This window comes from Castor canadensis, chromosome 15 (assembly GCF_047511655.1).
Source record: "Castor canadensis chromosome 15, mCasCan1.hap1v2, whole genome shotgun sequence".
In the NCBI taxonomy this organism is placed as follows: Eukaryota; Metazoa; Chordata; class Mammalia; order Rodentia; family Castoridae; genus Castor; species Castor canadensis.
In genome coordinates, this window is record NC_133400.1 from 19,461,497 (window position 1) to 19,533,585 (window position 72,089).

Here is a 72,089-nt window from a genome sequence, read left to right on the forward strand (position 1 = left end):
TGGTTACAAAGGTTAACTCCCTCTGTTCTTCAGTTACCCTGGGGGTCTTCTACCCTTTATTTCTTCCTGACCACCAGAGCAGTAAACCTTCCAGCCAAGGTAAAGCTTTAGAGAAGTGGTGACAGACACCTAGAGAATCACGGCCAATAACCTAGGTGGACACACAGGAAATCACTCATTCAAGTCACCCCCTGAACTCTCCTTGAAAAGGTGGACATTTTCTCTCAGACGTGGGATGACAGAGGTTTAAGGCCTTGACTCTCCCTTTCCTCATGCTTGTTCCACAAATAATAAAATTTGTTTACTCTTCCTCAAACCCAGCTCCCATGAGCTGCACAGTGTGGCAGATCTGACCCTTGTCCCTGTCATCCCCTGCAGAAGTCTCAGCTTGGACCTGGAGGAGGAGAAGCAGAAGCCCACAGGCCACGGTTTTCAGCCACATAGGCAGTTGTTCTAGCTGCATGGTTGACTCGCCGCACTGTGTCCGCAGTGTTTCATCCTGACTGGAGTTTGGACAGGGAAGGGGTAGGAATAGCGCCAGGTGGGTGCTGCATGATAGTAGCAAGTGAACAGGCATCAGTCCCAGGAAACGAGTGGCCAGCAAGTAGTGTATGGCTGCCACCCCTCTTCCCATGCCCCCTTTAGATCCTCCAAAGTTTCAATGTGCCTTCTGCTTAACTCAGAGATACCTGGAAGCCCCTACACAGAGCTAGTCACTGCATGATCATTGTCTCTGCAGTCTGAATCCTAGTGAGTAGACTATAAGGAGTGAAAAGAGGGAGCAAAAGGCTGTAATTGGAGAAGCCAGGAGGGCATCTCTGAGGAGGTGTTTGCTCGGGATCCCACAGGTGGACAATTGCTCCAACCTTTGATGAGGTGAAGGGAACTGCTTGAGCAAGTACCTTTTAACTAAGTAATTGTGTCCTTCATCTGCAGAACTCCTCCAGACCATCAGCATGCATTGCACTCATCCCCTTCAACAGTTCCTTATCTCTTAGAGACCACAATCTGAAGGCCCTTCCCAAGTCTGCCTTGGCCCTTCTTTTGTAATATACTTGAGACTGTGGTACTTCAGCAGGTTCCCATCACCCCTGACCCAATCCAGTGCACAGTTACTTATCCACAGGAACATCATGAAATGGGAGCTGTTGGTTCTGACACTAGGAACTAAGTAGAGCTTTGATGAGCCAGGGGTGTCAGGGCCTCTCCTGGAGATTCTGAGCATGCTGAGGGCTGTGTGGATGTACGGCTGCCATCCTGGGACTGTGATCATCCAACCAGCCGGACTTCGAAGAAGAAAAATCGTTAAAGTCAATCTCAGACAGCCAATAACCAACAACTGCCTGCTCCATGGAAACCAACAACTACCTCGGCGTTCCTGCCCCCATAGGCACTCAGAGCCCATCCGGCACAGTTTTTGTCCCTTCTCAGAGCCATGGTGGCAGCAACCGCATTTCCCCGGGACTGAGGGGCCAGGAGCCTGGATCACTGCTTCTCCTTGACCTTGCCCATTCATCAAGGCCTTCTGTCCATTCAAGGTCTCCCATCCAATATTGCAGTCCCTGTGTGGGCAGAGCTCTCCCTGCCCTTAATATTCCTCACCTAATTACAGCTGGGCTGTGGGGGCTGAAAGATGCCCACTCCTCCCATACTGGGTCATCTCATAGCTCCTTCATGTTAACTGGACAGCAACAGGGTTTCTCCCTCATTCCTAGTTCTGTGACTGCTGTCCATCTCATGGGCAGGGTGCTCTCGTGCTCAGCCACTTCCACTCCACCAACTCATTGACCTTTACCATGGCCAAGATCATAATAAATTCATGCAGTGAATAAGTCTCAGAAGTATATCAGCACAGAGGGAGAGAGAGTAAGAAAGAGAGAGAGAGAGAGCAAGAGAATGCGCACTATGGGGAAGGAGGTTGGAGGCGGAAGCTCAAAGTTTAGATTTCCTGTACAGTGACACACCCATTCGATCAAATCAGTTGTAAGACCCATAAGAGCAAATGGTCAGGAGCACATTGAACAACTGGCATCGACTTGGCATCTGCACAGTTTATGCAGATCTGACCCCGGTTGCCATCTCCTCCATTTGAGCCTCACTCAGTCCCAGCAGAAGGATCAGGAGCCCACTGGACACAGTCCCCTGTTGCACTGGGTGTTGGTTGAGGGGCGTGGTCCTCTCTCAGGCCTAGGTCAGTTCTGCAGAGCAGGCCCAGACTCGGTGATAGCAACTGAGATCTGTCTGGACTTTGTACCGATCAGCAGGAGTTGGGGCTCTGGCTTGGCCTGGTGAAACAGGGCTACAAGAGAGTGGCACTGACTAAGCAGATTACAAGGGGGGCCAGGGTAACCTTTAGGGTGTGGTTGCCTCCCCTCTTCCCGTGCCCCCTTCTCCTCTTCTAAAGGTGCTGAGTGCATTTTGCAGCACCTCAGGAAACCCAGCCTGAATCCTGCAGTACCAAGTTCACTGTCGTTGCAGTCACAGTCTGATGAAGACATTGAGGGCAGGAAGGAAAGAGCAGGGAATGTTTAAGAACTTTGACAGGGCAAAAGCAACCACTTGAGCAGAGGCAGGGAGCTGTGACTGTCCCCTTCACCCTGCAATTCCTCCTTGCTCTCAAGGACTCGTGCTTTACCGGAACACCTTCAAAACTCTCGATCTTTAGGGTCATGATCTCTGGGTCTGCATGGACCCATCCCAATTTGGGAAGGGGTATTCCGTGGACACACACTGTGACTAGCACTTCTTAAGGACCTATCCAACTACTACCCCCATCCCACCCTTTGACTGGCCTGGAGGCTAGCTCCCACCAAGAACAAACTCAGTCACCTACCTATTTGACATTTAAGAGGAGCTTTTTTAAATTTTATTTTATTACTAATGTGCATACAAGGCTTGGGTCATTTCTCCCCCCTGCCCCCACCCCCTCCCTTACTACCCACGCCGCCCCCTCCCTCTCTCCCCCACCCTCTCAATACCCAGCAGAAACTATTTTGCCCTTATTTCTAATTTTGTCGTAGAGAGAGTATAAGCAATAATAGGAAGGAACAAGGGTTTTTACTGGTTGAGATAAGGATAGATATACAGGACATTGACTCACATTGATTTCCTGTGCGTGTGTGTTACCTTCTAGGTTAATTCTTTTTGATCTAACCTTTTCTCTAGTACCTGTTCCCCTTTCCCTATTGGCCTCAGTTGCTTTTAAGGTATCTGCTTTAGTTTCTCTGCTTTAACGGCAACAAATGCTAGCTAATTTTTTAGGTGCCTTACCTATCCTCACCCCTCCCTTGCGTGCTCTCGCTTTTATCATGTGCTCAAAGTCCAATCCATTGTTGTGTTTGCCCTTGATCTAATGTCCACATATGAGGGACAACATACGAGTTTTGGTCTTTTGGGCCAGGCTAACCTCACTCAGAATGATGTCCTCCAATCCCATCCATTTACCAGTGAATGATAACATTTCGTTCTTCTTCATGGCTGCATAAAATTCCATTGTGGATAGATACCACATTTTCTTAATCCATTCATCAGTGGTGGGACATCTTGGCTGTTTCCATAACATGGCTATTGTGAATAGTGCCTCAATAAACATGGGTGTGCAGGTGCCTCTGGAGTAACCTGTGTCACAGTCTTTTGGGTATATCCCCAAGAGTGGTATTGCTGGATCAAATTATAGATCAATGTCAAGTTTTTTAAGTAGCCTCCAAATTTTTTTCCAGAGTGGTTGTAGTAGTTTACGTTCCCACCAACAGTGTAAGAGGGTTCCTTTTTCCCCGCATCCTTTTTAATTTCCTCTTTTATTTCATCGATGATCCATTCTTCATTAAGTAATGAGTTATTTATTTTCCAGCTGTTTGCATATTTTTTGTCTTTACTTTTGTTGTTGAGTTCTACTTTTACTGCATTGTGATCAGATAGTATGCATGGTATCATTTCTATTTTCTTATATTTGCTGAGACTTGCTTTGTGCCCTAGGATATGATCTATTTTCAAGCAGGTTTCATGGGCTTCTGAGAAAAATGTATATTGTGTAGAAGTTGGATGAAATGTTCTGTAGACATCAACTAGGTCCATTTGATCTATTGCATATTTTAGATCTTGGATATCTTTATTGAGTTTTTGTTTGGTTGACCTATCTATTGATGATAATGGGGTATTAATGTCTCCCACAACCACTGTGTTGGCGTTTATAGATGCTTTTAGGTCTTTCAGGGTATGTTTGATGAAATTGGGTGCGTTGACATTGGGTGCATACAGGTGGATGATTATTATTTCCTTTTGGTCTATTTGCCCTTTTATTAGTATGGAATGTCCTTCTTTATCTCATTTGATCAATGTAGGTTTGAAGTCTACTTTGTCAGAGATAAGTATTGCTACTCCTGCCTGTTTTCAGGGGCCATTGGCTTGGTAAATCTTCTTCCAGCCTTTCATCCTTAGCCTATGCTTATTTCTGTCGGTGAGATGGGTCTCCTGTAAGCAACAAATTGTTGGATCTTCCTTTTTAATCCATTTCATCAAGCCGTGCCTTTTTATGGATGAATTAAGCCCGTTAACATTAAGCGTTAGTACTGATAGGTATGTGGTGATTCCTGTCATTTAGTTGTTGTAGTTATTTGAAGGTTTGATTGTGTGTACCTAAGTTGAGGTTACTCTCTACTGTCTTGCCTTTTCTTTTCCTGTGGTTTGGTGCTGCCTGTCTTTTCATGGTTAAGTTGGGTTTCACTTTCTGTGTGCAGAATCCCTTGCAGAATCTTTTGTAGTGGTGGCTTTGTGGACGCATATTGTTTTAGTTTCTGCTTAACATGGAAGATTTTTATTGCTCCATCTTTTTTGAATGATAGTTTTGCTGGTAGAGTATCCTGGGGTTGAAGTTATTTTCATTCAGTGCCCAGAAGATCTTACCCCATGCTCTTCTTGCTTTTAATGTTTTTGTTGAGAAGTCTGCTGTGTTTTTGATGGGTTTACCTTTGTATGTTACTTGTTTTTTTCTCTTACACCCTTTAATATTCTTTCCCTAGTTTCTGAACTTGTTGTTTTAATGATGATATGTCGTGGGGTATTTCTATTTTGATCTGGTCTGTTTGGTGTCCTGGAGGCCTCTTGCATCTGTATGGGAATATCTTTCTCTAGATTTGGGAAATTTTCCGTTATTATTTTGTTAAATATGTTACACATTCCCTTCGCGTGCACCTCTTCTCCTTCTTCGATACCCATGATTCTCAAGTTTGGTCTTTTGATGGAGTCCGTGAGTTCTTGCATTTTCTTTTCACAGGTCTTGAGTTGTTTCATTAATAGTTCTTCGGTTTTTCCTTTGATTACCATTTCATCTTCAAGTTCTGAGATTCTGTCTTCTGTTTGTTCTATTCTGCTGGATTGGCCTTCCATTTTGTTTTGCACTTTGTTTCGTTCTTTTTCTGAGGTTTTCCACATCCTGGCTGTTTTCCTCTTTAATGTTGTCTATTTTTGTCCTGAGTTCATTTATCTGTTTATTCATCGTGTTCTGTCTTTCGCTTTGTTGTTTATACACTGCTTGCTTCTATGGTTTCCTTTGTTTCTTCTTTTGTTTTTTTCTAATTCTCTATTTTTGTTGTCTTGGAATTTCTGAGTGTCTCCTGTACATTTTGGTTGACCCTATCCAGTATCATCTCTATAAAATTCTCATTGAGTACCTGTAGTATGTCTTCTTTTAAATTATTCTTGTGGGCTTCATTGGGTCCTTTGGCATAGTTTATCTTCATTTTGTTGGAGTCTGGATCTGAGTACCTGTTTTCTTCATTCCCCTCTGGTTCCTGTACTAATTTTTTGCTGTGGAGAAACTGGGTTCCCTGTTTTTTCTGTCTTTCCATCATTGTCTTTTGTGTTGTTAGTGTCCCTGTACTGTGTGCAATTAAGTATTTTCTAGCTTGTAATAATAACAATGGTAATATTTAGAATGGAAGGGTGAGCTGAGATGGAATGCAAGAAGTTAAAGAAAAGGGGAAAACAAATACACAGACAAGAGGGAGAAAACAGAACATGATTTCAGACAAGAAAGTTTCAAAGGTATAAGCAGGGAGCGTTAGTGTACTAATTGACAGTAAGCTGAACAGACATTAGCAAGACAGAGAGAGAATTGAAAATCAAAAATAAAAAAATAAAAGAATAAAAATAAAAAATAAGTTAATGAAAAAAATATCTATATATATAAATGAATTAAAATAAAATGGAAAATAGAAAATTAAAAAAAAAACACCAAAAAACCAAAAAAACCTCCCAATTTAAATGCAATGAAGTTTCAGTCTTAATAATTTGGGTGTCCATCTCAGTCTCCAATCCTGGAGATGGTGCCTCAGATGTTGTTCTGTTCTGGTCTCATCAAAGGGGACGCATAAAGTAGAACAAATCTACACACACACACACACACACACACACACACACACACAAACCCCACCAAGTGTCCCAAGTTCAAATGCAATACAGTTTCAGTAAGGTTTTCAGCATGCAGGTGTACTTCGGTTGTTCTCTCATCAAAGGTAGGGAGAAAAAGAAAAAAAAGAGTCTGGAGATAGTTCTGAGAATGGTATCTGCAGCTGTGGCTTGCCTGCCTGCTGCTGTCAGCCTGCTGTTGCTGGAGGCGTTATTTATGCAGATCTCTGGGGTGAACTTAGCACTCACCTGGCCCTGCAGGCATTGTTTACTCAGAGTTTTCCTGTGAGCCTCTGCTAAAAGCTTTACCCTTTCCAAGCACTGGGAAAGGTGACACTGCACCCGCGTTCTCTGGCCTGCGTGTGTATTTACAGTTCATGTGGGTGGTGGGTCTTCCCCCCTCTCCTGTGGAGTTTTCCTCCCACTGCCACTTTCACAAGCTTTCCTGCTCCTGATTACTGGGCAGTGCTGCTGCTCCTGCCAGCCACCAAGTTTGTTTACAGTTCACGTGGGAAGTGGGTCTTCCCTCCTCTCCTGTGGCATTTTCCTCCCTCCACCACTCTCACAAGTTTTCCCACTCCTGGTTGCTGGGTGCATGCCCCCGCTCCCACCAGATCCTCTCCAGCACGCCTGGCTTGTTTATTTACAGTCCTGGGAAGGATTCCCTTCCCCCAATCTTCAGCGCTCAGTGAGACCCAACCTCTTTCCCATGTGTCTTTATTGTTTTTATTGCTTACTACTCAGTTTCTCTTTTTTCCCTGGTTGGAGGTCAGTCTGTCCAGGAGGCTATGCTGCTCTGGCCCAGGCTTGTCTGTGGGAGTACCGCATACCACGAAGCTCACCTGGTACGCATCCTCCCAAGCCGTCTGGGCGCAGGCGACTGGCGGCTCAGGGGACCTCTGGTTTCTCTTTGTTAATGTGAAGTGGAGATTCTCTGAGCCGGCTGGAGGTGTGGAGAGGTCAAAGTTATGCCTCTTCTCAGTGATTATGCCTTCAAAGTGTGTCTCCAGTGTCTCTCCAAGATTTCACTATAGGAGGCTCGCTTTCTGCTTCCTCTCTCTAGCTGCCATCTTGGAATCCTAAGAGGAACTTCTGATCACAACTGTGATGTGACTGGGTTCTACGGACCTGTGTTAAGGCTGGGGAGACAAGAGTTTCTAAAACACTTTGAATTCTGCCTGGACACAGCAAAAACAGCAGGGGCTAGGAGCTACCACCAAGCCTTACTTCCCAGAGGAAGTGGTATGAGATTCAACCTCAGACAGCCTTTAGTGCCTTCTGAGAATAGCCCTTTGCTTTTTCATTCCACTACCCTATAGTCTTGGGAATACAGACTGCTATCACAAGAATTCCTTCTTGACACCTTTCTGGGAGAGATTATTTCCCCTGACACAGCACAAAAAGTGCTTCCCTTGACCTCTACCTAATCAGCAAGGCCTGCTGTTAATTCATTGCTCCTTTTTGAGGCACTCTGGTCCAAATCTTAACCTGAATGCCTGATGGGCAGATTCTCTCTGTCCCCAATTCTCCTGACCTAATTAACAGCTGGACATGGGGTCTGAAACATCCCAAATCATCCCATCAGTATCACGAGCACATCCTTCTGGACAATACAGGGCTTCTTCCTAATCCTGGTGGTGCTGTCTACTACTGCCAGGGAGAAGTCCCCCTTGTGCTCCACCACTTCTTGCACCATCTTAAGGAGGTCCTGGCATCCATGATGGCTAAGGTCATAGTTAAAGTATGCAATGAGGATGTCTCAGAAACATTTCTGTATGCATAGGAAAGTGATGAAAATTCACAGTGGTCCAGTGAGAGAGAGACAGACAGAGAGAGGGAGAGAGACAGATAGAAAGAGACAGAGAGAGACAAATTGAGATAGAGACAGTGAGAAATTGAACAGAAGGAAGAAGCAGAAGCCAAAAGTCAGGGAGATTCAGGCATGGTGACAATCATGCATAACTGCAGTAATTAGGAAGCTGAGGCAGCTTCCTAATTTGTCTCATTAAAAGTAAATAAATAAATTAATTAAAAAATAAAATAGGTGGAGTGGCTACAGTAGTAAGAATGCGTCCCTAGCAAACAAGATGCCCTTGTTCAAACACCAGTGACAAATAAATAAATTAATTAATTTAATTTAATAAAATTAAGAGTCAGGGACACATCTGCCACAAAGACACCATAACCTAACATCACTCAATGCAATGAGATTGAAGCACAATACAGTCAAGTGTTGGGAACATGGAGCACTGGCACCGACATTCATGGCTGGTGGAATGCAAAATGACCTACTCATTTTGGAAGACAGTGAGGCATTTTTTTAAAGTAAAATACGTATTTGTCATATGACTCAGCAATTCCATTCTCAGGTCTTTACCCAAAACAAATGAAAGTCATGTCTGAAAATGTGCATAACAACTTTATTAAAAAGAACCCTGACTGGTGCTTGGTGGATTATGCCTGTAATCCTAGCACTCTGGAGGCTAACACAGGGGGATTGGATTTTTGAGGCCAGTCTTCACTACATAGCAGGAGCCTTTTAAAAAAAATGAACCCACAAAAAACAGCTGAAAATGGATGTTACTCAGATGTACATCAATGTATTGTGTGCACACATGGAATTGCTCTCCTCAGTAAAAGGAAGGAAGTGTTCCTTGAAACTCAAGACATTTAACCTGGTGGCACAGCAAGTTACCAATGATTCCTTTAATACAAAGTGACAGAAAAGTCTTTAACATTTCCAAGCTGTATATAGTTTCCAAACTACAGTTGACAGAAATCAGCTGGGTGTTTGAGAGGAAGCTAGGTCCAAGACAATGAATGTAAAGGGGTGTGAGGATAAGCTATGGGCTGAAAGAATTGTTCTAATACTGAGTTTGCGGTGATTACATGTCTCATACGTTTACATAAATGTACCAAACTTTGCAGTAAATGGATGAATTTAATTACATATAAATTACTCCTTAATAAAAATCTTATAAATAACTGCTAAATTTGGAAGAAGTTTACTGGAAACCCTTGGGGAAGCATCCTATTCACAGGCAATACTGACAGCACACACGGGCTTGTGTGCAGCAGGAGCTCAGTGATCTCTCAGGACACAGTGCACCAGTCCTGTCACTCAAAGTTCTCTTACCTCTCCCAACTCAGCCCAGTCTTCATGTTATCCTTGTCTGCCACCTGGTGCACAAGGCATCATGGAAAACTTCATCTTTCATCGCAAAAGTCCTGAGGCCCTGAGGTTGGGTTTAAATACAGTGAATGAACAAAAGGGTTTTGACCTGGGAAGACTGGTGACGTCAGAGGATGAGCTGGCCAGAAGTAGAGCATGGTGGAGTCCTAAGGTGTATAGGAAGCTTCCTAAAGACCCATACAAAATGATTTGGTTGAGCAAAGAAACAGATGGAGCACAATTTGGTACCTTTGTAAACTGACATAAACTGTAAGGGAAGACATACTGGAGTGGTAAAACAGTGTAGGGAGAACAATAATGACATAATGAAAATTAACCACAGGGTGGACCAAGCAGAGTAGTTGATGCTCAGGGAGTCAGAAAAATGCCAGGGATCTCTGCAACACATGAGAACACCCTGGATGGACAGGCCTTAAGGAACCAGGTGATAGAAATCTCTCCTGTTATAATGTCTAGTCCTTCTGACCCACAACCCAAACTCAAGGACACTTCCCACAGACAAACTTCATACATGTTCTCTGATCTTGTTTCTGTGGGCCTCACAGTGTGTGCAGAACCACTTAGAATAACAGCAAAGAGACAAACCTGCCTCTTCTGCTACCACCTGAGATGACAAAAGTTCAAAGGTCAATGGACATGCCCAATCCTGCTCCTTGCAAACCAGGGACCAGTCACAGCTTTGGTGAACAAATAGATGAATGATGAGTTTTTTTCAATGCCAACCTAAATGGTATTCAATCTACAGGACCATAGGTGTAGACATTTTCAGTAGTTAGGATCCTGGGGGTTGATATTGGGAAACCCTACATTCATATGTTGAAACCTAATCCCTGATGTGATGAAATTCAGAGGAGAGATCCTTAAAAGGTGAAATATCACGAGAGCATCATGTGTCACCCTGAAGTAAGGACACAAGGAACTGTCCTTCCGTCTTTGATGCAGGGAGAAAGCCCTCATCTGACAACAAATCTACGTGCACCTTGACCTCAAAACCTGAACAATTTTGTATTGCTTTTAAAGAATCCAGCTTATGAATTTTTTGTGGTTTTTTTTATTTAAAGGAGGAGGGTTATTGCAATGTTTCTCCTGGATAACTGGATCTCCTGGGCTTATGCAACCCTCCTTTCTCAATCTTTCCAAAATTAGCATCTCAGACCCACATCACAATTCCTGGTTACAATTTATGATAATCCTGTTATAGCACCTGAACTCACTAAGACCCCAGAGTTTTTAGTAATTGGGGTTTCATTGGCCCCTTACAGATTAGAGAGAACATGGGACTTTTCTAGAGGTGCACATGACATTTTTGGCCCCCCTGATGTGGATAACATTGCCCAAAGCATCTTCTTTATTTGAATGGAATTGGGTATTGGGAGGATAGGGATTTGGAAGGCTGGAAGAGGACCAAGGTGAGCCTGAGAGGAAGAGAACAAGGGCCAGTGTTGTGTGGAATAGTGCGATCATGCTTTGGGCCTCATCCATCCACATTTTCATATGGCCGTTTATTGAGTACGTCTAACAAGAGAGGGCTCAGGGCGATGTGTCAATGAACATCATGCAGTGAGTTATTTATAAGTATAGGCTGAGTGCAGGGATGTATGACTACCGGACTGTTGGAGTCAACCTCAGCTCCTCTGTGGGCATGTTGGCACCTCAGATTGATGCCATCCGAACTCAAGCCCACTCCCTCCCTGGACAAGGGACAAATGACTGGCACTCCCATGGTGTCCCCTTCCGAGTGAGTTGGGGAGGGTACTGTCATATGACTAAGAATCCATGCATGGTAATGAGGCAAGCCCAGAAAAGGGAAGTGCTGGATGGGCTCCATGTTGGGAGGTTGACTGTATGTGCGGTGCACTCACCCATTCCGAGCAAAGTTGGCCCAGTACTTCATCACCCTACTGCTTAGCAGCTCCTCCTCCTCAGTGAAGTCAGCTGCATACAGGAGGACAAGGACAACATCTGGCCACCATATCAGGCCACCCAGTCATGCTCCACTCTCAACGCTCTCTATAACCTGACTCTGGACACCAGGCCAAGTCCCCTTCCCTCCCCTAACACCCTTCCCCAACTTTCCCTTGTTCATCCCGACCTTTAGTTGCATCTGTTCTGAGCTCATTCCTGACCCAGTGGCACCTTCCTTCCTCTCACTCTGGGAAGTCATTCAGGAACAATCATGCCTTTGAAACACTCCTCCCTCTAAATCTATGCCTGACACTATGGTGGGTGCAAACAGTGGAAGGAACACAAGCTAGAGTCTGAGGGAGCTTGGATTCCACCCCAGTGGTGCCTTTGAGCTGTAAGATGGTGCACATCCGATTCTGTCACCCTCTGAGCCTCAGTTTTCCACTTATGGACAATGAGGACAATCTTGCTTCAGGTTCCTAAGCAGGGTCCACCCCAATTCCTGGAAATGAAGAAAACTCACTATCGCTGTCCAAGAAGTATCCAAACACAAAAGAAATCTCATGCCATGGTCAGCCTTCATGTGGTGTGGCCTGATATCCTTGAAAAGTCTGGGCCAATGCTGGAACTCATAGAAGTAGATGGGGGCATGGGAACCTAGAGGTGTGGACAGGTTGGGGTGTGGTGTCTATCACTTGGAGCTGTCCTTCATCACCATTACTGAAGTGTGAGCTAGGTCCACAGGTGTCTAGAGTCTGGATGATGAGGTGGGAGCCCAGGCTGGAGCAGGCCCAGTGGGAAGGGCCTTGCTTCAGTCATGGCCTTGGGCTTCCTAGCTGTGTGACCTTGGAAAAGTCAATGACTGTTACTGACTCACCTTGTTCTGTAAAATGGAGGTGACCTATGTCTCTCACAGTAGCCATTAGAATGTCCTGATGTGTGGGCCATCAAGAGGGTGGCACTCAGAGCTGATAAAGATGTGGATGGAGATTGGGACACCACAGAGCTCAACTGGGACCACAGTTCTGAGCTCCCAAATGGCAGTCAGGCCTCAGTCACAGATGTACTCAAACTGAAAATGTGCTACTGGAGTGCAGGCATCACAAACATGAAATCCCCCATCACCTCTTGGAACTGGACTTGGAGGGTCTGGGGGTCCTCAGTGTCCCCATGTATTCTTCCATCAACAGATCACCACAATTAGCAGGTAACCCCTAGCCCGGGGAATCAGGGAGAGTCATAATAGGCAGACTCCAGGACATGGATGCTGCACCCTTCAGGTGGAGAGATAGGGCCTAGGATGGGATCAAGTATACTCGCTAAGGGACAAGATCTGGGGTGACCTAAAAACAAATACACACATACTCCCAATTTTTTGTGGTACTGGGGTTTGAACTCAGGGCCTTGTACTAGCACGACACTCACTTCAGCATTTGAGCCTCTTCCCCAACCCCATCCCACCATTTATTCCTGGAGTTTACTGTACGAGCAAGATATCTTGGGATATCTGTGCAATGCAAACCAACCCTGGATTCTCACTCACCATGTGGCTGTCATATTCAGTATAATAGTTGGCAATGTTCTGCTCATTTCCAGCATGGTTTGATTTTACCCCATGGTCTGGATGGTGCAAGGAACGTTTTAGTTTGGGGTGGCATGGATCTAAAGTCATGAAGTCACATACCACTAGGCCCTGCTCCCACTAACTACGTGAGTTCTCTAGGGTCCCAAGAAGTTTGGACTTAGACTTACCATGGGGATGACAAAGACATACTCATCACTGTGGACACCAATGATGCTGGGGACAGGTTGAAAATCAGCAGAGAGCAACAGGGGTGCCTCTGAGGATGCGTGGGTAGAGACTCAGTCTACCATACCAGGTATGGTCTTGAAGGGCTGAGGTGGCATTCAAGTCTAGCCAACTTTATTGAAAAAGGTCATTTCCCTTCATTGGCACAATAGATAATCCATGACTGCGTACTTGGGTGACCTCAGAGGTCAGTACTTGGGCACTTACATGGGTCTTCTGGGACCAACTTTTAGAGGGAGTCCTGAGTTGTCAAAAAGCCAGAGCTTCAGACCTCTTACAGCTGTCAAAAGTGTGTGTCCCCATACCAGGGTTGGTTGTCCAGCAAAAACACTTGTTCCTTCTTATTATTGCTTATACTCTCTCTTCAACAAAATTAGAGATAAGGGCAAAACAGTTTCTGCTGGGTATTTAGGGGTTGGGGGGAGAGGGAGGGGGTGGAGTGGGTGGTCAGGTGGGGGTGGGGGCAGGGAGAGAAATGACCCAAGCCTTGTATACACATATGAATAATAAAACAATAAAAAAAATATGACCCTGAAAATAAAAAAATGGAAATTAAACAAAAAAAAAAACCCAACCAAACAAACAAACAAAAAAACAGGGTTCATTGTCCTCTCTGGGGAAGAGGACAGTCTGGACATGATAGTGAGAGACTTCTCATCAAGCTCGACACTACAGTGGGGAGCTTGGCCCTTTCATCTTCATAAAAGAAATGTCCTCCCTCCCCAGGGCACCATGAGCTGGTACCCACAGGTAGGTTGGATTCCTCATGGGCATGGGCAGGTGAGTCGATGCTGAGATCCAAGCAGTCCTCAGGTATAGAGAAGGGAGACAGGGTAGATGATATTCCTTCAGACCATCTGTATTCATTATATCAGATTTTTGCAACACCTGGTGAAAATGGCAGACAGTAATTCCAGGAATGGTACAGTGGTCAAAATAAGATCCTGATGCCAGATTTGCTTCCATCCACACTTAGATTCTGTTCCCCTCATGCCCTGACAAGGAGGATCTTTCTCTAAAGTCCCTCCCCACCTAGGTACATACCACAGACTCTAGGGAGTTAGAATGAAGCCAGACATGAGGGAAAGCTGAAGGTTGTTGATAGCCTTGGATCTCACTTCCTTTGAGGCTGGGATATCATGACACCTAGAAGTGTCTACAGGGTACCTAGGCTACATATATTGAAATCCATTACTTCTGCCTGTCCCTATCAAGCCCAGAACAGGAAAGTTGACACCCCAAAACCCTTCACACAGCCCATAGGTGCTGCATGAATGATTTGAGATTACTTTCCCATAGGGTAGAGGAGTATCCCTTGCCCCAAGTCCAACTCTCAGGAAATCTCACTGTCTCATAGAGTCTCCAGTTTAGGCACCTAAACTTGGCTATTGCCCAATGGCAGCTGTCCCTGTGGGTTCACACAGTGATTGTGAAGGGTGGGATTCCTAAGAAACCACCACTGCTGCCCTACTGAGGGATGTGCAGAATCTGCTGCTGAAGTCTGAGGCCCTTATAAGTTCATGGAACCAAACTTAACCTCTTCCAGAGACACTTGCCCTGGTGGCAGAGAACACTTGTCATAACTGGAATCAGGGCCCAAGTGAGTCTGTGCTCCTCTCTCAGCATTCAGATCTACCACTAACCAAGTGTGAAGCCCTGAGCTAGAGCCTGGCCAAGTTGCTTCACCCTCTGAACCTTAGCATTTTCAGTGGAAAAATGCACATGGAATCCTCCCAACACACAGGGAAAACCGTGAGGTTCAAATGGAAGAATACTAATCATGGCCGAGCTCAGAGGGCCTGACTCCCCACTGTGAAGTTCCCTGGGTTCTGGGAGAGCTTACATGGCTTTGTGTGAGGTCCCATCCCTCACAGCACTCTAAGGTTCAGGAGGCTTAGGTGGCTTGTCCAAGAGAATTCCCAGGAAGGTGCCCTTCAAGTGGACGAGGTTGCCCCGCACCTGCTCTGTGAGAGTGGTCCTGATGGGATGGCTGAGTCCTGGCCTGTGGGTGGAGAGAAGCGCATGAGAGTTGGGTCTGCCCAATCAGCAGTCAGGCATACTGTGGATGTTGCTGCCTCTTTGCTTTGTCACCTCAGCGTTTCAAAAGAACTAGTGCTGCCAGCACTGACTTCACATATTACATGCCTGTCACACTGTCCTCAAACCACCACCTCTATTCTCTTGGCTTGGCCCAACCCATGGTATGAGCTGAGTGAGGGACCTTGAGGCACTCAGCTGTCAGCAGTGCGTCCCATGTGCTGAGATAGGAAGCATCCATCCATCAACCCTGCCAGTTATGCAGCACACTAAGAGGACTTCAGGAACTGGAATGAACATTTAGAGTCTGCACAGATGTCACACTGGAGGTCGCAAGAAACGCCAAGAAGAAAGATCCTCCATGCAAGGAGTGAAAGGAGAGGAGCAAGGAGAGAGCCATGTATCTGTTACCAGATCTTGAAACGGCAGTCCTGCCTGGGGCTGGGATTAGGAATGAAAGAAGCTATCGAAAGTCACCTATAGTCAGTCCTGGTAACTGCTGAAGGTGGACTATGGGTACACTGGGCTTTTTGTACCTTAAACTGGGAGAGTCCTGGGTACTATATACCCATCGCACAGCCTGGATACTCTCTGCTTCAGGGTACAAATAGGACCACAGTTCCCTGCTGTTTTGTCATCTGCTACTTCTCCCATGTCCATGGTGCTTTCCTTCTCCCAGTATCACTTTCCCACTCTGCAGAAATTGGTAGGTCTTGTTTCTATTTGAGAAGTAAAAAAAACCTAAACACTCTGGAGAGACTAGTGTTCTCCTTCCTGATCAGATCCTTGTGCATTAGCAAGTTGATGCCACCTGGGGGACTGAGACCTAAGTGGCAGTCACCCACAGGAATCACAGATGGCAATTTACCAACCCCTTTCCAGGTACAAAGGTGCATCCCTCATCCTTGGGTATCATGCTGTCTCCCCAAGATGCCTTATAGAAGGGGACCTCTGTCCTGTAGCTCGCCATGGGCACAAGCCACTGATTTCTGATACTTGTTACAGACAAGGACAAGCTTACAGACATGTTCCTGTTAGAGAGAAGTCCTCTGTGGAGCCAGGGGCTTGTGTGTCCCCAAGGGCTGCAGTGCTAACCTTGCTGAGGACCCTTTCATGTCAGGTGCCCCTCTGGCCAGCAGGGTGACACACTCAGAATCAAGTGGAAGCATGAAAGATGTTATTATTATTACTATAATAATTATTATTACTCATGGCACAGTTATACTCACTCTGAGGAGGGAAATGTCCCAAATCCTACCACTTTCCTGCAGGCTTCTGCCTTGCAGTTCCAGTGAACATGAGAGGCCCTCATATTGGACTCACTACTTGGAGTCCTCAGTCATTTCTAGGCTTAGGGGTCCACCCTGGGAGCCTTTTGGGGGGTTTCGGGTGGCACAAGTTTCCCACACTCTTCTGTCATCTCCACTGGCTCTTACTTCCCTGGAGAAGGGGACTGAAATAAATAGGATCGAGGTCAAGGCCATCTGGGCATAAATTGAGACATGATCTCAAAATGACCAAAACGCAAGGGCTGCTGGTATGGCTCAAGTGCTAAGATGCCTGCCTGGAAAGCATGAGGCCCTAATTTCGAGACCTAGTACTGCAAAATAAAATAAATTAAATGAAATGTAAGACAAGTACTAAAAATCTAAGAGGTGGTGGGGACCCCCCCTTGGGGAAGTGTCTTGCTCATCACAGAACTGAAAGCCACACAGGGCATGTTCACAGCAGGAGCTCAGCGAGGCTCTCAGGATGCAGTGGAATATTATACAACAGTCCCCTGCACTCACAGGTCTTTTGTCTCTGACCAGAGCCCAGCCTTCATGTTATGCTTGTCTGTTATCTGTTGTCCATAGCAGGCAATGCCAGAATCTTCTTATTTGAACCCAAAGGTCACGAGATCCCTGAGGGTGGGTTTAAGTGCAGTAGGTAATAGAAGTGGAATTTGCCCTGGAACACTGATGCCCCCTCAGACCTAGGGCAAAAGCCAGGGAAACCACACAGGGAAGTCCTAAGCTCTATAGGACAAGGGATATCGTCTCTCAATGACACACAGAAGCTGCTTGGAAGAGCAAAGAAGCAGAGTGAGCAAAATTTGGCAATTTGTGTAATGACATAAACTGTAAGAGAAGACATACAGTGGAGGTTAAAACATTGTAGGGACAAGAATAGTGTAAGAATGAAGATGAATCACACAGTGGACCAAGGGGGAGAGGGGATGCTCAGAGGGTCAGAAAGTTGCCAGGGAAATTCTAAAAGGCAGGAGGACACCTCCCTTAAAGGAGATTCTGAGCTAAGAAGGGGACAGGAGTCTCTTCGGCTGGACATATCTGGACCTTCTGACACCCAACGTCACTTCCAGGACACACACGGAAATGTCACAGATTTGTTGTGATTGTGAAAGTGTGGCCTCCCAGTGTGTGCAGAACCACTGAGAAGAAGAGCACACCCCAGGTGACCTAATGAAGAACCCTCCTGGCTCATCAGGACCCTCCCCATGTGGCCCAGTTTCAAAGGCCAATGACACGCTCAGTCCTGCGTCTCACAAAACAGCATGTATTTCTGCTGGGCATGAGGCAGCATCTCACGGTACTCATGTTACATCAGTCAGAATGGACTAAGACTCTGCGGCTTCTGGGGTCCAGGGTTTTCACTGGCTCCTTGGAGAATATCGGGACACTTGCTGAGGGGTGGGCAAGAGTTCAGTCACCCAGGACTGGGAAAGTTCCCCAGATGACTTTGGCAAGAGTGGAGGTCTTGGTAATTCTGAGGTAGGCAGGCGAAGAGGTGAGAGAGTGTTGGAGAAGGTGAGGAGCAGAAGCTGACCTGGCTTAGTGGAGTGTGGAGGAAGGTGGGTATTCATTGGGGCTTTGCCACTAGCAGCTTCCTGGGGGAATTTACTGAATGTTCACACCAAGAGAGAGCTGAGCAGGGTTGGCAATGGACTTCATACAGGATTTTTATGAGTGTTGGCTGAATGCATGGATGAAGAAGGGATGAATGGCTACATGAAAGTAGGTGTCAAATCCCACTCCTTATTAGGCATTTGTGCACCAGGCTGACCCCACCTGCACTCAAGGCATCCCTACTCATCAACACAGTCTGCAACAGCTCTGCTAGATTCTTTTCAGCCCCCATGACCTTCTGGACTATATGACAAGATCTTGGTCCAGAAATCTTGCCTGGAGGCCTTCAGGCCCCAGACCATGGCAGCTGAATGAGCAGCTGCAGGCACTGCTCATCCTGGTCAAGCACTGGCCATGGGGAAGTTTCTCGCTTTTGGAGTTTTTGTGGACATGCCTTCCCAGCTTGGCATCTGGGATCACTCTGAGCCCAAAATTCATCCCCTGAACTAGATCAGATCATGAAACAAGTAGACCAGAGGCTCCTTCTCTGTAGACAGAGGAGGACAAGGTCAAGGTCCTAGCCAACCCATCTGTCTTACTTGTCCTTTTCCACCCTCACCATTCACTTGAAGCCTGACCTCCCATCCCAACTTGGTCCATTTTCCACCCACACCACCCAGCCCAAGCCCTCCCCTTACTCATGGTTGGTCTTATGGACTCTGAGTTGCCATTAATCAGTTTCCTCTTTTGTTAAGTGGGTGCTGTCTGTCCCTTGGACTAGTCATAAGGATTTACTGACATGATTACTGTCAAGTGCCTGGCACTCAGGCCCTACGAAAGGCAGGTATTGGTCTGGACAGCACAGAGCTCATCTGGGAGCACTGCTCTGAGCAGCTCCCAGGGCAGTCATGCCTCATTACAGATGTACTCATACGAAAGTGTGCTGCGTGCTATGCAGGAGTCACAATGATGTTGTCCTGCATCATCTCTCAGAACTGGGCTCGATTCATCTGGGGATCCTCAGTGTCCTCCATGTACTCTTCCATCAGCAGGTCACCATACTCAGGAGACAGCATGTAGCCCATGGAGGGGTCAGGATAGGCAGGCTCCTGGCAGCAGCCTCAGGGCGGGGACATGGGGCCTGGGATGAGACAAGGAAAAGGAGAAAAGGCCAAGCTCTGGAACTCCCCCAGTAACCCAAGCTTAGTTAACCTCTGTTCCTGGGGTCCCTGTATGGGCAGGATATCTGACATGTCCTTTCCATTGTTGCTGTCTCTGAAGGTCTCACCATCTGTGCTGACCTTCTCTGCCGGACACCCTGGACCATCTCTCGTTCCATTTTCTTCTGAGAGTCACAGGTGGCTGTGCTCTGAGTTGTAAGGGAGAGTTTGTATTGTATTTCAGATTGGCCAAGACCTCAGGAGAGGCATCTCAGACACCTGGTGTGATGTGCTGGCAGAGTGGCTCAGGCGGTAAGAGCACCTGACTTGTAAGAGTGAGATCCTGACTTCCAACCCCACAGCCACCAAAAACAAATCTAAAGAAAGCAAAACAAAACCTTTTTAGAATCCATTCTACCATGAAGTAGTGTGAGGAAGTGGAAAAGCATGGTACCAGAAAGGGGGTGAATCTGTGACCCTTTAGGTGGAAATCAAGGATAAGAACATGCATTTATTCTTAGGCAATGTCCTAGGCTCCGTGTGTAAGACCTGTGCCCTGATGGTGTCTGTCATAGAGCCTGGTGTGGGTGGGATGGAAATATGTTGTTTTCTCTCTTTCCCTCTCTCTCTTTCTGTCTCTCTCTGTCTCTATCTCTCTCTCTCCTTTCTCTTTTTCTTTTTGGTGGTGATAGTTCTGGGGTTTGAGCTCAGCACTTCACACTTGCTACACAGGTGTTCGACCATTTGAGCTCCATCCCCAGCCCAAGGCAAACCACTATTTAAAATGGGAGCCAAACTTAAAAAGCTAAACATTGATCTACCATTTGATCCAGCAATACCTCTCTTGGGGATATACCCAAAAGACTGTGAGAGGCACCTGCACACCTATGTTTATTGCAGCACTCCAGAGGCACCTGCACACCCATGTTTATTGCAGCACTATTCACAATAGCCAAATTATGGAAACAGCCAAGATGCCCTCTACTGACGAATGGATCAAGAAACTGTGGTATCTAAGCACAATGGAATTTTATGCAGCCATGAAGAAGAACAAAATGTTATCATTTGCTGGTAAATGGATGGAATTGGAGGACATCATTCTGAGTGAGGTTAGCATGGCCCAAAAAACCAAAAATCATATGTTCTCCCTCATATGTGGACAATAGTTCAAGTGTGAACAAAACAAGGGGATTGAACTTTGATATCAAGATAAAAGCGAGAGCACACAGGGGAGATATGAGGATAGGTAAGACACCTCAAAAGTTACCTACCATTTGTTGCCCTCAACGCAGAGAACTAAAGCAGATACCTTAAAAGCCACTGAGGCCAATAGGAGAAGGGGACGAAGAACTACAGAAAAGTTTAGATCAAAAAGAATTAACCTAGAAGGTAACACACATGCACAGGAAATTAATGTGTATCAATTCCCTGTATATCTATCCTTATCTCAACTAGAAAAAACCCTTGTTCCTTCCTGTTATTGCTTATACTCTCTCTTCAACAAAATTAGAGATAAGGGCAAAATAGTTCCCTGTGCTGGGTATTGAGGAGTGAGGAGGAGAGGGAGGGGGTAGTGTGGGTGGTAATTGAGAGGGTGGGGGCATTGGGGAGAATTGACCCAAGCATTGTATGCACATATTAATAATAAAAAGTAAGAAAAAATGGGAGCCAATTAGTGATAGTAGGCAGAATTTCCTGCTGGAAGGTCCTGGAGACTTCAGAAAGCCTGGTCACAGCAGGCAAAGGAGGAAGGCCCAAGCGGGGACTGGGCAGACAAAGAATGGGGTCAGGAGATGGGCAGATCCCACAGTGGTTCCCACCAGCCTAACGCTAATGAGGGCTGCCAACTCTATCAGCTCCTCTCTTTCCCAAGCACCTTTCTTCCATACTCAGTTTTTGCTTGTGCACAGTTCTGCATAAATCTGACCCTGGTTCCTGTCACCCTCACAGGATCCTCACCCTGGCATCATAGAAGGAGAAGCAGGAGACCACAGGCCAGGTTGCTTGGCTGCACTGGGTGTTGGTGTAGGGGATGATCCTCTCTCAGGCCTAGGTCAGCACTGCAGGGCAGGACCAGCCTCGTGACAGGCAGCTGAGACAAGGCTGGAGTTTGCACCCAACAGGGAGGATACAGTGCTCAGGTTGGGGCTGGTCAAGGCAGGATTGCATTAGAGTGGTATAGAGCAAGCAGAGGTCAAGAGGAGCAAGTGGATAGCATGGGAGCGTGGCTGCCTCCCCTCTTCCCATGCCCCTATAGCCTCTTCTAAAGGTGCTGAGTGGCTTCTGCAGCACCTCCAAAATGCTAGGACCCCTGTTTAAAACCGGCAGTCAATAAGTTCACTCTCCTTGCATTGCAGGACCAATGCAGACATGGAGGACAAGAAGGGATAGCAGTCGGCTGTAATGAGACATCAGGAAGGCTTCCCTGATGAGGCACAGCACTCAGGATCCCAGGGATGGATGATGGCATGAATCTTTGAAAACTTTGAAAGGGCAAATGCAACCAGTTGAGCAGAGGCAGGGAGCTGTGACTACCCCTTCATCCTGAAATTGCTCCTTGCTCTCATACATTATCCCTTCAAATGCTCTCCACTCTTTGATTCATGCTCTGAGGGCCTGCATGGATCCCTCCCTGCATGGACCCCTCACTGTCTGGGAATGGCTGTTCAATGGAAACACAAAAGGACCTATCCCCCTACTAACCCTACACCCACCTTGTGTCTCCCCTGCTTCTAGCTCCTACTGAGAACAAGTTCACTGTCACTTATCCAGCAATTAAGAGAGAACTTGCTGTTGCAGTGCTGTGATGAGATAGGGCTCTATGGACCTGGGCTAAGGTTCAGGAGACAGGCTTGTAACCACACTGGAGAACAATACATTCAGGTGTTGAAGATAGGTAGCAACAGGTTCTGTCATTCATGGCTGGTGTGGATGCAGAATGACCGAGTCATTTCAGAAGACAACCTGGCATTTTCTTTAAGTTAAATAAGCATTTGTCATATGACTCAGCAATTCCATTCTCAGGTCTTTACCAAAAACATGAAAGTCATGTCTGAAAATGTACATAACAGCTTGATTAAAAATTACCTAGACCCATGCATGGTGACATTTGCCTCAAATCTCAGAACACGGGAGGGTCACACAGGAGGATGGGATTTTGTGGCCAGTCTTCACTATACAGAAAAAAATCTGTCTTAAAAAAATTGGACTCATGAAAAAAACATCCCCAAACAGAAGTTACTCAGATACAACAATCCCTGTGGTGTGTGCACACATGGAATGGTTCTCCTCAGTAAAAGAAAGGAAGTGTCCTTGAAACTCAAAGACATTATGCATGGTGACAGAGCAAGGCACAAATGATTCCTTCAATACGAAGTGACAGAAAGGTCTGTAACTTTTCCAAACTGCGTATAGTTTCCAAACTGCAATTGACAGAAAGCAATTGGGTGTTTGCTAGGAAGCAGGGTCCAGGACCATAGTAAATGTACAGGGGTGTGAGGATGAGAACTGGGGTGCAAGAAGTGTCCTGATACTGGATGTGGGGGTGACTCCATGCCCCATACATTTACATAAATTTACCAACTATGCAGGTATACGAGTGAATTTAATAACATGCAAATTCTTCCTCAATAAAGGTCTAATGATGCTTTGAAAGCATCCTGTGCAGCAGTAATACTGCAGTCACACAGGGCCTTGTGTGCAGCAGGAAGGAGCTCAGTGATGTCTCAAGACACAGTGCAGGAGTCCTGTCACTCACACTTCTCTTGATTTTGTCCAGCTCCTTAGCCCAGTCTTCATGTTATCCTTGTCTGCTACCTACCTGGCACACTAGGCAACATGGGAATCTTCATCTTTCATCCTAAAAAGTCATGAGGCGCTGAGTTGGGTTGCAATACAGTGGATGAAAGAAATGGGATGTGATCTGGCCCCAGAAGACTTGTTGGTTAGAGGTAGGACATGGTAGATCCTAAGGTCTATAGGAAGAGGGACACAGCCTCAATTACACAGAGGAAATGGTTTTGGGGAGGTCAAAGAAACAGTGTGTGTACAATTTGGCACCTTGGTATATAACATAAAATGCAGGAGAAGATTTATACTGGGTGGGGATTTCAAAAACAGTGTAGGGACAAAAATAATGGAAAAATTAAAATTAATCAGCTGGAGAACCAAAGAGACTAGGGGATGCTCGAAGGGTAGAAACTTGCAGGAATCTCTGAAAGGCATGAGAACACCTCCTGGGATGGAGAGACCTCAGGGAATCAGGTGATAGAAATCACTTCTGCTGAACATGTTTAGACTTTCTGACCCCCACCCCAGTCCATCCTGTAGGACACTTCCCACAGGCAAATTCAGAGATGTGCAGTGCTCATGTATTTGTGGGCCTAACACTGTGTGCAGAACCATGGAGAATAACAGCAAACTTCAGGCCATTGAGAAACACACCTGCCTCTTCACGGTACCCCTCAGATGGCAAATGTTGAAGGGGTTAAGGGACATGCCCAGTCCTGCTCCTTGAAAATCAAGGGCCAGTCACAGCTTTAGGAAAGAAATAGATGAATGAGTTGGTTGTTTTCTTTGCCAACTTAAATGATATTCAATCTACAGGACTGTAGTTAGGGACATTTTCAGTAGTCGTGTTCCTTGAGGCTCATAATTTGACCTCTAGGTACTGTTGTCTGACAGACTGTGTGCTTCACATTCATATGTTGAAACCTAATGTCAGATGTGATGATATTCAGAGTCCTCAGGACTTTGCATGATATTCAGAATATATGCATCTCTTTAGGAGGTGATGAACTCAGGAGGATCATCATTTATACTTTCCAACACGTTTAGACATAGGTGCCTTCATTTATCCAGAGACAGAGCCCTTATTTCACACCAAATCTGGTTAACCCTCACCCTGGAATTCTCAGTCTCCAAAACTGTGAACAAGCTGCTCTTGCTTTTAAATAACCAGTGTATGATTTTTTGTGGCTTTGTTTTTGAAAAGCAGGGGGTTATTGCAATGTTTCTCTGAATACCTGGAACTCCTGGGCTTGCAACCCTCCTGTGTGTCTCCCCAGTAGCTTGGATCACAGACCCACCCCACAGTGCCGGGTACTTGTTATGATAATCCTGTTGTACCAGCTGAACTCACTAAGACCCCAGGACTCTTAGTAACTCGGGTTTCTATTGGCCCCTTACAGATGAGAGAGAACATGGAACTTTTCTAGAGGTGCACATGAGATTTTTGACCCCCTGATGCAGATAACATTGCCCAAAGCATCTTCTTTATTTGTATGGAATTGGAGATTGGGAAGATAGGGAGAGGGAAGGCTGGAAGAGGACCAAGGTGAACCTGAGAGGAAGGGGCCAAGGGTCAGTGTTGTGTGGAATAGTGCGATCATGCCTTGGGCCTCATGCATTCACATTTTCATATGCCCATTTATTGAAATTGGCTTGGAGGATCTGTGGGTCCTCAGTGTCCCCCATGTATTCTTCCATCAAGAGATCACCACAACCAGCAGGCAAGCCCTAGCCCAGGAGAATCAGGGAGAGACATCATAGGCAGAATCCAGGACATGCAGTAAGGTGCCAAAGGTGGGGAGATGGGGCCTGGGACTGGACCAGGTGTACTGGGCAAGGTCCAGCTGTGGAGTGACCCCACCACAAACACTCACATACTACACCTTTTCTTGCAGTACTAGGGATCCTAAGGCCCCATGCTCACTGGTCATGGGGTCTAGGCACTTGAGCCCCAGCAACAGTCCAAGCCCACCCTTTATTCCTTGAGTTTACTGCACCAGCAAGATAACAGCAGGTACCCGACCCTGAAATCCTCACTCACCATGTTTGCTGTCGTGCTCTCCATAATAGCAGGCAAGGTTCCTCTGTTTATTTCTTTTATGGTTTCAGTGTAGCCCAGGTACTGGGTGTGGAAGGAGACTTAAAGTAATCCCATGAAGCCCTATACTGCTAGGGCCTCCTCCCCACTACATGAGATTCCTAGGGTCCCAGGAGTTGGAAGTGAGACTTACATTGGGGAGGACAAAGCCAAACTCATCAGTGTTGACACCAATGATGCTGGGAACAGGTTGAAAATCCACAGAGACCAACAGCTCCTGGGGGTGCCTGGATAGGAAGGCCCCATCAACCACTCCAGGTATGGTCTTGAAAGGTTGAAGGGGCATTCAAGGTCAGGGATCCAGGTCAGGCACAGAACATTTTCCAAGGCCCTAGAGTTAATTTTACCCATTCTAAATTCACCCCAGGATGCTCACACCCATCCAAAAAGATCTTATATGTAGTTGAGTCTCTCCTGGTCTCCATTTGGCATTCATGGCATAAGGAAACCATGACATGGAGGAGAGGTCATTATTTCAGTGTAGTAAGGACTGACTCCTCAAACCCTATGTATTGTCCCTTTCCCCATACCCACACTATCAGCCTCACCTTGTTAATAGCCAGAATCTCCTCTTCACTCTTGCCTCTCAGGCAGTGCACCAGGGCCTCTGAGTTTACCTGCCACAGGCAGACAGGTTGGTAACCACCTGTAAGGAAACAGGGCAAAGGCTGACTCATCCTTTCACACAGGAGAAAGTTTTTCCCAGACTCCACCATGCTCCATGTGTCAAGATATCTCCAGAGTACAGTGTATGGCTTGCTGCACATGTGAAATTGTTTCCACATCCCTGATGTTTAGAGATCAGGGATACATAGGACACCCTAACTGCTTACAAGTTTCTGCTCATGAAAGGGGTCCCAGGGTGGCAACTTTCCTGACAAGAGAACACACTTAGCCTCTATGAGGCAGGGGGTGTGCATTCTCAACTTTGAGCCTTTCACCAATTCATAGGACAGAGACATTTTCCAAAGGACCTCCATGGAGCTAGAGAATCTGAGGATTAGGCACCTTTAGTCTGGGGTAGTTGAAGTCACTCACTGTGTAGACCACTTCAAAAGAGCTGGAGATGAGGTCTGGCAGCAGAGCCTCCCCACTCTCCATGATGGCATCGTGGAAGAGTCCTTTGGACATGGGGGACACGACATGTGAGGACACACTAGTGCCACCTGCAGACTCGCCAATAATGGTGTCTCGGGCAGGGTTGCCCCCGAAATGGGCGATATTCTTCTGGACCCAACGAAGGGCAGCCACCTGGTCTAGGTAGCCTCAGTTGCCAGATGCGTGCTTGTCTCCAGTGCTGAAAAGTGGCAGAAACAAGGATCACAGGCCTGTCCTGGACCTACCCTGTTCCTACTCTCCTGTCCAGCCCTATTCTCACCTAAAGAAGCCCAGGACACACAGGCAGTACTGCATAGCGACCACCACCACATTCTCATTGGCTGTCAGTATGGAACCATCATATGTGGAAGCCATGCCTGCAACCAGTGCACCTCCGTGGATCCACACCATCATCTGAGGAAATCAAGACAGACATCACACATTCTGACCCAGCCCATACCCTCTCTGGCCTCTCCCTACACTGCTCACTTCGGCCTGTGCACCTGCCCCTGTAGAAAGAACTATCTCAGTTCTCCTTGACCTGGACCATGCATTAGGGACACAAGAACACCCAGTATAAATTTTGGGGCCACCTCTTGAACCCAAACCTGGAATAATGGCTCCAAGATTGCAAAATGGTTCCATTATTCTCTATACATGTGAAGAGTAAAGAAAAGGGGTGTTTCTCTGAGTGGCTCACTTAACATTAATGGAAAGGTCACCTAACCTCATTGGCACAGTAGATGATCCATGGCTGGGGACTTGGGTGATGTCAAAGATGAGCACTTGGGCACCTGCATGGGTCTTCTGGGCCCACGTTCTTAGAGTGAGCCCTCAGTTCATCAAAAGGCTAAGGCCTCTGGCCTCTGACCTATTGGAGTTGTCAGGCCTCTGTGTTCCCATACTAGGATTGGTTTCCCTTTCTGGGTGAGAAGACTTTGTGGACATGGCAGTGAGAGACTTCTCCTCAGGTTCACATTACATTGGGAGCCAGGTAATCTTGGCTCATTCCATCTCCTTGTAAATAAATGTCCTCTGTCCCTAGGTGACGATGGCATATCACTCACAGGCAGGTTGGAGCCCGCATGGGCATAGGCTGGTGAGTAGATGCTGAGATACAGGCAGTCCTCAGACATGGGGACAGGAGGCAGGGTAAAGTTAAACTGCTTCAGATCCTCTGAGTCTATTATTTCAGAATTTTGCAGACACCTGGTGAAAATGGCAATCAGTTTTTCCAGCTACTGTACAGTGGTCAATATTAGACCCAGGTGCTAGATTTGTTCCCAGCCACCGTTCAACTCTGCTCTCTTCATTCTCTGACACACAGCTGGGGAAGTCCATCCCCAGCAAGGTACAGACCACGGGCTCTAGTGGATCTATAACGGAGCCAGACTCAAGGGAGGCCTCGAGGTAGTTGAAGGCCGTGGATCTCATGTCTATTGAGGATGGGAAATCATGACTCCTAGCAGCCTCTACAGGATCCATTGACCGCAAATGTTGACAATCACTCCTTTTACCTGGAAGAGGGGAGCAGCCACCTCAAGACACATCACACCACTCACAAGTAGTGCATGAATGATTGGGGACCTCTTTCCCATAGGGAAGTAGGACATCCCTTAGGCCAAGCGCAGACTAACTGGGCACACCAACCCTCCCATAGAATCTCCAGCTGGAAGCAAATAAACGTGATCTTTGGCCAATGCACCTGGCCCTGTCCGTTGGCACAATCACTGTGGAGTATAGGTTTCCCAAGGAGGCTCCCTGTTGCCCTATTAGGGACCTGCAGTATCTGCTGCTGGAGCCAGGAGTGCTCACATTTCATGGAGCCAACCTGGACCTTTCCCATAGACACCTCCCCTGGTGGCAGAGAACACCGGGAATAAATGGACCAGGGCACAATTTTCTCTCAATTCCTACCACAGTAGAAGGAGCTCACATGTCCAGGTACCAAGCCCTGAGTTTGAGCCTGGCAGGGTTGCTCCACTCTCGGAATCTTAGAACATTCATTCGAAAAATGCATGTCGAATCCTCCCAATGCAGAGGGAAAATGTCTGTGGGTTCCGATGGAAGAACCAGTAGGCCTGGCCCAGAGCTCAGAGGGCCCCACCACAAAGTCCTGAAGTTCCCTGGGCCCTGGGAGAGCTTACATGGCTGGGTGGGAGGTCCCATCCCTCACACCACTCCAAGGTGCAGCAGGCTCGCGGGGCACAAACCTCAGAGGCCCTAGAGGTGGCTTGGCAAAGGGAATTCCCAAGAAGGTGTGGACCCCCACATCGGTGCCCTCCATGTGGACGAGGCTGCCCCGACCTGCCCTGTGAGAGTGTTCCTGATGGGGCTGGTTGAGTCCTGGCCTGTGGGTGGAGAGAAGCACATGAGAGCTGGGCCTGCCCAGTGAGATGTCATGCACGCTGTGAGTGTTGCCACCTCCTTGCTACTCCAGGTTTGCCTTGTGAAGACACTGGTCTGCAAACATTGGCTTCACGTGGTTTTTCTTTTTCACTCTGCTCCTCCCACACCACTGGTTACGCAATTCTATTTTCATGAAAAGTTCTAAATTTTATATCACTAACAGGATCAGCAGGTTGGTGTCCAAGACAGAGGTTAGGGGTTGTGTTTCGGGGCAAGGGGAAAGGAGGTGCTTAATTCTGTGACTACTCTAAGCACCATTAAATTCACAATGTGTTTAAAGTCCAAGGGAATTTGATGGTTCTTCTGAAGAAGCCAGGAGTGTGGTGTAGACAAGTGCCAGTTACTATACCTCCATCTCAGTGAGTTCACATCCCTGGCTTCATTCAATCTTGTAGATTGAAAATATTAAAAGAAACAAAGAAACAACTCTGTGCATGTGTTGAGCACACACAGACTTTTTGTTCTTGTTTCCTAAACAACATAGTATTACAATATGTATATAGCATTCACGTTGTAGTAGTCACTATATGTAAGCTAGAGGGTTGTCAAAAGCTACAAGCTCAGGTTCCATGCAAATACTAGGCCATTTGTAATTTTTTGTGCCATTATGGTTTGAACTCAGGGCCTCAAGTTTACAACAGGCACCCTATCACTTGAGCCACTCTACCAGATGTTTTCTTTTGAGTTTTATTGAGATAGAGTCTTATGAACTATTTGCCTTGGGCTGGTTTTGAACCATGATGCTCCAGATCACTGCTGCATATCCCATCTCAAAGTGGAGTCAAAGTGACCATGAGCGGGTAAGATAAGGAGTCCAGCAGTGGTGGCCATGGGTGGGGAATTCTTAGTGCAGATTAGATTGGGAAAATGGCAAAGATCTCATCGGGGCCCACACCAGAGGACTTAGGTGGGAAGGGGTCAAGGGTTGCACATACATTCTGGGCATCGAGCCCTGAGAGCATGAACTTCTGATAAGATCCTGGAGAGTACACGGCACGCAAAGAGCACATTCCCATTGCTCTGGAAGCCAAGCCATTACTATGCACTGGGTCAGGTTCATGGTATGAAATGAACCCAAGTGCTCTCTCCTTTCAGCATTGAGATGTGGTACCAGGGATTTGTGAATCCCTTCAGAGTCAGTAACCTTGCCTGGGGCCTGTTTGGAGAGTGGCAGAGGACTTTTCTGGCCCGGGAGATGTCACAATCAGAGACAAATGGCACTATGAAAGTATTATCATCATTGTGTTCTGACTACAAATGCAGGAGGAAAAGGTTCTAAATCCCACCCCAGGTTTCTGACCTGCCCTCCTGGCTCTTCAAAACCCTCCTTAATGGCCTGCCTATTCAGTGATGTGTCCTCAGCCAGCCCTGACCCTCTCAGCTTCAGGGACCACCCTGGGCTTTTAGACCTGTTACATGGACACAAGCTTCCCACACCTGAATTTTTTATCATAGGGACCAGAAAAAGAAAAACCTTATGGATAGCTAGCTTGTCTTCTGGCCAGTATATTCTGCTTGTTGATTAAACTGACTCTTTTCCCCTCTTTGTCTAATTTCTGGAGAATCTGGTAACAAAGGTTAACGCCCTTTGATCTTCAATTACCCCGGGGGTCTTCTACCCTTTATCTCTTCCTGACCACCAGATCAGTAAATCTTCCAGCCAAGGTAAAGCTTCAGAGAAGTGGTGACCGACACCTGGAGAATCAAGACCCGTAGCCAAGATGGACATGCAGGAAGTCACCCATTCAAGCTTACCCCCTGAACTCTCCTCGAAAAGGTGGACATTTTCTCTCGGACGTGGGATGACAGAGGTTTAAGGCCTTCACTGTCCCTATCCTCGTCTTTCTCCCACAAATAATAAAATTTGTTTCCTCTTCCTCAAATCCAACTCCCATGATTTGTAAATTGTGAATTGCCATTGAAGCAATGGGACCAGTCCCTTCCGTCTAGAGTCCTCTGCTCCCAATCTCAGGCTGTGCCTCTGCACAGTGTGGCAGATCTGACCCTGGTCCCTGTCATCCCCTGCAGAAGTGTGACCTTAGACATGGAGGAGGAGAAGCAGATGCCCACAGGCCACGGTCTCAGCCACATAGGCAGTTGTTCCAGCTGCATGGTTGACTCTCTGGACTGTGTCTGCAGTGTTTCACTGACAGACAACTGAGCATCAGAGCCTCATCCTGGCTGGAGTTTGGACAGGAAAGGGGTAGGAACAGTGCCAGGGGGGTACTGCATGATAGTGGCACTGAGCAGGCAGTGGTCACAGGAAACCAGTGGCCAGCAGGTAGTGTATGGCTGCCACCCCTCTTCCCATGCCCCCTTCAGCTCCTCCAAAGTTACTATGAGTCTTCTGCTGACCTCAGAGATACCAGGAAGCCCCTACACAGAGCTAGTCACTGCATGATCATTGTCTCTGCAGTCTGATTCCTAGTGTTTAGACTATAGGGGGTGGAAAGAGGGTGTAGAATGCTATAATTGGAGAAGCTAAGAGGGCATCTCTGAGGAGTTTCTTGCTCAGGACCCCACAGATGGACAATGGCTCTGAACTTTGATGAGGTCAAGGGAACTGCCTGAGAAGTGCCATTTCCTGTGTCCTTTTTCTAAGTTACTGTGTCCTTCATCTGCAGAACTCCTTCAGGCCATCAGCATGCATGGTTTACTCATCCCCTTCAACAGTTCCTCATCTCTTAGAGTCCATGATCTGAGGGCCCTTCCCCACTCAGCCTTGGCCCTTCAATTGTAATATACTTGAGACAGTGGCACTTTGCAGGTCCCATCACCCCTGACCCAATCCAGTGCACAGTTATTTATCCACAGTAACATCATGAAATGGGAGTCTGTTGGTCCTGGCACTAGGAACTAAGTAGAGCTTTCTTGAGTAAAAGGTGTCAGGTCCTCACCTGGAGATTGTGAGCATCCTGAGCACTGTGTGGATGTAGGACAGGCATCCTGGGACTGTGATCATCCATCCAGCATGACTTCCAAGAGCAAATAACGTTAAACTCAATCCGAGACAGCCTATAACCAACAACTACCGGCTCCCTGAAAACCAACAACTACCTCGGCGTTCCTGCCCCCATAGGCACTCAGAGCCCACCCGGCACAGTTTTTGTCCCTTCTCAGAGCCATGGTGGGAGCAACCGCATTTCCCCGGGACTGAGGGGCCAGGAGCCTGGATCACTGCTTCTCCTTGACCTGCCCATTCGTCAAGGCCTTCTGTCCATTCAAGGTCTCCCATCCAATATTGCAGTCCCTGTGTGGGCAGAGCTCTCCCTGCCCTTAATATTCCTCACCTAATTACAGCTGGGCTGTGGGGGCTGAAAGATGCCCACTCCTCCCGTTCTAGGTCATCTTATAGCTCCTTCATGTTAACTGGACAGCAACAGGGTTTCTCCCTCATTCCTAATTCTGTGACTACAGTCCATCTCATGGGCAGGGTGCTCTCGTGCTCTGCAACTTCCACTCAACAAACTCATTGATCTTGACCATGGCCAAGATCATGATAAAAACATGCAGTGAATAAGTCTCAGAGTATATAAGCTCAGAGGGAGAGAAAGTAAGAAACAGAGAGGGAGAGAGAGGGAGAGAGAGCACTATGGGGAAGGGGGTTGGAGGCCAATGCTCAAACACTAGATTACTATTACAGTGACACACCCATTCAATCAAATCAGTTGTAAGACCCATAAGAACAAATGGTCAGGAGCACATTGAACAACTGGCATCGTCTTGGCATCTGCACAGTTTAGGCAGATCTGAGCCCGGTTTCCGTCTCCTTCGTATGAACCTCACCCAGGCCCAGCAGGAGGAGCAGGAGCCCACTGGACACAGTCCCCTGCTGCACTGGGTTTGGTCGAGGGGGCATGGTCCTCTCTTAGGCCTAGTTCAGCTCTACAGAGCAGACCCAGACTCAATGACAGGCAACTGAGATCTGGCTGGACTTTTACAGAGCAACAGGAGTTGGGGCTCTTGCTTGTCCTGGCAAAGCAGAGCTACAAGAGAGTGGCACTGAGTAAGCAGTGTCTACATTTGGGGCATAGCCTCCTACCCTCCTCCCGTGCCCCCTTTAGCCTATTTAAAGGTGCAAGTGGTTCTGCAGCACCTCCAAAATACCAAGAAGCCCTTCCTGAAAGCTGCAGTACCAAGTTCACTGTCATTGCAGTCACAGGCCCAATGAGGACATTGAGGACAGAAAGGAAACAGCAGGGAATGTTTGAGAACTTTGACAAGGCAAAAGCAACCACTTGAGCAGAGGCAGGGAGCTGTGCCTATCCCCTTCATCCTGCAATTCCTCCATGTTCTCAAGGCCTTATGCTTTCCCAGAGTCCCTTTAAGGCTTTGGACCTTTAGGGTCATGGTCTCTGGGTCTGCATGGACCCATCCCTATTTGGGAAGGGCTGTTCCATGGACACACACTGTGACTGGCCCTTCTTAAGCCAATATCCAACTACTCTCCCCATCCCACCCTGTGGCTGCCCTAGAGGCTAGCTCCCACCAAGAACCAACTCACCATCCTTTACCCATTTGACAACATTTAAGAGGAACTTTCTGATCACAGAGCTGTGATGAGACTGAAGTTTATGGACCTGCGCTAAGTCTGGGGAGACAGGAGTGTCTAAAGCACCTAGAATCCTGCCTGGATATAGCAAAAAGAGCAGGGACCAGGAACTCCCACCTGACCTTACTTCCCAGAGGAAGTTGTATGGGATTCGATCCCAGATAGCCTTTAGTGCCCCCTGAGAACAGCCTTCGCACTTTCATTCCACTACACAAAGTGCTGGAAACACAGAGACAGCCACCAAAAGAATTCCTTCTTGAACCTTTCTGGGAGAGATTATTTCCTCTGACACACCATGACCAGGGCTTCCCTTGACCTCTAACTAATCAGAAAGGCCTGCTGTCGATTCCTTGCTCCCTTTGGAAGCACGTTGGTCCCAGCTATAATCTGAACCCCTTCTGGGCAGATTCTCTCTGTTCCACACATCTCATATGGAACAATGTGTGGATTGCTGTAGGTGTGATGTTGTTCCAACTTCCCTGATATTCAGAAGCTCCAGTAAGAGGGACCACTCCAACTTCTACAAGGTTCTGCCCAAATGGGTGTTCCAGGGTGATAGCTTTCTTGGCCATGGAACACACTCAGTCTTTGTGAAGGTATATATGGTGACCTTTGAGACATTTAGCAATTCCCAGGATGAAGATATTTTCCAAGGCAACTCGATGGAGCCAGAGGCTCTGAGGGTAAGGGTGAAGCAGAGGGTCTGGGTTGGGCTGATGAGGGCACTAACTGAGCAGACCACCTCAAAGGTGTTGGAGATGAGGATTGGTGGCAGAGCCACCCCACTTTCCATAATGGCACCATGGAAGATTCCTTGGGACCTGGGGGACACTACTTGTGAGGACACACTAGTGCCACCTGCAGACTCACCAAAAATGATAATGTGGTTAGGGCTGCCTCTGAAGTAGCGAAGGTTCTCCTTGACCAGCACAGGATGGCCACTTGCTCAAGGTAGCCTCAGTTGCCGGTGACATGCTGGTCTCCAGAGCTGAGAAGTGTTGAGACTAGAGTCAGTAGACTCTCTGGTCCTACTCAGTTCTGTTGTCCAGTGCAGTCCCATGCTCACCTGAAGAAGCCCAGGATACCCAGGCCATACTGGATAGTGTTCACCACTGCATTCTCAGTGGCTGTGATTATGGAACCATCATGTGTGGAACCCATGATTGCAACCAGTGTACCTGCATGGATCTGCACCACCACTGGGTCTATCAAGATAGCCATCAGTGGCTCTGTCCCACCAAAAACCCATCTGAGCTTCTCCCTACCATATTCTCTCAGACTCTGTGCACCTGTCCACATATAAAGAAACTCTCTGTCTCCCGTGTTCAGTAACTCAAGATCAATCGTGTAACTTTTGGGTACCCCATGAGCTTATATCTGGTTAGTGACTCCAAGGCTGTTATAATGGTTCCATTTTTCTCCTCACATATGAAGAGAAAAGAAACAGGGTGTTCTCTGAGTGTCTAACCAACGTTATTGAAAAAGGTCATTTCTGGGGGGATTCCAAGATGGTGGCTAGAGGGAGGAAACAGAAAGTGAGCCTCCTATAGTGAAATCTTGGAGAGAAGCTGGAGACACACTTTGCAGGCAAAATCACTGAGAAGAGACAAAACTTTGACCCCTCCACACCTCCAGCTGGTGCAGAGAATCTCCACTTCACATTAAACAGAGAAACAAGGAGGGCCCCCAGGCTGCCAGTCGCCCGCACCCAGATGGCTTGGGAGACGTGGACAAGGTGAGCTTCACAGTACTGCAGTACTCCCACAGACAACCCTGGGCCAGAGCAGCATAGCCCCCTGGACAGACTGACTTCCACCCGGGCAAAGAAGAGAAAGTGACTAATAAGCAATAAAAACAGTAAAGACATGTGGGAAAGAAGGTGGGGCGTACTGAGTGCTGAAAATTGGGGGAAGGGAATCCTTCCCGGGACTGTAAATAAACAAGCCCGGTGGGCCGGAGAAGCTCTGGTGGGAGCGGGGGCACGCACCCAGCAACCAGAAGCCGGAAAGCTTGTGAGAGTGGCAGAGGGAGAAAAACTCCACAGGAGAGGGAGAAAGACCCACTTCCCATGTGAACTGTAAACAAATATGGCGGCTGGCAGGAGCAGCAGCACTGCCCAGTAATCAGGAGCAGGAAAGCTTCTAAAAGTGGAGGTGGGAGGAAGACTGCACAGGAGAGAGGGGAAGACCCATTTCCCACATGAACTGTAAATAAACACGCAGGCCTGAGAAAGCAGGTGCAGTGTCACCTTTCCCAGTGTGCTTGGAAAGGGGAAAGCTTGTAGCAGAGGCTCACGCACAGGAGAACTCTGAGTAGACAAAGCCTGCAGGGCCAGGTGAGTGCTAATCTCACCCCAGAGATCTTCATAAATAACGCCTCCAGCAACAGCAGGATGACAGCAGCAGGAAGACGAGCCACAGCCACAGATACCATTCTGAGAACTGTCTCCAGACTCTTTTTTTTTCTCTTTTTCTCCCTACCTTTGATGAGAGAACAACCAAATTACACCTGAATGCTGAAAAACTTACTGAAATTGTATTGCGTTTGAACTTGGGACACTTGGTGGGGTTTTTGTGTGTGTGTGTGTGTGTGTGTAGTTTTGTTCTACTTTATGCGACCCCTTTGATGAGACAACTACAGAACAACATCTGAGGCACCATCTCCAGGATTGGAGACTGAGACAGACACCCAAATTATTAAGACTGAAACTTCATTGCATTTGAACTTGGAGGTTTTTTGGGTTTTTTTTTTTAATTTTCTATTTCTCATTTTATTTTATTTTTATATATAGATATTTCTTTCATTTACTTATTTTTTATTTTTATTCTTATCTTTACTTTTTTTATTTTTTATTTTCAATCCTCTCTCTGTCTCTCTAATGCCTGTTCAGCTTACTGTTGATTAGTACACTAATGCTCCCTATTTATACCTTTGAAACTTTCTTGTCTGATTCCTTGTTCTGTATTCTCCTTCTTGTCTATTTACTTGTTTTTTCGTTTTCTTTAACTTCTTGCTTTCCATCTTTGCTCACCCTTCCATTCTAAATATTACCATTGTTATTATTACAAGCTAGAAAATACTTAATTGCACACAGTACAGGGACAGTAAAAACACCAAAGACAATGACGGGAAGACAGAAAAAACAGGGAAACCAGTTTCCCCACAGCAAAAAATTAGTACAGGAACCAGAGGGGAATGAGGAAAACAGATACTCAGATCCAGACTCCAACAAAATGAAGATAAACTATGCCAAAGGACCCAATGAAGCCCACAAGAATAATTTAAAAGAAGACATACTACAGGTATTCAATGAGAATTTTATAGAGATGATACTGATTAAGGTGAACCAAAATGTACAGGAGACACTCAAGAAATTCCAAGACAGCAAAAATAGAGAATTTGAAAAAGCAAAAGAAGAAATAAAGGAAACCATAGAAGCACTGTATAAACACAAAAGTGAAACACAGAACACAAGGAATAAACGGATAAATGAACTCAGGACAAAAATAAACAACATTAAAGAGGAAACCACCCAGGACATGGAAAACCTCAGAAAAAAGAATGAAACAGAACTGCAAAACAAAACGGAAGGCCAATCCAGCAGAATAGAACAAACAGAAGACAGAATCTCAGAACTTGAAGATGAAATGGTAATTAAAGGAAAAACTGAAGAACTATTAATTAAACAACTCAAGACCAGTGAAAAGAAAATGCAAGAACGCACCGACTCCATCAAAAGACCAAACTTGAGAATCATGGGCATCGAAGAAGGAGAAGAGGTGCAAGCGAAGGGAATGCGTAATCTATTAAACAAAATAATAACGGAAAATTTCCCAAATCTAGAGAAAGATATTCCCATACAGATGCAAGAAGCCTCCAGGACACCAAACAGACCAGATCAAAATCGAACTACCCCACAACATATCATCATTAAAACAACAAGTTCAGAAACTAAGGAAAGAATATTAAAGGCTGTAAGAGAGAAAAAACAAATAACATACAAAGGTAAACCCATCAAAATCACAGCAGACTTCTCAACAGAAACATTAAAAGCAAGAGCGTGGGGTGAGATCTTCCGGGCACTGAATGAAAATAACTTCAACCCCAGGATACTCTACCCAGCAAAACTATCATTCAAAATAGATGGAGTAATAAAAGTCTTCCATGATAAGCAGAAACTAAAACAATATGTGACCACAAAGCCACCACTACAAAAGATTCTGCAAGGGATTCTGCACACAGAAAGTGAAACCCAACTTAACCATGAAAAGACAGGCAGCACCAAACCACAGGAAAAGAAAAAGCAAGACATTAGAGGGTAACCTCAACTTAGGTACACACAATCAAACCTTCAAACAACTAAGACAACTAAATGACAGGAATCACCACATACCTATCAGTACTAACGCTTAATGTTAACAGACTTAATTCACCCATCAAAAGGCACCGCTTGACAAAATGGATTAAAAAGGAAGATCCAACAATTTGTTGCTTACAGGAGACCCATCTCACCAACAGAAATAAGCATAGGCTTAGGATGAAAGGCTGGAAGAAGATTTACCAAGCCAATGGCCCCCGAAAACGGCAGGAGTAGCAATACTTATCTCTGACAAAGTAGACTTCAAACCTACAATGATTAAAGGAGATAAAGAAGGACATTCCATAGTAATAAAAGGGCAAATAGATCAAAAGGAAATAATAATCATCCACCTGTATGCACCCAATGTCAACGCACCCAATTTCATCAAACATACCCTGAAAGACCTAAAAGCATATATTAATGCCAACACAGTGGTTGTGGGAGACTTTAACACCCCATTATCATCAATAGATAGATCATCCAAACAAAAAAATCAATAAAGAAATCCAAGATCTAAAGTATGCAATAGATCAAATGGACCTAGTTGATGTCTACAGAAATTTCATCCAACTTCTACACAATATACATTCTTCTCAGCAGCCCATGGAACCTTCTCCAAAATAGATCATATCCTAGGGCACAAAGCAAGCCTCAGCAAATATAAGAAAATACAAATTATACTGTGAACACTATCTGATCACAATGCAGTAAAAGTAGAACTCAACAACAAAAGTAAAGACAAAAACCATGCAAAGAGCTGGAAACTAAATAACTCATTACTTAATGAACAATGGCTCATCGATGAAATACGAGAGGAAATTAAAAAGTTCCTGGAAGTCAATGAAAATGAAAACACAACCTACCGGAACCTATGGGACACAGCTAAGGCAGTCCTGAGAGGAAAGTTTATAGCCATGAGTGCATATATTAAAAAGACTGAAAGATCCCAAATCAATGACTTAATGATACATCTCAGACTCCTAGAAAAACAAGAACAAGGAAATCCAAAAACAAATAGAAGGAGAGAAATAACAAAAATAAGCACTGAAATCAACGAAATAGAAACCAAAAAAGCTGTACAAAGAATTAATGAAACAAAAAGTTGGTTCTTTGAAAAAATAAACAAGATCGATAGACCCCTGGCAAACCTGACTAAAACAAGGAGAGAAAAAACCCAAATTAGTAGAATTAGGAATGCAAAAGTGGAGGTAACAACAACCACCATGGAAGTCCAGGAAATCATCAGACACTACTTCAAGAACCTATCTTCAAATAAATTTGAAACTCTTAAAGAAATGGACAGATTTCTAGATACATATGATCATCCAAAGTTGAACCAAGAGGAAATTAATCACCTGAATAGATCTATAACACAAAATGAAATTGAAGCAGCAATCAAGAGTCTCCCAAAAGAAAAGTCCAGGACCTGATGGATTCTCTGCTGAATTCTATCAGACCTTTAAAGAAGGACTGATACCAGCCCTCCTTAAACTGTTTCACAAAATAAAAAGGGAAGGAAAACTGCCAAACACATTTTATGAAGCCAGTATTACACTTATCCCAAAACCAGGCAAAGACACCTCCAAAAAGGAGGACTATAGGCCAATCTCCTTAATGAACATTGACGCAAAAATCCTCAACAAAATAATGGCAAACCAAATTCAACAGCACATCAAAAAGATTATTCACCACGACCAGGGATGCAGGGGTGGTTCAACATATGAAAATCAATAAACGTAAATAACCACATTAACAGAAGCAAAGACAAAAACCACTTGATCATCTCAGTAGATGCGGAAAAAGCCTTTGATAAGATCCAACACCATGTCATGATAAAATCTCTAAGAGAACTAGGAATAGAAGGAAAGTACCTCAACATTATAATAGCTATACATGACAAACCTACAGCCAGCATTATACTTAATGGAGAAAAACTGAAACCATTCCCTCTAAAATCAGGAAGCAGACAAGGATGCCCACTATCTCCACTCCTATTCAACATAGTACTGGAATTACAAGCCAGAGCAATTAGATAAGAAGGAATAAAAGGAATACAAATAGGTAAAGAAACTGTCAAAATATCACTATTTGCAGATGACATGATCCTATACCTTAAAGACCCAAGAAACTCTACTCAGAAGCTTCTAGACATCATCAATAGCTACAGCAAGGTAGCAGGATATAAAATCAACATAGAAAAATCATTAGCATTTCTATACACTAGCAATGAGCAAACTGAAAAAGAATGTATGAAAACAATTCCATTTACAATACCCTCAAAAAAATCAAATACCTAGATGTAAACTTAACAAAAGATGTGAAAGACCTCTACAAGGAAAACTATGAACTTCTAAAGAAAGAGATTGAGGAAGAGGCCATGAACAGCCAAGGCAATACTCAGTCAAAAGAACAATGCTGGAGGTATCACGATACCCGACAGCAAACTATACTACAAAGCAATAATGATAAAAACAGCATGATACTGGCATAAAAACAGACATGAAGACCAGTGGAACAGAATAGAGGACCAAGATATGAAGCCAGACAATTATAACCAACTTCTCTTTGAGAAAGGAGCTAAAAATATACAATGGAGAAATAGCAGCCTCTTCAACAAAAACTGCTGGGAAAACTGGTTAGCAGTCTGCAAAAAACTGAAACTAGGTCAATGTATATCACCCTATACCAAGATTAACTCAAAATGAATCAAGGATCTTAATATCAGACCACAAAGTCTAAAGTTGATACAGGAAAGAGTAGGAACTACTCTGGAGTAGGTATAGGTAAGAACTTTCTTAACGAAACCCCAGCAGCACAGCAACTAAGAGATAGCATAGATAAATGGGACCTCATAAAACTAAAAAGCTTCTGTTCATCAAAAGAAATGGTCTCTAAACTGAAGAGAACACCCACAGAGTGGGAGAAAATAGTTGCCAGCTACACATCAGACAAAGGACTGATAACCAGAATATATAGGGAACTTAAAAAACTAAATTCTCCCAAAACTAATGAACCAATAAAGAAATGGGCAAGTGAACTAAACAGAACTTTCTCAAAAGAAGAAATCCAAATGGCCAAAAAACACATGAAAAAATGCTCACCATCTCTAGCAATAAAGGAAATGCAAATTAAAACCTCACTAAGATTCCCCCTCACCCCTGTTAGAATAGCCATCATTAGCAACACCACCAACAACAGGTGTTGGCGAGGATGCGGGGAAAAAGGAACCCTCTTACACTGTTGGTGGGAATGTAAACTAGTACAACCACTCTGGAAAAAAATTTGGAGGCTACTTAAAAAGCTAAACATTGATCTACCATTTGATCCAACAATATCACTCTTGGGGATATACCCAAAAGACTGTGACACAGGTTACTCCAGAGGCACCTGCACAGCCATGTTTATTGCGGCACTATTCACAATAGCCAAGTTATGGTAACTAGTCACAATAGCCAAGATGCAGCACCACTGATGAATGGATTAAGAAAATGTGGTATCTATGCACAATGGAATTTTATGCAGCCATGAAGAAGAACGAAATGTTATCATTCACTGGTAAATGGATGGAATTGGAGAACTTCATTCTGAGTGAGGTTAGCCTGGCCCAAAAGACCAAAAATCGTATGTTGTCCTTCATATGTGGACATTAGATCAAGGGCAAACACAACAATTGGATTAGACTTTGAGCACATGATAATAGCAAGAGCACACAAGGGAGGAGTGAGGATAGGTAAGACTCCTAAAATATTAGCTAGCATTTGTTGTCCTTAACGCAGAGAAACTAAAGCAGATACCTTAAATGCAACAGAGGCCAATAGGAAAAGGGAAGCAGAAAGTCGAGAAAAGGTGAGATCAAAAAGAATTAACCTAGAAGGCAACACTCATGCACAGGAAATCAATGTGAGTCAACTCCCTGTATAGCTATCCTTATCTCAACCAGCAAAAACCCTTGTTCCTTCCTATTATGGCTTATACTCTCTCTACAACAAAATTAGAAGTAAGGGCAAAATAGTTTCTGCTGGGTATTGAGGGGGTGGGGGAATGAGGGAGGGGGCAGAGTGGGTGGTAAGGGAGGGGGTGGGGGCAGGGAGGAGAAATGCCCCAAGCCTTGTATGCACATATGAATAATAAAAGAAAAAAAGAAAGAAAGAAAAAGGTCATTTACCTTCGTTGGCACAATAGATAATCTATGACTGGGAACTAGGGTGACCTCAGAGACCAGAACTTGGGCACTTATATGGGTCTTCTGGGACCAACTTTTAGAGGGAGTCCTGAGTTGTCAAAAAGCCAGAGCCTCTGTCCTATTACAGCTGTCAGAAGTGTGACCCCATACTAGGGTTGGTTGTCTTCTCTGGGGAAGAGGACAGTCTGGACATGATAGTGAGAGACTTCTCATCAGGCTCGACACTACAGTGGGGAGCTTGGCCCTTTCATCTTCATAAAAGAAATGTCCTCCCTCCCCAGGGCACCATGAGCTGGTGCCGAGAGGTAGGTTGGATTCCTCATGGGCATGGGCAGGCGAGTCGATGCTGAGATCCAAGCAGTCCTCAGGTATAGAGAAGGGAGACAGGGTAGATGATATTCCTTCAGACCATCTGTATTCATTATATCAGAATTTTGCAACACCTGGTGAAAATGGCAGACAGTAATTCCAGGAATGGTACAGTGGTCAAAATAAGATCCTGATGCCGGATTTGCTTCCATCCACACTTAGACTCTGTTCCCCTCATGCCCTGACAAGGAGGATCTTTCTCTAAAGTCCCTCCCCACCAAGGTACATACCACAGACTCTAGGGGAGTTGGAATGAAGCCAGACATGAGGGAAGGCTGAAGGTTGTTGATAGCCTTGGATCTCACTTCCTTTGAGGCTGGGATATCATGACACCTAGAAGTCTCTACAGGATACCTAGGCTACATATATTGAAATCCATTACTTCTGCCTGTCCCTATCAAGCCCAGAACAGGAAAGTTGACACCCCAAAACCCTTCACACAGCCCATAGGTGCTGCATGAATGATTTGAGATTACTTTCCCATAGGGTAGAGGAGTATCCCTTGCCCCAAGTCCAACTCTCAGGAAATCTCACTGTCTCATAGAGTCTCTAGTTTAGGCACCTAAACTTGGCCATTGCCCAATGGCAGCTGTCCCTGTGGGTTGACACAGTGATTGTGAAGGGTGGGATTCCTAAGAATCCACCACTGCTGCCCTACTTAGGGACATGCAGAATCTGCTGCTGAAGTCAGAGGCCCTTATAGGTTCATGGAACCAACCTTATCCTCTCCCAGAGACACCTGCCCTGGTGGCAGAGAACACTTGTCATAACTGGAATCAGGGTCCAAGTGAGTCTGTGCTCCTCTCTCAGCATTCGGATCTACCACTATCCAGGTGTGAAGCCCTGAGCTAGAGCCTGGCAAAGTTGCTTCACCCTCTGAATCTTAGCATTTTCTTTGGAAAAATGCACATGGAATCCTCCTGACACACAGGGAAACTGTGAGGTTCAAATGGAAGAATACTAATCATGGCCGAGCTCAGAGGGCCTGACTGCCTGGTGTGAAGTTCCCTGGGTTCTGGGAGAGCTTACATGGCTGGGTGTGAGGTCCCATCCCTCACACCACTCTTAGGTTCCGGAGGCTAAGGTGGTTGGCAAAGGGAATTCCCAGGAAGGCATGGACCCCCACATCAGTGCCCATCAAGTGGACGAGGCTGCCCCACACCTGCTCTGTGTGAGTGGTCCTGATGGGGCTGGCTGAGTCCTGGGCTGGGGGTGGAGAGAAGCACATGGATGTGGGGGTGATTCCATGCCTCATACATTCACATAAATTTACCAAACTATGCAGGTATATGGGTGAATTTAATTACATGTAAATTCTTCCTCGATAAAGATCTAATGAAATAACTGCTGAAATGCGAGAAGTTCCCCGGGAACCCCCCTCTGGAAGCATGCTGTGCATCGGCAATCCTGCAGCCACACAGGGCCTTGTGTGCAGCAGGAACTCAGTGATGTCTCAGGACACAGTGCAGGAGTCCTGTCACTCACACTTCTCTTGATTTTGTCCAGCTTCTTACCACAGTCTTCATGTTATCCTTGTCTGCTACCTACCTGGTACACTAGGCAACATGGGAATCTTCATCTTTCATCCTAACAAGTCCTAAGGCCCTGAGTTGGGTTTCAATACAGTGGATGAAAGAAATGGGATGTGATCTGGCCCAAGAAGACTTGTTGGTTAGAGGTAGGACATGGTAGATCCTAAGGTCTATAGGAAGAGGGACACAGCCTCAATTACAAAGAGTAAATGGTTTTGGGGAGGTCAAAGAAACAGTGTGAGTACAACTTGGCACCTTTGTATATAGCATAAAGTGCAAGAGAAGATTAATACTGGGTGGGGTGTCAAAAACAGTGTAGGGACAAAAATAATGGAAGAATGAAAATTAATCAGCTAAAGAACCAAAGAGACTAGGGGATGCTCAGAGGGTCAAAAACTTGCAGGGGAGCTCTGAAAGGCATGAGAACACCTCCTGGGATGGACAGATATCAAGAAACCAGGTGATAGCAATTAATTCTGCTGGATATGTTTAGACTTTCTGAGCCCCACCCCAGTCCATCCTCTAGGACACTTCCCACAGACAAATTCAGAGATGTGCAGTGATCACGTGTTTGTGGCCTAACACTGTGTGCAGACCACTGAGAATAAGAGCAAACTTCAGGCCACTGAGAAACACACCTGCCCTTCACAGTACCCCTGAGATGGCAAATGTTCAAGGGGTTAAGGGACATGCCCAGTCCTGCTCCTTGCAAACCAGGGGCCAGTCCCAGCTTTAGGAGAGAAATAGATGAATGAGTGGATTGTTTCAATGCCAATGTAAATGATATTCAATCTACAGGACCATAGTTAGGGACATTTCAGTAGTCGGGTTCCTTGGGGTCATAATTTGAGCTCTAGGTACTGTTGTCTGACACACTGTGTGCTTCACATTCATATGTTGAAATCTAATGTCTGATGTGATGATATTCAGAGTCCCCAGGACTTTGCATGGTATTCAGATGATATGCACCTCCTTAGGAGGTGATGAACTCATGAGGACCATCATTTATACTTTCCAACATGTTTGGACACAGGTGCCATCATTTATCCAAACACAGAGCCCTTATTTCAAACCAAATCTGGTTAACCCTCAACCTGAAATTCTCAGTCTTCAAAACTCTGAAGAAACTGCTCTTGCTTTTAAATAACCAGTGTATGATTTTTTGTGCCTTTGTTTTTGAAAAGCAGGGGGTTATTGCAATGTTTCTCTGAATACCTGGAACTCCTGGGCTTGCAACCCTCCTGTGTGTCTCCCCAGTAGCTTGCATCACAGACACTCCCCACAATGCTGGGTACTTCTTATGATAATCCTGTTGTAACAGCTGAACTCACTAAGACCCCAGGGCTTTTAGTGCACTGGTTTCTGTTGACTGCTTACAGATGACAGAGAAAATAGGACTTTTCTAGAGGTGCAGAAGAGATTTTTGACCCCCTGATGCGAATAACATTGCCCAAAGCAGCTTCTTTATTTGAATGGAATTGGGGATTGGGAAGATAGAGTGAAGGAAGGCTGGAAGAGGACCAAGGTGAACCTGAGAGGAAGGGGCCAAGGCGCAGTGTTGAGTGCAATAGTGCAATCATGCATTGGGCCTCATCCATCCACATTTTCATATGGCCATTTATTGAGTACATCTAAGAAGAGAGGGCTCTGGGCGATGTGACAATGAACATCATGTAGTGAGTTATTTATAAGTATAGGCTGAGTGCAGGGATGTATGACTACCGGACAGTGGGAGTCAACCTCAGCCCCTACCTGGGTGTGTGAGCACCTCAGGCTGATGTCATCTGAACTCAAGCCCACTCCCTTCCTGGACACAGTGTGCTACAGCTCCTAATGATTCTTCTTAGGCCCTGTAAGCTCCGTGATCTTTTGGGGCAGGATCTTGGTTCAGAACTGCAGCCTGTTGGCCTTCAGGGCCTGGCCCAGTGCAGGCTGGATGTCCAGATTCAAGTACTGCTCATCGTGATGGAGCCTGGGCCACTGGGGCAGGTCCTCACTGCTGGGGTTCCTGTGGACACAACATCCCAGTAGGGTTAGTTGGGGACATTCTGATACCAAGCCCCAGATCTTGGTCAGGAAAAGGAACTGAACAGGCTAGGGGTGTGTAGAGACTTAAGGCCACATCCTATTCAGACAAGGAAAATAAGGACCCATGTTTGGAAATGTAGGACAGAGCCAATTGGCATATTTGTCCCTTCTTCTCTGACGTAGGCTCTGATATCGACATAGTACACTGGACCAACTCTCATGTCTCTTGGACAAGGAGCAAATGACTGGCACACACATCATGACCTTCTCCTTGTGGGTTGGAGAGGGAACAATTTTATGATGAAGGACACATGCATGATAATGAGGTCACCCCAGATGAGGGGAGTGCTGGATGAGCCCAATGCAGTGATTGGGTGTGTTGGGGTGCTCTCACCCATTCCGAGCAAAGTTGGCCCAGAACTTCATCATCCTTCTGCTTAGCAGCTCCTCCTCCTCAGTGAAGTCAGCTGCATAGTGGAGGACAAGGTCAAGATCTGGCCACCGTATCAGGACACCCCATCAGGCTCCACCTTCAACACCCTCCATAACCTGACCCTGGACCCCAGACCAAGACCCATTCCTCCCTTAACACCAAGGCCCAGGACCTCCTTTGCCCAACCTTCACTTATTCATTCCAACCTTGAGCTGCATCTGTCCTGATCTCATTCCTGACCTATCAGACCCTTTTTTCCTCTAACTCTGGGATATACTTTAGGAACAATCATGCCTTTGAAACACACTCCTCCCCCCTCCAACACCCATATCTAATATTACAGTAAGTGCAGACCATGGAAGGAAAACATTCTAGAGTCTGTGAGAGCTTTGATTGTAACCCAAGTGGTATTTGGGGCTATAAGTTGGTGCACACCTGATTCTGTCTCTCTCTGAGCCTCAGTTTTTCACTTGTGGACAGCGGGGACAATTACTCATCAGGCCCAAGCAGGGTCCATCCCAATTCCAAGAAATGAAGAAAACTCACCATTGCTGTTCAAGTAGTATCCGAAGACAAAAGAAACCTCATCGCCATGGTCAGCCTTCATGTTGGGCAGCCTGATGTCCTTGAAAATGCTGGACTGGTGCTGGAACTCATAGAAGTAGACAGGGGCAAGGGAACCTAGAGGTGTGGACAGGTGGGAGGGTAGCGGTCTGTCACCTTGAACTGTCCTTCCTCATCATTACTAAAGTGTGAGCTAGGACCACAGTTGTTTGGAATCTGGATGATGAGGAGGGGAGCTCCAGGCTGGAGCAGGCCCAGTGGGAAGGCCTTGGTTCTGTCATGGCTTTGGGCCTCCATGCTGTGTGGCCTTGGAAAACTCACTGACTGTTACTGACTCAGTTGTCTTCTATAAAATGGGGTGATGACTGTCTCTCACAGTAGCCATGGTAATGTGGTGAAATGTGGAACATCAAGTGCGTGGCACTAGAGCTGATAAGGACATGGATGGGGACCAGGACACCACAGAGCTCACCTGGGACCACAGGTCTGGGTTCCCCGATGGCAGTCAGGCCTCAGTCACAGATGTACTCATGTTGAAAATGTGCTACTTAGAGTGCAGGCATCACCAACATAAAGTCCCCCATCATCACTTGGAACTGGGCTTGGAGGGTATGGGGGTCCTCAGTATCCCCCATGTATTCTTCCATCAAGAGACCACCACAACCTGCAGGCAAGCCCTAGCCCAGGGGAATCAGGGAGAGTCATCATAGGCAGAATCCGGGACATGGAGTCAGGCGCCTCAGGGTGGGGAGATGGGGCCTGGGACTGGACCAGGTGTACTGGGCAAGGTCCAACTGTGGAGTGACCCCACCATAAACACTCACATCCTTCACCTTTTCTTGTGGTACTAGGATTCCTCAGTCCCCATGCTCGCTGGTCATGGGGTTTAAGCACTTGAGCCCCAGCATTAGTCCAAGCCCACCCTTTATTCCTTGAGTTTACTGCACCAGCAAGATATCTTGGGATATCTCTCCATGGCATCCAACCCTGGATGCTCACTCACCATGTTTGCTGTCGTGCTCTCCATAATAGCAGGCAAGGTTCCTCTGTTTATTTCTTTTATGGTTTCAGAGTAGCCCAGGTACTGGGTGTGGAAGGAGACTTTAAGTAATGCCATGAAGCCCTATACTGCTAGGCCTCCTCCCCACTACATGAGATTCCTAGGGTCCCAGGAGTTGGAAGTGAGACTTACATTGGGGAGGTCAAAGCCATGTTCATCAGTGTTGACACCTATGATGCTGGGGACAGGTTGAAAATCCGCAGAGACCAACAGCTCCTGGGGGTGCCTGGGTAGGAAGGCCCCATCTACCATCCAGGTATGGTCGTGAAAGGCTGAAGGGGCATTCAAGGTCAGGGATCCAGGTTAGGCACAGGACATTTTCTAAGGCCCTTTAGTTAATTTTACCCATTCTGAATTCACCCCAGGATGCTCACACCCATCCAAAGAGATCTTATACATAGTTTAGTCTCTCTTGGTCTCCATTTGGCATTCATGGCATAAGGGAACCATGACATGGAGGAGAGGTCATTATTTCAGTTTAGTAAGGACTGACTCCTCAAACCCTATGTATTGTCCCTTTCCCCACACCCACACTATCAGCCTGACCTTGTTAATAGCCAGAATCTCCTCTTCACTCTTGCCCCTCAAGCAGTGCACCAGGGCCTCTGAATTTACCTGCCCACAGGCAGACAGGTTGGCAACCGTGTATAAGGAAACAGGGGGAGGGCTGCTTACTCCTTTCACCCAGACTCCACCATGCTCCATGTGTCAAATATCTCCAGGGTACAGTGCATGGCTTGCTGCGCATGTGAAAGTGTTTCCACATCCCTGATGTTTAGAGGTCACGGCTACGTAGGACACCCTAACTGCTTACAAGTTTCTGCTCATGAAAGGGGTCCCAGCGTGGCAACTTTCCTGATACAGAACACACTGTGCCTGTATGAGGCAGTGGGTGTGCATTATAACCTTTGATCCTTTCATCAAATCACAGGACAGAGACATTTTCCAAAGGACCTCCACGGAGACAGAGACTCTGAGGGTGAGGCAGATGTAAGCTGGGGTAGTGGAGGTCACTCACTGTGTAGACCACCTCAGAGGAGCTGGAGGTGAGGTCTGGCAGCAGAGCCACCCCACTCTCCATGATGGCACCGTGGAAGAGTCCTTTGGACATGGGGGACACAACATGTGAGGATACACTAGTGCCACCTGCAGACTCGCCAAAAATGGTGACTCAGGAAGGGTTGCCCCTGAAATGGGCGATAATCTTCTGGACACAATGAAGGGCAGCCATCTGGTCTAGGTAGCCCCAGTTGCCAAATGTGTGCTGGTCTCCAGTGCTGAGAAGTGGCAGAGACAAGGGTCACAGTTCTGTCCTTGGCCTACCCTGTTCCCACTCTCCTGTCCAGCCATAGGCTCACCTGAAGAAGCCAAGGACACCCAGGCGGTACTGGATAGCGACCACCACCACATTCTCAGTGGCTACCAGTGTAGAAGCATCATATGAGGAAGCCATGCCTGCAACCAGTGCACCTCCGTGGATACACACCATCATCTGAGGAAATCAAGACAGACATCACACATTCTGACCCAGCCCATACCCTCTCTGGCCTCTCCCTACACTGCTCACTTCGGCCTGTGCACCTGCCCCTGTAGAAAGAACTATCTCAGTTCTCCTTGACCTGGACCATGCATTAGGGACACAAGACCACTCAGTATAAATTTTGGGGCCACCCCTGAACCCAATCCTGGAATAATGGCTCCAAGATTGTAAAATGGTTCCATTATTCTCTACACATGTGAAGAGAAAAGAAAAGGGGTGTTTCTCTGAGTGGCTCACTTAACATTAATGGAAAGGTCACCTAACCTCATTGGCACAGTAGATGATCCATGGATGGGGACTTGGGTGATGTCAAAGATGAGCACTTGGGCACCTGCATGGGTCTTCTGGGCCCAACTTTTTAGAGTGAGCCCTCAGTTCATCAAAAGGCTAAGGCCTCTGGCCTCTGACCTCTGGGAGTTGTCAGGCCTCTGTGTTCCCATACTATGGTTGGTTTCCCTTTCTGGGTGAGAAGACTTTGTGGACATGGCAGTGAGAGACTTCTCCTCAGGTTCACATTACATTGGGAGCCAGGTGATCTTGGCTCATTCCATCTCCTTGTAAATAAAGGTCCTCTGTCCCTAGGTGACCATGGCATATCACTCACAGGTAGGTTGGAGCCCTCATGGGCATAGGCAGGTGAGTAGATGCTGAGATACAGGCAGTCCTCAGACATGGAAACAGGAGGCAGGGTCTGCTTCAGCTGCTTCAGAGAGTCCATATTCATTATATCAGAAGTTTGCAGACACCTGGTGAAAATGGCAATCAGTTTTTCCAGGTACTGTACAGTGGTCAATTTTAGACCCAGGTGCTCTATTTGCTCCCCTCCATCCTTAGACTCTGCTCTCTTTATTTCTGACACACAGGTGAGGAAGTCCCTCCCCAGCAAGGTACAATCCACAGGCTCTAGAGCAGCTATGATGGAGCAAGACTCAAGGGAGGCCTCAAGGTTGTTGAAGGCCTTGGATCTCCCATCTATTGAGGATGGGAAATCATGACTCCTAGCAGTCTCTACCGGATCCATTGACCGCAAATGTTGACATTCACTCCTTTTACCTGGAACAAGGGAGCAGCCACCTCAAGACCCATCACACCACTCACAAGTACTGCATGAATGATTGGGGACCTCTTTCCCATAGGGAAGTAGGTCATCCCTTATCCCAAGTCTAGACTAACAGGAACATCAACCCTCCCACAGAGTCTCCACCTGGAAGCAAATAAACGAGATCCTTTTCTAATGGCTCCTGGCTCTGCAGGTTGGCACAATCCCTGTGGAGAGTGGATTTCCAAGGAAGCATCACTGCTGCCCTGCTTAGGTTCCTGCAGTATCTGCTGCTGGAGTCAGGGGCTCTGGCTTGTCCTGGCAAAGCTGGGCTACAAGAGAGTGGCACTGAGTAAGCAGTGTCTACATTTGGGACATATCTGCCTCCCCTCCTCCCGTGCCCCCTTTACCCTCTTTAAAGGTGCCAAGTGGTTCTGCAGCACCTCCAAAATACCAGGAAGCCCTTCCTGAAAGCTGCAGTACCAAGTTCACTGTCATTGCAGTCACAGGCCCAAAGAGGACATTGAGGGCAGAAAGGAAACAGCAGGAACAGTTTGAGAACTTTGAAAGGGCAAAAGCAACCACTTGAGCAGAGGCAGGGAGCTGTGCCTATCCCTTTCAGCCTGCAATTCCTCCATGCTCTCAAGGACTTATGCTTTACCAGGGTCCCTTTAAGGCTTTGGACCTTTAGGGTCATGGTCTCTGGGTCTGCATGGACCCATCCCTATTTGGGAAGGGCTGTTCCGTGGACACACACTGTGACTAGAACTTCTTAAGCCAATATCCAACTACTCTCCCCATCCCACCCTGTGGCTGCCCTAGAGGCTAGCTCCCACCAAGAACCAACTCACCATCCTTTACCCATTTGACAACATTTAAGAGGAACTTTCTGATCACAGAGCTGTGATAAGACTGAGGTTTATGGACCTGTGCTAAGTCTAAAACACCTAGAATCTTACCTGGATATAGCAAAAAGAGCAGGGACCAGGAGCTCCCACCTGGCCTTACTTCCCAGAGGAAGTTGTATGGGATTCGATCTCAGACAGCCTTTAGTGCCTCCTGAGAACAGCCTTCGCACTTTCATTCCACGACACAAAGTGCTGGGAACACAGAGACAGCCACCAAAAGAATTCCTTCTTGACACCTTTCTGAGAGAGATTATTTCCTCTGATACAGCATGGCCAGGGCTTCCCTTGACCTCTACCTAATCAGCGAGGCCTGCCGTCAATTCCTTGCTCCCTTTGGAAGCACTCTGGTCCCAGCTATAATCTGAACCCCTTCTGAGCAGATTGTCTCTGACCTTGGTTCTCCTAACCTAATTAACAGTTGGACATGAGGTCTGAGACATCCCAGTTCATCCCAATAGGGTCACCAACAGGATCTTTCTGGACAACTCAGGGCTTCTTCCAAATCCTGGGGCTGCTGTCTACCACTGCCCCAGGTGCTCCACCACTTCTTGCAAGATCTTACTGAGGTCCTGGCATCCATGATGACTAAGATCATAGTAAAAGTATGCAATGAGGATATCTCAGAAACATTTCTGTGTGCATGGGAAGGTGTCGAAAATTCACAGTGATCCAGTGAGAGAGAGACAGACAGTAAGAGCGAGAGAGACTGATAGAAAGAGACAGAGAGAGACAAATTGAGATAGAGACAGTGAGAAATTGAACAGAAGAAAGAAGCTGAAGCTAAAAGTCCAAGGAGATTCAGGCATGGTGACATACATGCATAATTGCAGTAAATTGGAAGCTGAGGCAGAAGGAAACTGAGTTTTAGTTCACTTGTCTCAAGAAGAGTAAATAAATAAATTAATTAAAAAATAAAATAAGTGGAGTGTCTGCAGTAGTAAGAGTGCCTCCCTAGCAAACATGAGGCCCTAAGTTCAAAAACCACTGCCAAATAAATAAATAAATAAATAAATTTAATCAAATTTAATTAAGGGTCAGGGACACATCTACTACAGAGACACCATAACTTAACACCATTCAATACAATGAGATTGAAGCACAATACACTCAAGTGTTGGGAACATGGAGACTGGCACCGTCATTCATGGCTGGTGGAATGCAAAATGACCTAGTCATTTTGGAATCCAGTGTGGCCTTTTCTTTAAGTAAAATACGTATTTGTCATATGATTCAGCAATTCCATTCTCAGGTCTTTATGGAAAACAAATGAAAGTCATGTCTGAAAATGTACATAACAACTTTATTAAAAAGAGCCAGACTGGTGCTCAGTGGTTTATGCCTGTAATCCCAGCACTCTTGAGGCTAACACACGGGGATTGGATTTTTGAGGCCAATCTTCACTACATAGCAGGAACCTTTTTTTAAAAAATGAACCCACAAAAAATAGCCAAAAATGGATGTTACTCAGATGTACATCAATCCATGTATTGTGTGCACACATGGGACGGCTCCCCTCAGTAAAAGGAAGGAAGTGTTACTTGAAGCTAAAAGAAGTTATGCCTGGTGGCACAGAAAGTCACCAATGATTCCTTTAATACGAAGTGACAGAAAGGTCTTTAACATTTCCAAACTGTGTAGAGTTTCCAAACTACAGTTGATAGAAAGCAGGTAGGTGTTTGCTAGGAAGCAGGGTCCCGGACAATGCATGCAAAGGGGTGTGAGGATGAGCACTGAGGTGAAAGAAGTGTTCTCACACTGCGTGGGTGGTGATTACATGTCTCATACATTTACATAAATGTACCAAACTCTGCAGTAAATGGATGAATTTAATTACATGTAAATTACTCCTTAATAAAAATCTTATAAATAACTACTAAATTTGCAAGAAGTTGTCTGGGAGCCCCTTGGGGAAGCATCCTGTTCATGGGCAGTACTGACACCACACAGGGGCTTTTGTGCAGCAGGAGCTCAGTGATCTCTCAGGACACAGTGCACGAGTCCTGTCACTCACAGTTCTCCTACCTCTCCCAACTCAGCCCAGTATTCATGTTATCCTTGTCTGGCACCTGGTGCACAAGGCATCATGGGAAACTTCATCATTCATCACAAAAGTCCTGAGGCCCTGATGTTGGGTTTAAATACACTGAATGAACAAAAGGGGTTTTGACCCGGGAAGACTGGTAGCTTCAGAGGATGAGCTGGCCAGAGGTAGAGCATGGTGGAGTCCTAAGGTCTATAGGAAGCTTTTTTAAAATTGTTTCATTATTCATATGTGCATACAAGGCTTGGGTCATTTCTCCCCCTTGCCCCCAGCCCCTCTCTTACCACCCACTCCACCCCTTCCCTCTCTCCCCCACCCTCTCAATACCCAGCAGAAACTATTTTGCCCTTATTTCTAATTTTGTTGTAGAGAGAGTAGAAGCCATAATAGGAACGAACAAGGGTTTTTGCTGACTGAGATAAGGATAACTATACAGGGAGTTGACTCACATGAATTTCCTGTGAGTGTGTGTTACCTTCTAGGTTAATTCTTTTTGATCTCACCTTTTCTCTAGTTCCTTGTACCCTTTTCCTATTGGCCTCAGTTGCTTTTAAGGTATCTGCTGTAGTTTCTCAGTGTTAAGAGCAACAAATGCTAATTTTTTAGGTGTCTTACCTATCCTCACTCCTCCCTTGTGTACTCTTGTTTTTATCATGTGCTCAAAGTCCAATCCCATTGTTGTGTTTGCCCTTGATCTAATGTCCACATATGAGGGAGAACATATGATTTTTGGTCTTTTGGGCCAGGCTAACCTCACTCAGAATGATGTTCTCCAATTCCATCCATCTACCAGTCCCTTGGACTAGTCATAAGGATTTACTGACATGATTACTGTCAAGTGTCTGGCACTCAGGCCCTGAGAAAGGCAGGTATTGGTCTGGACAACACAGAGCTCATCTGGTTGCACAGCTCTGAAAAGCTCGCAGGGCAGGCGTGCCTCATTACAGATGTACTCATACTGAAAGCGTGCTGCTTGTATTGCAGGAGTCATGATGGTGTTGTCCTGCATCATCTCTCAGAACTGGGCTCGGTTTGTCTGGGGGTCCTCAGTGTCCCTCATGTACTCTTCCATCATCAGGTCACCATACTCAGGAGAGTGCATGAAGCCCATGGAGGGGTCAGGGAGAGACAGGATAGGCGGTCTCCCGGCAGCAGCCTCAGGGCAGGGACATGGGGCCTGTGATGAGACAAGGAATAGAGAAAAAGGCGAAGCTCTGGAACTCACCCAGTAACCCAAGCTTACTTCAACCTCTGTTCCTAGGGGTCCTTGTATGGGCAGGACATCAGGCATGTCCTTTCCATTGCTGCTGTCCCAGAAGGTCTCGCCATCTATGCTGACCTTCTCTGCAGGACACCCTGTACAATCTCTCTCTCCATTTTCTTCTGAGGGTCACAGGTGGCTGCGCTCTGAGTTGTAAGGGAGAGTTTGTATTGTATTTCAGATTGGCCAAGACCTACAGGAGAGGCACCTCAGATACCTGGTGTGATGTGCTGGCAGAGTGGCTCAAGCGGTAAGAGCACCTGACTTGGAAGTGTGAGATCCTGAGTTCCAACCCCAGAGCCGCCCAAAACAAAACTAAAGAAAGCAAAACAAAACCTTTTATGAATCCATTCTACCATGAAGTAGTGTGAGGAAGTGAAAAAGCATGCTACCAGACAGGGGGTGAATCTGTGACCCTTTAGGTGGAAATCAAGGATAAGAACATGTGTGTATTCTTAGTCAATTTCCTAGGCTTTGTGTGTAAGACCTGTGCCCTGATGGTGTCTGTCATAGAGTCAGGTGTGAGTGGGATAGAAATATCTTGTTCTCTCTCTCTCTCTCTCTCTCTCTCTCTCTCTCTCTCTCTCTCTCTCTTCTCAGGGATGCTCAGAGGGTCAGAAACTTGCAGGGGAGCTCTGAAAGGCAAGAGAACACCTCCTGGGATGGACAGACCCCAGGGAACCAGGTGATAGAAATCACTTCTGGTAGACATGTCTAGACTTTCTGACCCGTACCCCAGTGCATCGTCTAGGACACTTCCCACAGACAAATTCAGAGATGTGCAGTGCTCATGTGTTTGTGGGTCTAACGCTGTGTGCAGAACCACTGAGAATAACAGCAAACTTCAGAAACACACTTGCCTCTCACGGTACCCATGAGATGGCAAATGTTGAAGGGGTTAAGGGACATGCCCAGTCCTGCTTCTTGCAAACCACGGTCCAGTCACAGCTTTAGGAAAGAAACAGATGAACGAGTGGGTTGTTTCAATGCCAACATAAATGACATTCAATCTACAGGACCATAGTTAGGGACATTTTCAGTAGTTGGGATACTTGGGGCTCATAATTGGGAGCTCTAGGTACTGTTGTCTGACACACTGTTTGCTTCACGTTCATATGTTGACACCTAATCTCTGATGTGATGATATTCAGAGTCCTCAGGACTTTGCATGATATTCAGATGATATGCACCTCCTTAGGAGGTGATGAACTCATGAGGATCATCATTTATACTTTCCAACACATTTGGACACAGGAGGCATCATTTATCCAGACCCAGATACCATATTTCACACCAAATCTGATTAACCCTCACCGTGGAATTTTCAGTCTCCAAAACTGTGAACAAGATGCTCTTGCTTTTAAATAAAGAGTTTATGATTTTTTTGTGGCTTTGTTTTTGAAAAGCAGGGGGTTATTGCAATGTTTCTCTGAATACCTGGAACTTGTGGGCTTGAAACCCTCCTGTGCAGCTCCCCAGTAGCTTGGATCACAGACCCTCCCCACAGTGCCGGGTACTTCTTATGATAATCCTGTTGTACCAGCTGATCTCACTAAGACCCAGGGCTTTTAGTACTGGGGTTTCTATTGGCCCCTTACAGATGACAGAGAACATGGGACTTTTTTAGAGGTGCACATGAGATTTTTGACTCCCTGATGTGGATAACATTGCCCAAAGCAGCTTCTTTATTTGAATGGAATTGGAGATTGGGAGGATAGGGAGAGGGAAGGCTGGAAGAGGAACAAGGTAAGCCTGAGAGGAAGGGGCCAAGGCCCAGTGTTGTGTGGAATAATGCAATCATGCGTTGGGCCTCATCCATCCACATTTTCATATGGCCATTTATTGAGTACATCTAACAAGAGAGGGCTCAGGGCGATGTGTCAATGAACATCATGTAGTGAGTTATTTATAAGTATAGGCTGAGTGCAGGGATGTATGACTACTGGACAGTGGGAGTCAACCTCAGCTCCTACCTGGGTGTGTGAGCACCTCAGGCTGATGCCATCTGAACTCAAGCCCACTCCCTCCCTGGACACAGTGTGCTACAGCTCTTAATGATTCTTCTTAGGCCCTGTAAGCTCCGCGATCTTCTGGGGCAGGGTCTTGGTCCAGAACTGCAGCCTGTCGGCCTTCAGGGCCTGGCCCAGTGCAGGCTGGATGTCCAGCTTCAAGTACTGCTCATCATGATGGAGCCTAGGCCAGTGGGGAAGGTCCTCACTGTTGGGGTTCCTGTGGACACAACATCCCAGTAGGGTTAGTTGGGGACATTCTGATAACAAGCTCCAGAACTCGGTCAGGCCAAGCAACCAGCAGGCTAGGGGTGTGTAGAGACTGAAGGCCACATCCTATCCAGACAAAGGAAAGTAAGGACCCATGTTTGGAAATGTAGGACGCAGCCAATTGGCATATTTGTCCCTTCTTCTCTGACGTAGGCTCTGATACTGACATAGTACACTGGACCAACTCTCATGTCTCTTGGACAAGGGCCAAATGACTGGCACTCACATCGTCACCTCCTCCTTGTGGTTGGGGAGGGAACAACCCTAGGATAAAGGACGCGTGCATGGTAATGAGGCCACTCCAGATGAGGTGAGCCCTGGATGAGCCCAATGCAGGGATTGGGTGTGTTGGGTGCTCTCACCCATTCCGAGCAAAGTTGGCCCAGTACTTCATCATCCTTCTGCTTAGCAGCTCCTCCTCCTCAGTGAAGTCACCTGCATAGAGGAGGACAAGGTCAAGATCTGGCCACCATATCAGTGCACCCCGTCAGGCTCCACCCTCAACACTCTCCATAATCTGACCCTGGACCCCAGGCCAAGACCCGTTCCCTCCCTTAACACCAAGGGCCACGACCTCCTTTGCCCAACCTTCACTTATTCATTCCAAACTTGAGCTGCATTTGTCCTGAGCTCATTCCTGACCTAGCAGACCCTTTTTTTCTCTAACTCTGGGATACACTTTAGGAACAATCATGCCTTTGAAACACACTCCTCCCCCCAGCCCCAACACCCATATCTGATACTACAGTAAGTGCAGACAGTGGAAGGAACACAGTCTAGAGTCTGTGAGAGCTTGGATTGTAACCCAATTGTTATTTTCATTCTATAAGTTGGTGCACAAGTGATTCTGTCTCTTTTTAAGCCTCAGTTTTCCACTTGTAGACAGCAAGGACAATCACCCATCAGGTCCCAAGCAGGGTCCATCCCAATTCCTGGAAATGAGGAAAACTCACTATTGCTGTTCAAGAAGTATCCGAAGACAAAAGAAACCTCATCGCCATGGTCAGCCTTCACGTGGGGCGGCCTGATGTCTTTGAAAATGCTGGACTGATGCTGGAACTCATAAAAGTAAACAGGGGCATGGGAACCTAGAGGTGTGGACAGGTTGGAGTGTAGTGGTCTGTCACCTTGAACTGTCCTTCCCCCCTATTACTGAAGTGTGAGCTAGAACCACAGCTGTCTGGCATCTGGATGATGAGGAGGGGAGCTCCAGGCTGGAGCAGGCCCAGTGGGAAGTCCTTGGTTTAGTCATGGCCTTGGGCTGTCAAGCTGTTTGGTCTTGGAAAACTCACTGACTGTTACTGACTCAGTATGTCTTCTGTAAAATGGGGTGACATCTCTCTCACATTAGCTGTGAGAATGTGCTGATATGTGGAACATCAAGTGCATGGCACTCTGAACTGATAAGGACGTGGATGGGGAAAACGACACCAAGAGCTCACCTGGACAACAGGTCTGGGTTCCCCAATGGCAGTCACGCCTCAGTCACATATGTACTCACGTTGAAAATGTGCTACTTGGAGCGCAGGCATCACAAACATAAAGTCCCCCATCATCTCATGGAAATTGGCTTGGAGGATCTGTGGGACCTCAGTGTCCCCCATGTATTCTTCCATCAAGAGACCACCACAACCAGCAGGCAAGCCCTAGCCCAGGGGAATCAGGGAGAGTCATCATAGGTAGAATCCAGGACAGGGAGTAAGGCACCTCAGAGTGGGGAGATGGGGCCTGGGACTGGACCAGGTGTACTGGGCAAGGTCCAAGCTGTGGAGTGACCCCAGCAGAAACACTCATGTCCTTCACCTTTTCTTGTGGTACTAGGGTTCCTCAGGTCCTATGCTCGCTGGTCATGGGGGTCTAAACACTTGAGCCCCAGCATTAGTCCAAGCCCACCCTTTATTCCTTGAATTTACTGCACCAGCAAGATGTCTTGGGATATCTCTCCAATGGCATCCAACCCTGGATCCTCACTCACCATGTTTGCTGTCGTGCTCTCCATAATAGCAGGCAAGGTTCCTCTGTTGATTTCTTTTATGGTTTCAGTGTAGCCCATTAACTGGGTGGTGGAAGGAGACTTTAAGTAATGCCATTAAGCCACATACTGCTAGGGTCTCCTCCCCACTACATGAGATTCCTAGGGTCCCAAGAAGTTGGAAGTGAGACTTACATTGGGGAGGTCAAAGCCAAACTCATCAGTGTTGACACCTATGATGCTGGGGACAGGTTGAAAATCCGCAGAGACCAACAGCTCCTGGGGGTGCCTGGGTAGGAAGGCCCCATCTACCACTCCAGGTATGGTCGTGAAAGCCTGCAGGGGCATTCAAGTTTAGGGATCCAGGTCAGGCACAGGACATTTTCTAAGGCCCTTGAGTTAATTTTACCCATTCTGAATTCACCCCAGGATGCTCACACCCATCCAAAGAGATCTTATACGTAGTTTAGTCTCTCTTGGTCTCCATTTGGCATTCATGGCATAAGGGAACCATGACATGGAGGAGAGGTCATTATTTCAGTGTAGTAAGGACTGACTCCTCAAGCCCTATGTATTGTCCCTTTCCCCATACCCACACTATCAGCCTCACCTTGTTAATAGCCAGAATCTCCTCTTCACTCTTGCCTCTCAGGCAGTGTACCAGGGCCTCTTTGTTTACCCGCCCACAGGCAGACAGGTTGGCAACCACCTGTAAGGAAACAGGGCAAAGGCTGCCTCTTCCTTTCACACAGGCGAAAGTTTTTCCCAGACTCCCCCATGCTCCATGTGTCAAGATATCTCCAGGGTACAGTGCATGGCTTGCTGCACATGTGAAATTGTTTCCACATCCCTGATGTTTAGAGGTCAGGGCTACATAGGACACCCTAACTGTTTACAAGTTTCTGCTCATGAAAGGGGTCCCAGGGTGGCAACTTTCCTGACAACAGAACACACTGAGCCTCTGTGAAGCAGGGGGTGTGCATTACAACCTTTGATCCTTTCATCAATTCAAGGACAGAGACCTTTTCCAAAGGACCTCCATGGAGACAGAGACTCTGAGGGTGAGGCAGGTGTAAGCTGGGGTAGTTGAGGTCACTCACTGTGTAGACCACCTCAGAGGAGCTGGAGATGAGGTCTGGCAGAAGAGCCACCCCACTCTCCATGATGGCACCGTGGAAGAGTCCTTTGGACATGGGGGACATGACATGTGAGGACACACTAGTGCCACCTGCAGACTCGCCAAAAATGGTGACTTGGGCAGGGTTGCCCCCGAAATGGGCGATATTCTTCTGGACCCAACGAAGGGCGGCCACTTGGTCTAGGTAGCCCCAGTTGCCAGATGCATGCTGGTCTCCAGTGCTGAAAAGTGGCAGAGACAAGGGTCACAGGCCTGTCCTGGGCCTACCCTGTTCCCACTCTCCTGTCCAGCCCTAGGCTCACCTGAAGAAGCCAAGGACACCCAGGCGGTACTGGATAGCGACCACCACCACATTCTCTGTGGCTGCCAGTATGGAACCATCATATGAGGAAGCCATGCCTGCAACCAGTGCACCTCCGTGGATCCACACCATCACCTGAGGAAATAAGACAGAGATCACACGTTCTGACCCAGGCCATACCCTCTCTGGCCTCTCCCTACACTGCTCACTTCGGCCTGTGCACCTGACCCTGTAGAAAGAACTATCTCAGTTCTCCTTGACCTGGACCATGCATTAGGGACACAAGAACATCCAGTATAAATTTTAGGGCCACCCCTTGAACCTACTCCTGGAATAATGGCTACAAGATTGCAAAATGGTTCCATTATTCTCTACACATGTGAAGAGAAAAGAAAAGGGGTGTTTCTCTGAGTGGCTCACTTAACATTAATGGAAAGGTCACCTAACCTCATTGGCACAGTAGATGATCCATGGCTGGGGACTTGGGTGATGTCAAAGATGAGCACTTGGGCACCTGCATGGGTCTTCTGGACCCACGTTCTTAGAGTGAGCCCTCAGTTCATCAAAAGGCTAAGGCCTCTGGCCTCCGACCTCTGGGAGTTGTCAGGCCTCTGTGTTCCCATACTATGGTTGGTTTCCCTTTCTGGGTGAGAAGACTTTGTGGACATGGCAGTGAGAGACTTCTCAGGTTCACATTACATTGGGAGCCAGGTGATCTTGGCTCATTCCATCTCCTTGTAAATAAAGGTCCTCTGTCCCTAGGTGACCATGGGATATCACTCACAGGTAGGTTGGAGCCCTCATCGGCATAGGCAGGTGAGTAGATGCTGAGATACAGGCAGTCCTCAGACATGGAAACAGGAGGCAGGGTCTGCTTCAGCTGCTTCAGAGAGTCCATATTCATTATATCAGAATTTTGCAGACACCTGGTGAAAATGGCAATCAGTTTTTCCAAGTACTGTACAGGGGTCAATCTTAGACCCAGGTGTTAAATTTGCTCCCTTCCACCCTTAAACTCTGCTCTCTTTATTCTCTGGCACACAGATGAGGAAGTCCCTCCCCAGCAAGATACAAACCACAGGTTCTAGAGGAGCTATAATGGAGCAAGACTCAAGGGAGGCCTCAAGGTTGTTGAAGGCCTTGGATCTCCCATCTATTGAGGATGGGAAATCATGACTCCTAGCAGTCTCTACCGGATCCATTGACCGCAAATGTTGACAATAACTCCTTTAACCTGGAACAGGGGAGCAGCCACCTCAAGACCCATCACACCACTCACAAGTACTGCATGAATGACTGGGGACCTCTTTCCCATAGGGAAGTAGGACATCCCTTAACTCAAGTCTAGACTAACAGGATCATCAACCCTCCCACAGAGTCTCCACCTGGAAGCACATAAATGAGATCCCTTGCTAAAGGCTCCTGGCTCTGCAGGTTGGCACAATCTCTGTGGAGGGTGGGTTTCCAAGGAAGCTGTACTGCTGCCCTGCTAAGGTTCCTGCAGTATCTGCTGCTGGAGCCAGGGGCTCTCACAGTTCATGGAGCCAACCTGGACCTCTCCCATAGACACTTCCCCTGGTGCAGAGAACACCGGGAACACCCAAGTGTGTCTCTGCTCCTACCACAGAAACCAGAACTAACATGTCCAGGTACCAAGCCCTGGATTTGAGCCTGGCAGGGTTGCGCCACTCTCTCAACCTTATCCCATTCACTGGAAAAATGCATGTGGTATCCTCCCAAGGCAGAGGGAAAACATCTGTGAGTTCCGATGGAAGAATCAGTAGGCCCGGCACAGAGCTCAGGGGGCCCTACCCAAAGGCCTGAAGTTCCCTGGGCCCTGGGAGAGCTTACCTGGCTGGGTGGGAGGTCCCATTCCTCACACCACTCCAAGGTGCAGCAGGCTTAGGGGGTGCAAACCGCAGCGATCCAAGAGGTGGCTTGGCAAAGGGAATTCCCAGGAAGGTGTGGACCCCCACATTGGTGCCCTTCACGTGGACGAGGCTGCCCTGCACCTGCCCTGTGTGAGTGGTCCTGATGGGTCCGGCTGAGTTCTTGCCTGTGGATGGAGAGAAGCACATGAGAGTTGGTCCTGCCCAATGAGATGTCATGCACGCTGTGAGTGTTGCCACCTCCTTGCTACTCCCAGGTCTGCCCTTGTCAAGACACTGGTCCGCAAACACTGGCTTCACATTGTTTCTCCTTTTAACACTGACGCTCCAACACCACTTGGTTCTTAATTCTATTTTCATGAAAAGTTCTAAATTTTCTATCACTAACAGGATCAGCAGATTGGTGTCTAGGGCTGAGGTTAGGGGTTGTGTTTGGGGCTTGAGGAATGGAGGTAGTTAATTTTGTGAATGTTCTAAACAGCATGAAATTCACAATGTGTTCACAGCCCAAGGGAATTTGATTGTTCTTCTGTAGAAGCCAGGAGTGTGGTGTAGACAAGTGCCAGTTACTATACCTCCATCTCAGTGAGTTCATATCCCTGGCTTCATTCAATCTTGCAGATGGAAAACATGAAAAACAAGCAAGCAAAGAACTCTGTGTATGTGTTGACACACACAGACCTTTTCTTCATGTTCCCTAAACAACATAGTATTACAATATGTATATAGCATTCACGTTGAAGTAGTCACTATATGCAACCTGGAGGCTTTTCAAAAGCTACAAGCTCAGGTTACATGCAAATACTAGGCCATTTGTACTTTTTTGTGCCATTACGGTCTTAATTCAGGGCATGAAGCTTGCAAGCAGGCACTCTATCACTTGAGCCACTCTACCAGACGTTTTCTTTTGAGTTTTACTGAGATAGAGTCTTATGAACTATGTGCCTAAGGTTGGTTTTGAACCATGATCCTCCAGCTCTTTGTTCCATATCCCATTTTAAAGTGGAGTCATCAGTGAGGTCTTGCCTAGAAGGCCCTGGGGACTTCCAAGATCCTGACCAGGAGCGGGTAAGATAAGGAGTCCAGCAGTGGCAGCCATGGGTGGGGAAATCTTAGGGCAGATTAGATTGGGGAAATGGGGGAAGATATCTTCAGGTCCCACACCAGGGGATTTAGGGGAGAGTGAGATCAAGGGTTGCACATACATTCTGGGCATCGAGCCCTGAGAGCATGAACTTCTGATAAGATCCTGGAGAGTACGTGGCACGCAAAGAGCACATTCCCATTGCTCTGGAAGCCAAGCCATTACTTTGTCCAGTCAGGTTCATAGTATGAAATGAACCCAAGTGGTCTCTCCTTTCAGCATTGAGATGTGGTACCGGGGGTTTGTGAATCCCTTCAGGGCCAGTAACCTTGCCTGGGGCCCATTTGGAGCATGGCAGGGTCTTTTCTGGCCCAGGAGATGTCACAATCAGAGACAAATAGCACTATGAATGTATTATCACCATTGTGTGCTGACCACAAATGCAGGAGGAAAAAGTTCTAAATCCCACCCCAGGTTTCTGACCTGCCCTTCTGGCTCTTCACAACCCTCCTTAATCGCCTGCCTATTCAGTGATGTGTCTTCAGCCAGCCCTGACCCTCTAAGCTTCAAGGACCACCCTAGGCTTTTCGACATGTTATGTGGACACAAGTTTCCCACACCTGAATTTTTATCACAGGTGTAACCGGGACCAGAAAAGAAAAATCCTTTCTGGATAGCTAGCTTGTCTTCTGGCCAGTATACTCTGCTTGTTGATTAAACTGACTCTTTTCCCCTCTTTGTCTAATTGCTGGAGAATCTGGTAACAAAGGTTAACTCCCTTTGTTCTTCAATTACCCCGGGGGTCTTCTACCCTTTATTTCTTCCTGACCACCTGAGCAGTAAACCTTCCAGCCAAGGTACAGCTTCAGAGGAGTGGTGACAGACACCTGGAGAATCAAGGCCAGTAACCAAGGTGGACACACAGGAAGTCACCCATTCAAGCTCACCCCCTGAACTCTCCTTGGAAAGGTGGACATTTTCTCTCAGACATGGGACGACAGAGGTTTAAGACCTTCACTCGCCCTATCCTCATCTTTGTCCGAGAAATAATAAAATTTGTTTCCTTTTCCTCAAACCCAGCTCCCATGATTTGTAAATTGTGAATTGCCATTGAAGCCATGGGGCCATTCCCTTCCATCTTGAAGCCCTTGGCTCCCAATCTCGGGCTGTGCCTCGGCACACTGTGGCAGATCTGACCCTGGTCCCTGTCATCCCCTTCAGAAGTCTCACCTTGGACTTGGAAGAGGAGAAGCAGAAGCCCACAGGCTACGGTTCTCAGCCACATAGGAAGTTGTTCCAGCCGCATGGTTGACTCACTGCACTGTGCCTGCAGTGTTTCACTGACAGGCAACTGATGATCAGAGCCTCACCCTGACTGGAGTTTGGACAGGGAATGGGTGGGAACAGTGCCCGGTGGGTGCTGCATGATAGTGACACTGAGCAGGGATTGGTCCCAGGAAACGAGTGGCCAGCAGGTAGTGTATGGCTGCCACCCCTCTTCCCATGCCCCCTTCAGCTCCTCCAAAATTACTATGTGCCTTTTGCTGACCTCAGAGATACCTCGAGGACCCTACACAGAGCTAGTCACTGCATGATCATTGTCTAAGCAGTCTGAATCCTAGAGACTAGACTATAAGGGGTTAAAACAGTGAGCAGAAGGCTGTAATTTGAGAAGCCAGGAGGGCATCTCTGAGGAGGTGTTTGCTCAGGATCACACAGGTGGACAATTGTTCCCACCTTTGAGGAGGTGAAAGGAACTGCTTGAGCAAGTACCTTTTCACTAAGTAACAGTGTCCTTCATCTGCAGAACTCCTCCAGACCATCAGCATGCATTGTACTCATCCCCTTCAACAGTTCCTTATCTCTTAGAGTCCATGATCTGAGGTCCCTTCCCAACTCAACCTTGGCCCTTCTTTTGTAATATACTTGAGACTGTGGTACTTCTGCAGGTTCCCAAGCCAGTGCACAGTTAAATATCCACAGGAACATCATGAAATGAGAGCCTGTTGGTCCTGGCACTAGGAATTAAGTAGAGCTTTGGTGAGTCAGGGGTGTCAGGGCCTCTCCTGGAGATTCTGAGTATCCTCAGGGTTGTGCGGATATACGGCTGCCATCCTTGGTCTGTGATCATCCACCCAGCCTGACTTCCAAGAAGAAACATCGTTAAAGTCAATCTCAGACAGCCTATAACCAACAACTGCCTGCTCCCTGAAAACAACAACTACCTCAGCGTTCCTGCCCCCATAGGCACTCAGAGCCCACACGGCACAGTTTTTGTCCCTTCTCAGAGCCATGGTGGCAGCAACCACATTTCCCCGGGACTGAGGGGCCAGGAGCCTGGATCACTGCTTCTCCTTGACCTGCCCATTCATCAAGGCCTTCTGTCCATTCAAGGTCTCCCATCCAATATTGCAGGCCCTGTGTGGGCAGAGCTCTCCCTGCCCTTAATATTCCTCACCTAATTACAGCTGGGCTGTGGGGGCTGAAAGAGGCCCACTCCTCCCATACTGCGTCATCTCATAGCTCCTTCATGTTAACTGGACAGCAACAGGGTTTCTCCCTCATTCCTAACTCTGTGACTGCTGTCCATCTCATGGGCAGGGTGCTCTCGTGCTCTGCCACTTCCACTCCACCAACTCATTGACCTTGATCATGGTCAAGATCATGATAAAATCATGCAGTGAATAAGTCTCAGAAGTATATAAGCTCAGAGGGAGAGAGAGTAATTAACAGAGAGCGTGAGAGCAAGAGAGAGAGAGAGAGAGAGAGAGAGAGAGAGCGCACTATGGGTAAAGGGGTTTTAGTCCGAGGCTCAAAGTCTAGATTTCTATTTCAGTGACACACCCATTCTATCAAATCAGTTGTAAGACCCATAAGAACAAATGGTCAGGAGCACATTGAACAACTCGCATCAACTTGGCATCTGCACAATTTAGGCAGATCTGAGCCCGGTTGCCGTCTCCTCCATATGAGCCTCACCCAGGCCCTGCAAAAGGAGCAGGAGCCCACTGGACACAGTCCCCTGCTGCACTGGGTGTTGATTTAGGGACATGATCTTCTCTCAGGCATATGTCAGTTCTGCAAAGCAGGCCCAGACTCAATGACAGGCAACTGAGATCTGGCTGGACTTTGTACCGAGCAGCAGGAGTTGGGGTTCTGGTTAGCCTGGCGAAGCAGTGCTACAAGAGAGTGGCACTGAGTAAGCAGAGTAGAAGGGGGGCCAGGGCTACATTAGGGCGTGGTTGCCTCCCTTCTTCCCGTGCCCCCTTTAGCCTCTTCTAAAAGTGCTGAGTGCCTTTTGCAGCACCCCTGGAAGCCCGACTTGAATCCTGCAGTACCAAGTTCACTGGCATTGCAGTCACAGGCTTATGAAGACATTGAGCGCAGAAAGGAAAGAGCAGGGAATGTTTGAGAACTTTGACAGGGCAAAAACAACCACTTGAGCAGAGTCAGGGAGCTGTGACTGTCCCCTTCACCCTGCAATTCCTCCTTGTTCTGAAGAACTCGAGCTCTACTGGAACCCCTTCAAATCTCTCCATCTTTAGGGTCATGGTCTCTGGATTGCACGGACCCATCCCTAGTTGGAAGCGGTATTCCGTGGACACACACTGTGACAGCACTTCTTAAGGACCGATCCAACTAGTCTCCCCACCCCACCATGTGACAGCCCTAGAGGCTAGCTCCCACCAAAAACAAATTCACAGTCACTTACCTTCTGATCACAGCTGTGGTGAGACTGGGTTCTATGGACCTGTGCTAAGGCAGTGGAGACAAGAGAGTCTAAAACACCTAGAATCCTGCCTGGACACAGCAGAAACAGCAGGGGCCAGGAGCTACCCCCAAGCCTTACTTCCCGGAGGAAGTGGTATGGGATTCGAACTCACACAGCCTTTAGTGCCTTCTGAGAATAGCCCTTGACTTTTTCATTCCACTACCCAATAGTCCTGGGAACACAGAGACTGCTACCACAGAATTCCTTCTTGACACCTTTCTGGGAGAGATTATTTCCGCTGATACAGCATGAAAAGGGCTTCCCTTGACCTCTACCTAATCAGCAAGGCCTGCTGTTAATTCATTGCTCCTTTTTGAAGCACTCTGGTCCAAATCATAATCGGAATGCCTGCTGGGCAGATTCTCTCTGTCTTCAATTCTCCTGACTTAATTAACAGCCAGACATGGGGTCTGAGACATCCCAAATCATCCCATCAGGATCATGAGCACATCCTTCTGGACAACACTGGGCTTCCTCCTAATCCTGGGGCTGCTGTCTACCACTGCCAGGGAGAAGTCCCCGTGTGCTCCACCACTTCTTGCACCATCTTAAGGAGGTCCTGGCATCCATGATGGCTAAGATCATAGTAAAAGTATGCAATGAGGATGTCTCAGGAACATTTCTGTATGCGTGGGAATATGATGAAAATTCACAGTGGTCCAGTGAGATAGAGAAAGGCAGAGAGAGGGAGAGAGACAGATAGAAAGAGACAGAGAGAGACAAATTGAGATAGAGACAGTGAGAAATTGAACAGAAGGAAGAAGCAGAAGCTAAAAGTCCAGGGAGATTCAGGCATGGTGACATACATGCATAACTGCAGTAATTAGGAAGCTGAGGCAGAAGGAACCTGAGTTTCAGTTCATTTGTCTCAAGAAAAGTAAATAAATAAATTAATTAAAAAATAAAATAGGTGGAGTGGCTACAGTGGTAAGAATGCCTCCCTAGCAAACAAGATGCCCTTGTTCAAACACCAGTGCCAAATAAATAAATTAATTAATTTAATTTAATAAAATTAAGAGTCAGGGACACATCTGCCACAAAGGCACCATAACTTAACATCATTCAATACAATGAGATTGAAGCACAATACAGTCAAGTGTTGGGAACCTGGAGCACCGGCACCGACATTCATGGCTGGTGGAATGCAAAATGACCTACTCAGTTTGGAAGACAGTGTGGCATTTTTTTAAGTAAAATACATAATTGTCATATGACTCAGCAATTCCATTCTCAGGTCTTTATGGAAAACAAATGAAAGTCATGTCCGAAAATGTGTCTAACAACTTTATTAAAAAGAGCCTTGCCTGGTGCTCGGTGGATTATGCCTGCAATCCCAGCACTATGGAGGCTAACACAAGGGGATCGGATTTTTGAGGCCAGTCTTCACTACCTAGCAGGAGCCTTTAAAAAAAAAAGACCCCACAAAAAACTGCTGAAAATGGATGTTACTCAGATGTACCTCGACGTATTGTGTGCACACATGGGACGGCTCGTCTCATAAAAGGAAGGAAGTGTTCCTTGAAATTCAAAACACCAATGATTCTTTTAATACGAAGTGACAGGAAGGTCTTTAACATTTCCAAGCTGTATATAGTTTCCAAAGTACAGTTGACAGAAATCAACTGGGTGTTTGCGAGGAAGCAGGGTCCAGGACAATGAATGTAAAGGGGTGTGAGGATAAGCTATGGGGTGAAAGAATTGTTCTAATACTGAGTTTGCAGTGATTACATGTCTCATACATTTACATAAATGTACCAAACTCTGCAGTAAATGGATGAATTTAATTATATATGAATTATTCCTGAATAAAAATCTGATAGATATCTGCTAAGTTTGGAAAACGATGCCTGGGAACCCCTTGGGAAAGCATCCTGTTCATGGGCAGTACTGAAACCACACACGGGCTTGTGTGCAGCAGGAGGTCAGTGATCTCTCAGGACACAGTGCACCAGTCCTGTCACTCACAGTTCTCTTACCTCTCCCAACTCAGCCCAGTCTTCATGTTATCCTTGTCTGCCACCTGGTGCACAAGGCATCATGGGAAACTTCATCTTTCATCACAAAAGTCCTGAGGCCCTGATGTTGGGTTTAAATACAGTGAATGAACGAAAGGGGTTTTGACCTGAGAAGACTGGTGACATCACAGGATGAGTTGGCCAGAAGTAGAGCAGGGTGGAGTCCTAAGGTCTATAGGAAACATCCTAAAGACCCATGCAAAATGATTTGGTTGAGCAAAGAAACATTTTGAGCACAATTTGGTACCTTTGTAAAATGACATAAACAGCCAGGGAAGATGTACTGGAGTGGTCAAACAGTGTAGGGAGAACAATAATGCCATAATGAAAATTAACCACAGGGTGGACCATGCAGAATAGTTGATGCTCAGTGGATCAGAAACGTGCCATGGGATCTCTGTAACCCATGAGAACACCTCCCTTAATGAACAAGCCTCAGGGAACTAGGTGATAGAAATCTCTTCTGTTATAATGTCTAGTCCTTCTGACCCCCCAACCCAAACTCAAGGACACTTTCCACAGACAAACTTCATACATGTTCTCAGATCTTGTGACTTTGGGCCTCACAGTGTGTGCAGAACCACTTAGAATAACAGCAAAGAGTCAAACCTGCCTCTTCTGGTACCACCTGAGATGGCAAATATTCAAGGGTCAATGGACATGCACAGTCCTGCTCCTTGCAAACCAGGGACCAGTCACAGCTTTGGTGAAGAAGTAGATGAATGAGGGGGTTGTTTTCAATGCCAAACTAAATGGTATCCAATCTACAGGGCCACATGTGTAGACATTTTCAGTAGTTAGGACCTGGGGGCTGACATTGGGGAACTCTAGGTGCTGTTGTCTGACAGCTTGTGTGCTCCAAATTCAAATGCTGAAATCTAATCCCTGAGGTGATGAAATTCAGAGGAGAGGTTCTTAAAAGGTGAAATATCACGAGAGGCACCATTTGTCCATCCCCCGAAGTAAGGACACAAGGAACCATCTTTCCATCTTTGATGCAGGGAGAAAGCCTTCATCTGATACCAAATCTACTTGCACCTTGACCTCAAAACCTGAACACTTTTGTGTTGCTTTTAAAGAACCCAGCTTATGTTTTTTTGTGTTTTTTCTTTAAAAGGAGGAGAGTTATGGCAATGCTTCTCCCGGATAACTGGATCTCCTGGGCTTATGCAACCCTCCTTTCTCAATCTTTCCAGTAATTCAGATCTCAGACACTCACCACAATTCCTTGTTACAATTTATGATAATCCTGTTATAGAACCTGAACTCACTAAGACCCCAGGGCTGTTAGTAACTACGGTTTCATTGGCCCCTTACAGATGAGAGAGAACATGGGACTTTTCTAGAGGTGTACATGGCATTTTTGACCCCCTGATGTGGTTAACATTGCCCAAAGCAACTTCTTTATCTGAATGGAATGGGGGATTTGGAGGATAGGGAATGGGACAGAAGGCTGGAAGAGGACCAAGGTGAGCCTGAGAAGAAGGGGCCAAGGCCCAGTGTTGTGTGGCATAGTGTGACCATGCATTGGGCCTCATCCATCCACATTTTCATATGGCTGTTAATCGATTATGTCTAACAAGAGAGGGCTCAGAGTGATGTGGCAATGAACATCATGCAGTAAGTAACTTATAAGCACAGGCTGAAAGCAGGGATGTATGTCTACCGCACTGTTGGCGTCAACCTCAGCTCCTGTGTGGGCAAGTTGGCACATCAGGCTGATGCCACCACAAACTCAAGCCCATTCCCTTCCTGGACACAGTCTGCTGCATCTCTGAGTGATTCATTTTAGGCCCTGTAAGCTGTTGATCTTCTGGGGCAGGGTGTAGGTCCAGAACTGCAGCCTGTCAGCCCTCAAGGGCCTGGGCCACAAAGGCTGGATGTCCAGCTTCAAGTACTGCTTATCCTGGTCAAGCACATGCCAGTGGGGCAGATTCTCCTTGCTGGCATTCCTGAGGATCCGACATCCACGTAGGGTGGGAGGGGGGTCATTCTGATACCAAGCCAAGTCATCAGCCCCCAGATCGTAGTCAGGACAAGGAATCAAACAGGCCAGGGGTAGAGAGTGAAGACCACAATCTGCCCTGGTATAGTAATGTAAGAACCTCCCATCAGTGTTTGCTCCTCACGGGGCAGGGCCAGTTGGCCTATTTTTCTCTCCTTTTCTGAGGGACGCTGTGATAGGGACATAGTTTTATGCACCAACTCTCATGTCAGTTGGACAAGGGACAAATGACTGGCACTCCCAGGGTGTCCTCCTCTGAGTGGGATGGGAGCACACAATCATATGATAAATCACCCATCATGGTAATGAGGCCAGTCCAGAAAAGGGAAGTGTTGGATGAGATCCATGCTGGGAAGTTGTGGGGATGTGGGGGTGTTCTTGTTGCAGGAGTTTGCTAGCTGAGATATGAGACTCTTGAGGTAATTAGCAGGAAGCAATGTTTTATTGTGCCGGCACAGACTCAGCGGACTCATGACCAAAGGCTGTGCCCTGTGAACAAAGTAGTTTCACCTTATATACCCTTGCAAGCAGGTTCAGAAGCAAAAAGCAAAGTCTAATCCAGAAATGGTTATATTTAATTTTATTGTCTACTTTACCCTAGTGCTATGTGACCTTCCTCATGTTCAGATTTCTCAGGTTTTATCTCTCTGCTATGCCATCCCTACCTCCCTGCTACAGCGTCAGGACTCAGGTATAACAGTATTCTTCTGATTCTCCTCCCTATGCACTCTCAACCATTCTGAGCAAAGGTGGCCCAGCGCTTCTTCACCCTGCTGCTTAGTAGCTCCTCCTACTCAGTGAATTCAACTGAAGAGAGGAGGACAAGGTCAAGGTCTGGACACCACATCAGCCAACAAGTCAGGCTCCACTCTCAACACTCTCTATTACCTGACTCTGGACACCAGGCCAAGTCCCGTTCCCTCCCCTACCACCCTTCCCCGACCTTCCCTTATTCAACCTGACCTTGAACTGCATCTGTCCTGAGCTCATTCCTTACCCAGCTGCCCCTTCCTT

At 46.8% G+C, this 72,089-nt stretch overlaps 1 protein-coding gene and 2 pseudogenes across 1 annotated transcript; all 3 read right to left on the reverse strand.

Moving 5' to 3' along the window:
- LOC109675002 (pyrethroid hydrolase Ces2e-like) overlaps nt 1-463 on the reverse strand; it is a 7,764-nt pseudogene extending 7,301 nt beyond the window's left edge.
- A 10,993-nt stretch (nt 464-11,456) lies between these two features.
- Nucleotides 11,457-28,773, reverse strand: LOC109675001 (pyrethroid hydrolase Ces2e-like; annotated as a pseudogene).
- A 27,599-nt stretch (nt 28,774-56,372) lies between these two features.
- LOC109680906 (pyrethroid hydrolase Ces2e-like) lies at nt 56,373-64,734 on the reverse strand. Its single transcript, XM_074055892.1, has 12 exons — nt 64,514-64,734; nt 62,162-62,366; nt 61,095-61,236; nt 60,312-60,445; nt 59,972-60,230; nt 59,482-59,580; nt 59,067-59,207; nt 58,875-58,955; nt 58,401-58,545; nt 57,853-57,987; nt 57,262-57,334; nt 56,373-56,849 (listed from the first exon to the last, which is right to left on the reverse strand). Exons 1-12 carry the CDS (start codon nt 64,587-64,589, stop codon nt 56,672-56,674), a joined length of 1,668 nt encoding a protein of 555 aa, XP_073911993.1. The 5' UTR covers nt 64,590-64,734; the 3' UTR covers nt 56,373-56,671.
- Between the last annotated feature and the right edge of the window lie 7,355 nt (nt 64,735-72,089).

Bases quoted from the DNA above. Each gene is read 5' to 3' on its own strand.
- LOC109680906 (XM_074055892.1), bottom strand. From the start codon at position 64,589: ATGCGGCTGGAACAACTTCCTATGTGGCTGAGAACCGTAGCCTGTGGG. The intron at 60,446-61,094 runs GTGAGTGATATC...TTATTTCCTCAG, and splicing joins ATGAGGGCTCCAACCTACCT to GTGATGGTGTGGATCCACGG. The intron at 57,988-58,400 runs GTGAGTACATAT...CCACACCTCTAG, and splicing joins CCAAGTAGCACATTTTCAAC to GTTCCCATGCCCCTGTTTAC.